The sequence below is a fragment of the Lagenorhynchus albirostris genome, chromosome 5, assembly GCF_949774975.1.
Source record: "Lagenorhynchus albirostris chromosome 5, mLagAlb1.1, whole genome shotgun sequence".
In the NCBI taxonomy this organism is placed as follows: domain Eukaryota; kingdom Metazoa; phylum Chordata; class Mammalia; order Artiodactyla; family Delphinidae; genus Lagenorhynchus; species Lagenorhynchus albirostris.
Genome location: NC_083099.1, coordinates 119,778,458 through 119,850,546, shown reverse-complemented (window position 1 = coordinate 119,850,546; position 72,089 = coordinate 119,778,458). Strand labels below are relative to the sequence as shown.

The following is a 72,089-nucleotide window of genomic DNA, read 5'->3' as shown; positions in this document are numbered from 1 at the left end:
TGCTCTTCTTTTTCCTTCTCTCTTCTCCAAATTCCAGCCACACATCTCCTGTTGAAAGGAGAGGTATGTGCACAAGTAGCAATAACATTGTTATTGGGTAGAAGGTATTTTGAAGAACACAGTGGAACCTACTAGGCTCATTCAGTTCAGCAAATCTTAGAGCCTGAGGTTAATCTAAGAGTCCCTAGTTGCAAAAGAAAACCCAGGCTCCTAGGGAGAAACTGTGATGAGAAATTTAGGGCAAAAAAGCTAAGACACCCTGAAGCTAGAATTAAGATACTTCACAAAAGAGAGGATATTATAGGGTGTGCCAAGAAGACAAAGAATTTTAAATATGGAAGAGTAAAAGGATATGATTCTCCTTTGGACCTTAGGTTTGTAGTAACTGAAAGAAGACTCACTTATATCATTAACAAGTGCACCAAACCAAGAGTGTCTTAGTTCGACTCTCTGGCAGAAGAACCTCAGTAATTGGAGAAATAAAACTTCCATGATCAAAAGAAGCTACACTTATTTGCCAGCCACATGAAGAGGCTTCTTTTCACCACTGAGGGCAAAGGGGTTTCTTTGGGACTTTTTGCATCATCAGACACTGGAGCAAATGGAAGTCAATAACAAGAGAGGCCCAGGCAGGAGTCATTGTAAGGAGTTACTAAAAACGAGCTGACCGTCTAAGGAATCTCCCTACTTGAGGCCTTTTTCTCCTCTCAATGAAGTGAATTACCCTGACTCTACAAGAGATGACGGGAAAAGTCTGTGAGACAATTTTGGAGTTGTGGATAAAACAATGAACAAGCAAAGCAACCAATTCAGAGGCTGACATCCAGACCTGTACTTCTGGATCATAATCCCTGCCTTCAGTACTATTCCTGTGGTTGAGGTGACCTGAGAAATAAGAGCTAGACGAGAGAGGACTCAGCCATCTTCCATCTGAATGTATCAATCAAAAAGCCTTTTTAAACTCTAAGAAATATTGGGAGGTAAATAATCTTTCTTTCTTCTTGCCCCTGATAACCCAGCTCTTGTGTACACCTTCAAACTCCTCTTCTTAGTGATATCCATATCCACTGCGGCCCTAATTTGCAACTGTATTTCTACAATCACTGCCAGGATGAAACAACACTTTCTTCAGGGCCCCTGAAGAAAGTTTAAATTCAGACTAGAGTCATGAGCCCAAGTCCTAAGTATACTGCCTGAGACCATGAGTGCCATCTCTCCATCATTTCTTACCAAATAGGAGCCTGATAGATAACTACAGATTTGCAGATACGAATTCCATAAAACACACATAACATTAAAATGTTTAAGAAATCATATTTTAATAATGGCATATATAACAACTAGGAATTCTCATATTGCTTCAGAACTACGATCCATCCAGCCCGGTTTTATGTTGCCAAAACCAGTCTCCTAAATAATTTTTTTTTAATCTGAGTTTCCCTTGATAGCCATTGATAGCTCTCATTTAAAAGAATAATTAAGTAATTTTAAATGTGACACGTCTTGGTCATGTAACTCATTTTTTTTTTCTTTTTGTAACAAGGTGACCCTGGGTCTTTCATGCATTCATTCTTTTTTTCCCTTTACTAATTTTTATTTTGTTCCTTTTTAATGTGGCGTTCCTTTCACAGCACCATGACGCTAAGCATTGAGATACAATGGTGAATAAGATGTGGCCCCTGTGCTCAAGAAACTCAAAATTTAGCAGAAGAAAGTGATGTGCAGTCATCTGTAAGTTAAGAATTAAAACAATTACATCATAAGGGTATGAGCAATGTCCAACAGAAGCCCAAAGGAAATAGCAATTTGTTGTAATGGAGGAGGGAGCGATAGAGGTGAATTTGAAGATTGAATAAACTGCCAGTAAAACTTAAAATAATAATAATGATGATGATAGAAGAAGAAGGAGGGGGTACGGAGGGGAGGGGAAGAGCTAGAGGGAAAGGGAGAAAGAGAAGAAGAAAAAGAAGAAGGAGAAGAGGAGGAAGAAGGAAGGAAGCAAAGAAAAAGCACATATAGTGAAGTGGAAAGATGTGGTTGCACCACATAATGTGTGAAGGGATGAGATCGAGGTGAGACCAGATGGATCCCAGCACATGGTGAATGTTGAATTTGAAACTAGTGAGCTTGAATTTTGTCAGCACATCATTGGAAGACTCTGGAGGTTTGTAAAGTACAGAATGACAGGATTCCCCGTTTTAAGTTTTAGGAAGAAACTTGTATGACTGGATGTATATGTTTTGAGGAGGAAGGGCATCTATGTAAAGTTATTGCTAAGTTACGACAATGGCAATGTAAGTGGGGAATTTATAGTCTTAGAGAAGTCATGTAGATAAACTTTCCAGATGAAACTAAAATGTAAATTTAATTATCCTACGAATAGTCTTTTCTGAAGGATGAGTTTAAACGAAGCAGAAATTTTCAAACTGTTGTTTGCTGATTGTTTCCAGATGTTCTTGGCTTTTATTTTATTTGCCTACATGTAACAAAGGAAAGTGCTAAACAGGATGAGGGGAAAACTAACAGTTGTGGACCTAACACACCTGTGGCACCATGTTTCATGTTAAAAATGGCAGTTGGCAGCTATCTGGTTAACTTGATCAAAGTAGATCCAGCAAAGCAGAAATAGATCACACAAACCAAAAGTTCTCTAAGATATCCAAACAGACATTGATTATGTTAAACAGATCACAACATGAAGCAGCAATGTTTATAGATATTCACCAATAGTTAAACCAGAAGTTCTTTGTCTGAAAAATAAACCTCAACCTGTTGGAAACAAAGAATTCAAAACAAACCTTTTTAAAACCAACACTGAAACAGACTAGAACAAATTCTTACATAAAAGACAACACTATCCACAAATATGTGTACTCTGAAAAAAGAAAAATATTCCCCTCTGTAGCATAGCTACCAGGTCATTTCCCTTGAACTCACTAATAAGCCAAATTATTGGCTTTTATTTTTTTAACTGAAATAAATTAATTCTCTTTGCTTTGGGCATTTTCATGTATACATTTTAAGTATGCATGTGTGTGTGTTTGTGTCTGTGTATGTATTCATTCTACAGATATTCTTTCTGCACTTTTAATTTCCTTTTATTCTGCTTGGATAAACGTCATGGCTTTTTGCAGGTCATTCACATGTAAAATACTAAACACATGTACCTATCATTCTCTAGATGAGATGTATTTGATACATAAAAGACAATTTTTTAAATTTTATTCCAACTTCAAAGGTAGCTTTTCTCTCTTGAAGAAATTTTAAAACATGAATGTCATATTAATTTGTATAATCTCTGATTTAACATGTCTCGATTAAATACTTCCACAAAGACGAATAACAGGTTGTGATTATGCACTCTGAATACACTTTCCCTTAACTGTGTAGGTTTGTGATTTTTTGGCAAGTTGTTCCTACTGATGGGAGAATAAAAGCTATTAAAAGATTAAATATAAAGTGATTTCATTTTAGCTAAATGCTCTTTATTTTTCTGGTGCTTTTCTCTAAGCATTAATGTAAAAGGTCATGAATGGGTGAAATGAAAGTAGGGACATAAAAGAAGCAGAGCAGCATGGGGGCATACTTTCGGCTGTATATTAGAGAGAAGCTATACAAAGATGCAGAAGCCAAAGGCAGAGTAGAAAGAGGAGAAAGAGGTCTTTTTCTGGTCAGAAAGATGATGCTTGTGATGGTGCCATCTTCTGGAATTTTCCCAATCTGACATTTTTCTATGTAAATACCAGTAAACTCTGACAAATAGATCAGCAAATTAGAATGGTTCTTATCTAACACAATTTTGGGATATACTCTCTGAAGTAAATACCAATGGATGCCTTAAGTGGCATCCCTGGCATATCGAAGTGAATAAAAGAAAAAATGAAGGAAACCCTTTTGTCAGCACTTTTGGGGAGAAGGATTAGTTAACTACCTTTCCATGAAGGAAGTGTTACTTAAAAATTCTCCCTAGATTTATTAACTACTCACTATGCTTGTGATAATGCAATTTATTTTCTCAAAACCTTTTGTATTTCAAGGAAAAAATACTACTTTATAAGCTGGGCTTCTCTCCAGTTTTTCTGAAAGTTTCCTTTTAATGATCACATCTGGCAATAAAATAGCTCCCATGCCCAGGTATCGATATTATGCATAATTACTCACAGATGGCCAGTAAGCCACCCTGGTCCAGACAGAACAGACAAAACCTCAGGGTCAGCTTGCCCATCTGCAACAAACCTCTACAAGGGAACTCAAGAGAATCCATGTGTCAGAATCACTGCCCAAATCCACCAGCTCATGAGAAAACTGCTTTCAGATCAAAAATGGGACTAAATTAAAACTCTGACTGCTCAACCAGCACAATGAAATAGAATTGATTATATTCTCAATTCTTCACACTGGAGTACAAACGTTCAATTTATAAGAAGAAAATAAGCTTTAGCTACTTATGTGCTTCAAAGTACAAAAAAATAAAGCTTTTAGGGTAAGTTTAGGTTACACTTTTGAGAGAGGATATGTTCTTCATTCCTCATTTTTGAGAAAAGTATAGAGAAAAATGCAAGTTATTTCTGCTTTTCCCCGCCCTTAAAAATAGGTCCTTATACACTTACCATCGATCTCTGGGGTAATCCAGCTCCACATTTGGAAGACGCTGAATTTATTGGTGTGATTTGATCTACCCAGGACCAGGAAACGTCCTAGAAACTTCTACTCATGGAATTGAATTTGTCTTACTTCCAATTCTTTTTAATATCTTCAGCTCTTTTGATGTGGTCACATTAAAGATTGAAGAAAAAACAATGAAAACCTTAGGGGAAGCAAACACTGAGCCCTTTTTTCTTCAAATAAGTCTATTCACTGTTGTCCACTCTTTTTATGAGCTCTCATATATTGAGAATTTATCACCCGAAGCTTGTTTATATTTGAGAAGCAATGTGTTACCATCCATTTGTCTTCCTTTAACTAAAACCATAGTAGCAATATAATCCCATCCCTAAGTCATATTTTAAAGGTTTTGTTAAGAGGTGTGTTTGTAGCCTGCTCACTGGAGATGGCTCTTAGGAATTAAAAATCACAGTTTAAGGACTGTGATGAGTCAGTAAATCAGACTTCTCTTTGCTCAGAAGCAAGCATAAGGACCAGCTGGGGATAGGTAAGTTAAATGATATTCTTTCCCTAGTCACGACTTCATTTACTGATCTTGTTTGAATACTTGCCCACAACATTTTCCCCAGACACCTCTGAAAGGATTTTAAATAAGGATGCTTTTCTTGAGCCATCTGGCAGCTTCCTGGAAATCAACAGTGCAAGATGTCCCTACTCACAGAGATTGATTAGATTCACAGAGGAACCTTTCAAAGCTGGTCATTTACAACAAGATGCTCACTGCGGGCCAAACTTGCTTTAAGGTAGCTCTGGCTGAACTGATACCAATATGGTCAATCGGCATTTCAAAGATAATAAGCTCAATTCTCAGACATAAGAAATGGTAAAAAAAACAGGTTACACTGACACTGAAGTCATAAGCAAAGGGAAAGAGGCAAAAGAACTTCCCCAAAAGGTGAATTCAGATATAGCGTACTGTTCACTCAACAAGCATTTATAGAGCACCTACTACGTAGCAGATATTATTAGGTACTAGGAAGATAGGGATGACAGAGGCACAATCCTTGCACCCCAGAAGTTCATGATCTTGTAAAGGAGAGAGCCATATAAGCAAATAACTTGCAGTTTATTTTGAAGGTTACTGAAATAATACATAAATAAAACATGAAAGATGGAAATCTGAACTAATCCTAGTGAGAAATAATCCCAGCAAAAAAGAAAGTACAAACTTAAGAGATATAAACAAATATTGTTTCTTGAAGATTAACTGGATGTGGGAGGTGTGGAGAGAAAAGCATTCAGGTTTGGGAAAGTGAATGGGGAAAGCAGGAGGAATAAAACAGAAGAGAAGGCTGAAGGAGAGATACAGACTGGGGAGTCATCAGTGCATCCGGATGGATTAAAGTCATGCAAAGAGATAACAGTGTATTACCCTTTAAGAAAAGGAAAAGACCAAGAACAGATTCTGAACCACACCAAGTTTTAAGAGATAACAGAACAAGAGAATCTGGTGAAGTAGACTGAAAAGTAACAGTTGGTGAGAAAGGAGACCAAAACACAGTGGCCTTGCAGATGCCAAAATAAGTTTCAAAACAGGGAGCAGTCAGTTGTATCACATGTCTCAGAAAAGTTAAGATGGAGACTGAAAAATATTTCTGGGATTTAAATATTAAGAAAATGTTACTGAACTTGGCCAGAGCAGTCAACAGAGCCTTGAAAGCAGTATCACATGGTGGGCATATTGGTGTTTGAGGAACCATTTAATCTATCATCCAACATAAACTTAACTGAAGAACTTAACAGATCACATTGGCTGAGAAACTGGAATATTTATTTATTCAGTGATTAGTTTCAGCTTTTACACAGAAAAATTCAGGCCAGCTATAAGAGTGTTTTGTCAACTTGCCCACAATATTCTAAATCCAATAAGCTTAGATACCAGCAGTGCTGCTGTGCAGGGTCTTGGGAAGACTCTGTTGCCAGCATTAACCCTTTGTTTGCTGTATCATAGAGAACTCTAGGATATCCCTGAGGGGAAGGGATGGAGAGGATGGAGTGGAGAGGATGTAGTGGCTTTTTACCAACAGTGTAGAAATATATCAATATTTCACCAACGTATATGGCCATATCTATACAGATAGATAATCAACCCTCAGATAACCAATAAACAAAACTGATAACACAGATAATTTCAACTTGAAATTATTAGCTTTTCAATCTTAGAGTGGTAAGTGGTAACATATTTTTTTTCAATTTACTTGAGTATCCTGTATGCAATTTATACATTCTGAATATATTCTGCATTGTTTCAGAACCCAACATGGTTTAGACAATGGGAGATCTAAGACAAGTGGAAGGTCAGCTCTTGTGACCTTAAATTCCATTCAGGGAAATAAATTGTGCATAGCTAAAACAATTGGCAATAATTACTAACATCTAAGCAATAATGTGGTGATGAGAAAAAATTAATTTAATATAAATCCTGGTGGGGCTAAGCTCAAGGGAGTGATCAGGATGGCATAATGTTATTTAAGGAAGGCTTTCAGAGGTGAGACTTGTGCTGAAAAACAGGGTATTAATAGAAATACTTTCCTTGTAAATACAACTGAAACTCTTCATTAGTCCTCTGTGTTCACATTTTATCACAAAGTAAACAGGAGTGAAACTTTAGAGTCAGTTGGTAGAGTCAAACAAGCCCTTGACTCAATAGACCAGAATCCCAGGCCTTTTTTTGTGATACTTTATGGTGAGACCCTGGAAAAGGAATCTGCCTTTCTTCTTTTTTGATCTCAACTGGTCTTATATGTAAAAGGACTCTTTGGATTACCTGTTTTCTAATATCTCCTCCAGTTCCAGGGAGTCTGATCTATCAGTTCTCAGATTCTAACTCCTCTCTAGTTGAAGAATGAGGCCAGCATTAGCAGAGTAATTTGTGTTTTTGAACCACCAAAGAGTAGATTAAAATGAAGAATTACCTGCAGGAATCTGACAAGAGCATCTTGAAGAGCAGAGATCCAGATATGCACATTCAACCCTGCTACATCATGCAACACAGGATGGGCTTCTCTGCCAACTCTTCACCGCATAGTTAACTATTCCCTTATCGACTCCTCACTGTTCACCAACCATGATGTCAGTGCTGATACCACTGAAGTTTTTGATAATACTTTAGAGCACAGCCACTATTATCTTTTAAAGGGTAGTAATTCCATTTTAATTTCCTGAAAATTCTAACTATGACTACAGTGAGTGTATTTGTTATAACACTGAATCACCTTTTTTTAAATTGAAATTACCATGTTAAAATAACATCCAAGCTGTCCTAAATCTGGAAATGTAGGAAAATAATTTTCTGTTTCTCTTTCCTGATAAGACCTACTTACTTTTTCTAAATTATAAATGCCAATTGACTCAGACCATGGACTGTTAACCTTTGGAAAGTAAAAGAGGAAAATGAGGTAATTTCTTATGAGTAAGTTAAACATATTCTTTACAATAACAGATTTTTTATTAATTGTAATAAATACTGTAGTCTATGACTCTTTGCACATTTTTTAATTTACCTCATCTTCATATGATAAAAGAGAATTTTCTCAAGTTAATACTCATGATCAAAATCCATGATTTTCATCAAAAGTCAAGAGTATAGAATCTCCTGAGGATCTTTTCTGAATTACAAATGGCTCACTGTTTTAAAAAAGGGATTTCCTTAAACTATGTCCTCACATTATCAAACATCTATGCAGACATTGAGAAATGCTGAGGAAATACGACCAAAACTTAGTGAACCAACTAAAGTTGACTGGGAAGCCTCAAAGATACATGCATTTTCCACTTGAGCCAAGGATTCATCATTGCTCTATTTTTCTTTCATAAATTGGCCCTGATTACTTCTGAGGGTAAAATCAGAAAGATTCTGTAGTTTTGGGATACCCTATACGCAGGGCTAAAAGCTGACAGCAGAAATATTTTATAGCAATAGTTCTCATCTCAAAGGCCAATTTTTGTAAACTGTGTACCTTCCCCCTGCTTTTTAAAAAAATCTTCCTAATTCTTTATTTCCTTTTAGTGAGGGTGATTGCATCCTTGACATAGAAGGAGCAAGCATTTTTGTCTTCATGGGCAAGAAAGAAAAAGTAAGTTTAAGAGACTCAAGGAGAGAAAAAGCATCCATGGAACAGAGTAGTGTCAGCCAGAAAAGACAAGGAACTCAGGTTAAATGCTCCAATCTTGCACCAAAACAGAAGGAACACACTGAACCACTCTGGGCCAAGGAAGGACCTTCAGGCTTGGCAGTGAAAGACCCATATGGGACTTCCCTGGCAGTCCAGTGGTTAAGACTCTGCACTTCCACTGGGCATGGGTTCGAACCCTGGTCGGGGAAATAAGATCCCGCATGCCTCGCCGTGTGGCCAAAAAAAGTAAAAAATAAATTAAAAATTTATTTTAAAAATAAGACCCATATGTAGTTCCCCTACATTCAGAGAGTGGACTGAATTTTCCAGCTTATAACCAAAGGTTCAGAGCTAAATAAACCTGCCTTTGTTGTACTGCTCTTTCCTTATATTTCCAGCAAGTTTAGACAGAAATAGCATCCTAGACTCTAACTTTCTCACTAACTTCCACTGAGAAAATCTTAATTTTGGTTTTACAATCGTCCTTATTTGTATCCCTTTGGCTCTCAACACTGAGTGTTTGTTTATTCCTACCAAGAGTCTGACAGGAACAGATGAACATCTGAATTTCTATACTTTTGCAAGCTGGCTCTGCACATGGACACTGAACAAGTTCTTTTGAAGATAATGTTATTGGAAGACTAAAATAAAAAAGTAGTAGGATACCAGGATGTATTAACAGGGGTGCAACTTGACAGGAGTCAGGAAGCAACCTTCCTCTTCTTGGCAATGGCCTGACCCTAATAGAATACTGTGTCCAGTGTTTGTCTTTGCAGTTTAAAATGAATATGAAGAAATTTGAGAGGGGCTAAAGGAGAGCAAAAAAAGTAAAATACACTGAGGAAAAAAAAATGAAAAGCAGTTATTTGGAAAAAAGAGTAAAGATACCAAGGTTGTTTAAACTGGAAAAGAAAAGCCTGGGAGAGATTTCATGGGAAGTGTCATAGCAAGTAAAAAAATCAACCAAATTATTCTGCATCTTGATCAAGGAAATAATGAGAGGAAATGTGCTAAAATTAGAGTGAGGGCAAGAGCTTGAGTAGGCATAAGAAAGAAATTCTTGGCCTTGACATTGGAACTCTGGAGTATACTGTCAAAAAAGTTGTGAAATTTCTTGGAAACATCAATAACAATCTGTACTAATTGATGAAAGCATTTTTCTGCCATAGGAAAAACATTTAAATCAGAAAACTTCTTGAAGTCCCGATCCTGGGGCATATTTATATGAATTTAGCTACCTAAAAAGCAAGGTCATATCAAAATTCCCAAGCCCAAAACATTTTTTTCATAAACAGTATTTAGGTCTCTGACTCCGCCAGGTTTTATTTGATTAGATTTAAGAAGCCTGAAGTTTGTGCTCAAAGATTTTTTTATTATTTCTATAATGTATCTTTGTCTCTTTTCTTGCATCAGAGTCTCTTTTTAGTAATTATTTAGGGCTCTGAGATTACTGAAAAGAAGATAAGGACATTCTGGTTTACAGCATATGAGACATCCAAGTTGACTTCCTGGTCAAGCCTTCTACAAAAAAGGTACAAAATAAAACCATCTCCCATTTCTATAATTCATGGTCCCTTTCCAGGTAAGTTTCCTTCACCACATTAATAACGGTCTACTCAGTGTGGTTTCCCAAGGCCTGAATGAACAAAATGTGGAGAAGAAAAGAGAGAGAGGAAGTTAAGAAAGAAGTATGAATAAGATCAAAGAGCATAAAATAGGAAGAGTAAGAAGTTTGAACTTTATTTTGATGAGGTGGGGGGACACTGAAAGATTTTAGGTAGAAAAGAGATCTAATCCAATGTTTATTTTATTGAAATCATTCTGAAAGTGTAGAGAATGGAATAGAATGAGGTGAGACCAGATGTAAGATATGATGATGGCTTAAACATGGTAGTGGCAATCAAGGTGGAGCAAGTGGTTCCAGAGATATTTAAGAGGCATGGTGATTAATTAGATGAAATACAGGGTTGGTGAATGAGAGAAAAATCAAGGACAATTCTCAGGTATCTGATATAAAGAAAGATTGGGAGGACAGAGGTGCTTCTTTTCCAATTTAGTCACTCTAAGCCTGAAAGCTCCAAGGATACATATAAGAAGATTCCCTGGCAGTTATCTGAACTCCTCAAAATCTTTTTCTTCCTGGATCAAAGGCATTGGCATTCAGTTGAACAAATAGTTGGATTGCCTTTAACATATTTCTGAGGCTTTGCTGAGATATCCTTGTTTAATCCTCAAAACTGACTTGACAAATGTCATACCTGACAAATGTCTCATAAATTATTTGACAAATGAAGTACTAGAAACACCAAACCATGCAAGTCTGGAATCCAAATGCCCTGACTGTTTCATAGCACTTCAGATTTTTGTGAAAATTCTATTCCCCCAAATCAAGTGATTTTTTTCCCCATTTCCAAGGGCAATTCAAAACTTTAACTACTCTAAATCTTATGTGCAGTAGCAAATCCACTCATTATATAATTTTCAGGTTTATTTGGAAACTCTAAGATAAGCTGCTTTGGTGGTTTCTGCATTAGCACTCCCCTGGCGACTGTGTCAGGGTTGTCATGCAGTTTTAATTGAATCTGCTTAACACTCTCCTGGAGATTAAAGGTAAGTGCTTCCAAGAGGAAAGAAAAGTAATAGAACAGAAGAGCTTAAAGTCAGGCTGTAAGATTTCAAGAGAAAGGAATAGAACAATTGTAATATAGCACTTACATCTATGACAATAATAGCACAGATTCTACTAAATAAACACTTCAGTGTTTCTTTAATTCACGGTTTGTTCTCAGGGAAACTGTCTCAAAGATGGACAACGGGAGGTCAAGAGTAGCCATTTATTCATTCAATGAATGTCATCTGCAATCATGAAATGAATCTAGGAATATTATTATTAATCCCATGACTTCAGGCAGATAACTTTATTTAAGGGAAAGAAAAGAAAGCATAATTATTTTTAAACTGGCCATTTTGATTCATTTGGTCAAGGTGGTAGGCTGAAAATTTCTTAGAAGAGAATTGCTCTTTTGTTGAAAACATCTTAATGACATGTTTATTATGGCAATTTCTGAGTGAATGAAATGGAGACAAAACACCTTTAATCCATAATTCTTAACTAGAAGTTTTTTTTCAAACACATATATAATATTTAACTTGCAACTGAAAAGCCAAGGATGTGACACAATTAGGCTGCACTTCCAGAATATATATGCTTTTACACTTCTCACACAGACAATTTAATCTGGACAACTTCTTGAGCCAAATGTATTACCCAGCATGACTCCGCAGCTTTCTAGAAATTGCATCCTGAAGACAGCTAAATTACATCTGAGAACTGGGAATCCATTTCCTTCCAGAAATTATTCACAAAAAGAAACAAAGACTAGATTGTTTTAAGTAGCTTCATGTCTCCAGCACGTTACTGTTGCAACCACCATTAACACTGTACTTGGGGTTTATAAAACTGGTGAAATCAGTTCCCAGTCAGAAGAAGAAAGCTGAAAGTAATCAAATTGTTACACAATGAGATATTCTAAGTCCATATCCAAATTTAGCATTCCATAGAGTTATATGTACTCCATGAAGCATTTTTTAAAATCACACAATAGTAATCTACCAATCTATGAATGATTTCTCCATATTCACACCCAGTAATACATTCCCAAACTGAGAAATCCTTTCCACAGTCTTTACTGAACACATACTAAGCACCTCCCATGTGAGGGGAGGGGCCCCAGGGTGAAAGCAATAGAGAGTTCAAGTCCATATTCCCAATTTAGCATTAGGTAGATTCCTATGTTATGCCCCTAATTTAGCAGGCAAAGGAGAACTCTAAAAGTTTCCAGTCTGCAATGAAGCAACCGTAACTCAATATTTTTAGGTATAGAGGGTGATTATTATTGGACAAAAATAGAAGTTTCTAAAACAGTCTAAGAATCTCATTTCATATTCAGCTTTGGCCAGTAGAAGTCAATCAATTAACTCTCAATTAGTTCACCTCATACAGAATAAGGTTGATAATAAAGGAATCATTAAATCTCTATTTCTAAGAAGTTTGTCTATGTGCCCACCACCTTCACCCCACTAGTCACTGTCAGATGGATGTCAGCAAAGAAAATGAAACATATTTCTCAGCAAAAATGCAGCTGGGGGCAAGGAGGGGAGCTACCAAAAGTCTACATAATGGTTATATAAACACTTATCTCTAAACTTCTGCTCCTTCTAACCTTGGAAAGGTAGAGCATCGTTATATCTCTAAAGGAAACCACAGGAACAACATGACCCTTAAGAGCATGCTATTCTGCATTAATGCATTAACATGCGTTCAAGATTAATTTCCACACCAGGACAAATAAACATTCATTATTAAAGAGAAAATTCCACAGTTATCACATCAGGGACTTATGGTCCCAATTGGACGATTCAATTATTGGCCTAAGGAAGGGTCCTTTTAAAAGAGCCACTTTGAAAAGTCTGTGAAAATTGATTTTAACTAACTGCTTCTCAATGTCTCTACCTCATGTCAAATAGTGTCAGGTCCTTACACATAAACATGCCTACAGCTTAAAAGAAAAAAAGGTAATTTTTCATAAGCTCATTTTTCATTTCATTCTGCATCCTCCTCATAGTAAACAGGAAGAAATAAAAATGTGTCCTCTACAGACATACCTTCTTTACACTTCACTTTACTACTCTTTGCAGATATTGCATTTTTTACAAATTGAAGGTTTGTGGCAACCCTACTTCAAGCAAGTCTATTGGTGCCATTTTTCCAACATTATTTGCCCACTTTGTGTCTCTGAATCACATTTTGGTAATTCTTGCAATATTTCAAACCCTCCACCAGCAAAATATTAAGACTCACTGAAGACTCAGACGATGGTTAGCATTTTTTAGCAATAAAGTATTTTTTAATTAAGACGTGTACTTTTTAGACATAATGCTATTGCACACTTATTAGACTATAGTATATTGTAAGTATAACTTTTATATACACTGATAAACCAAAAAAATTGTGCGACTTGCTTTATCACAATATTCGCTTTACCGTGGTAGTCTGGAACCGAACCCATAATATCTCCAAGGTACACCTGTACTTATCTGGTCACTGCCCAATTTCCCAGATATTCATAAGCAGCATCTGCAGTAGAGAAGTATGATGCTCTGGCTGCTGTTAGAGTTCATTATCATTGTTGTATATGTACTCAGGTCAAGCTGAAGACATTTCACAGCACAATCTTCAAGAGCAACAACTTTTAAAGATACCTATAAAGTCAATTGTTCCTTTCCAATTCTACCTTACTAGTAGGGGTCTTTGTTTTACTCAATCTGACTTATGCTGAGAGCACTAAGCAGTGGGCAACCCAAGTTGCAGTTGTTCCCTTTCTTCTGTGCCATTTGAATCATCTGTCCTTCACTCTCCACCTTTCTAGGAACAACATACTGCAGAGAATCATATGGTAGACCAAGTCAGGTTCACAGTGAAAGAACTTCATCAAAAGGTTGCTCTCAGCAGAGGAAGGAAATGTTCTTCTTTTTTATTGCCCATCAAACCTATCATGGTACACTTCCCATCAGCATTTCTGTTCCTGGTTTTGCTTTCAGCAAAGCCTATCCTGATAAAACTCGTGTCCATTTCTAGCCTGGATACGAAGGAACTGGATACACATCATAATATTAGATCAATTCTTCTTCAAACTAGAAGTGCTTCCCTTTTTTTTTATATTTGCCAAATGCAAAGAAAAGCACTTCCCCTTTTTAGTTGAAATAAAAGAGTCTCAGAACACTTCCTGTATTAGAAACATAACGCATAGCAACAGAAATGGGTCCCAATTTATGGTGGCCTCAGACAGCCTACCATTTCTTACAAGTTATGGCACAGTCATCAATAAGTCTGACATCCAGATTTCATAATGCAACCATGAAAATGAAGATCAGAAGATAAGGCTCCAGTGGTGAGGTTATGTTAACATATACTTCTATTGTCAGTGATCCCCAAAAACCAAAACAGTGTCTTTGTTTAAGCCTAATGTATAGTTTCAGCAGAACTGGGATCCTAACACCAAACCACCCTTGAATACTTGCTCATTTATCATACTAAGCATCTCATGCAATTATTCTTCCAGTTGGAAACTTGGGCAGAGAAATGAGATGTCTATTACTGGCTTAATGCTAGGTAACAAAAAATACAGGTCAGCTGTAACATTTTTGCAACTTTAGTTGAGATGACAAAGAGTCAGTCTAGGTGCTATAACTGATACAACGGACTGGGTGGCTTATACACAACAGAAATTTATTTCTCACTGTTCTGGAAACTGGCAAGTCCAGAATCAAGGTGCCAACAGATTCAGTGTCTTGTGAGATCCCCTTTCGTGGTGCATAGACAGCTGTCTTCTTGCTTTATCCTCACATGGGTGATGAGGTGAGGGAGCTCTCTGGGGTCTCTTTTAGAAAGACACTAATCCCATTCATGAGGGCTCCCCCCTTGTGACCTAATCAGATCCCAAAGGCCCCACCTCCAAAATACCATTGGGGATTAGGTTTCAACCTACAAAATTTTTGGTGGGAAAGGGGAGTTTACAAACATTCAGGCTATAACAATATTTATATATTTTTTTAATTATATAGGTAAATCACAACTGTATATTAAAACATTTACATACTTCAGATAAGATCAAAACTCCCCTTCCAGGAACACTTTCCATTCATTCCCCAGGGATAAACCCTATTCTTGTAGCTCCCACACTCACCCTCTTCTAGCCCTGCCACCTCAGTGTTATGAAGAAGCCCAGACCAACTTACCAGAAGATGAGAGATCATGTGGAGGAGAGCTGAGGAGTCTCAGGCAATATCCAGCACCCATTGCCACACATCTGAGTGAAGACAACCTGGACCCTCCAGCCACAATGGAGTCTTCAAGGTAACTGCAGATTAAATGATCCCAGCATAAGGACCTCACAGATTTCCAACCTACGGATAATGAGAAATAATAAACTATTGCTTTAAGCCTGGTTTGTTACACAGCAACAGATAACTGAAAAGTAACCTTTGCCCATTTTTCTATTAGGCTAGTTCTTTCTCATTATTAGAATGCTGTTTTAAGTTTTTATTCTAAAATATACTCCTTTTTAGATTTCACAAATATTTAGTCTATCAGTTGTATTAATCAGTGTTCATCAAGAAAAACAGAACCGGTAGGAAATATCTGTTAACAGAGTTATTGCAGGGAATTGGCTTATGCAATTGTAGAGGTCGCCTAGGTAAATAAGTTCAAAATCCATAGGGCAGGCCTGCTCAAATGAACTGAAGCTGCAGTCCATGAGGCAGAATTTCTTCTCCTTCAAGAAAACCTCAATTCTGATCATAAGGGCTTCCAAAAGATTAAACCAAGCCCACCCACATAATCTAAAATAATCTCCTTTACTTAAAGTCAACTAATTATGGACTTTAACAGCATCTTCAAAATACCTTCTCAGCAACACCTAGGTTAGTGTTTGAATAAATAATGGAGACTGTAGCTTACCGAAGCAGACATAAAAAATTGACCATCACACTTGTCTTTAAATTTACGTGGTGCCGTTAATCAAAATTAAGTTTTTTATTTTGATGTAATCAAATGTATCAATCTTCTCCTTTATGTTTTTGGTACCATGTTTAAAAACAACTGCTTGAGAGAAAGAAGAACAAAAAAAACCCAAAGCTAGCAGAAGGAAAGAAATCATAAAGAACAGATCAGAAATCAATGAAAAAGAAATGAAGGAAATGATAGCAAAGATCAATAAAACTAAAAGCTGGTTCTTTGAGAAGATAAACAAAAGTGATAAACCATTAGCCAGACTCATCAAGAAAAAAAGGGAGAAGACTCAAATCAATAGAATTAGAAATGAAAAAGGAGAAGTAACAACTGACACTGCAGAAATACAAAACATCATGAGAGATTACTACAAGCAACCCTATGCCAATAAAATGGACAACCTGGAAGAAATGGAGAAAGTCTTAGAAATGCACAACCTGCCAAGACTGAATCAGGAAGAAATAGAAAATATGAAGAGACCAATAACAAGCACTGAAATTGAAACTGTGATTAAAAATCCATCAACAAACAAAAGCCCAGGACCAGATGGCTTCACAGGAGAATTCTATCAAACATTTAGAGAAGAGCAAACACCTATCCTTCTCAAACTCTTCCAAAATATAGCAGAGGGAGGAACACTCCCAAACTCATTCTACGAGGCCACCATCACCCTGATACCAAAACCAGACAAGGATGTCACAAAGAAAGAAAACTACAGGCCAATATCACTGATGAACATAGATGCAAAAATTTTCAACAAAATACTAGCAAACAGAATCCAACAGCACATTAAATGGATCATACACCATGATCAAGTGGGGTTTATCCCAGGAATGCAAGGATTCTTCAATATACGCAAATCAATCAATGTGATACCCCATATTAACAAATTGAAGGAGAAAAACCATATGGTCATCTCAATAGATGCAGAGAAAGCTTTCGACAAAATTCAACAAGATTTATGATAAAAACCCTGCAAAAAGTAGGCATAGAGGGAACTTTCCTCAACATAATAAAGGCCATATATGATAAACCCATAGCCAACATCGTCCTCAATGGTGAAAAACGGAAAGCATTTCCACTAAGATCAGGAACAAGACAAGGTTGCCCACTCTCACCACTCTTATTCAACATAGTTTTGGAAGTTTTAGTCACAGCAATCAGAGAAGAAAATGAAATAAAAGGAATCCAAATCAGAAAAGAAGAAGTAAAGCTGTCACTGTTTGCAGATGACATGATACTATACATAGAGAATCCTAAAGATGCTACCAGAAAACTACTAGAGCTAATCAATGAATTTGGTAAAGTAGCAGGATACAAAATTAATGCGCAGAAATCTCTGGCATTCCTATACACTAAGGATGAAAAATCTGAAAGTGAAATCAAGAAAACACTCCCATTTACCATTGCAACAAAAAGAATAAAATATCTAGGAATAAACCTACCTAAGGAGACAAAAGATCTGTATGCAGAAAACTATAAGACACTAATGAAAGAAATTAAAGATGATACAAATAGAAGGAGAGATATACCATGCTCTTGGATTGGAAGAATCAACATTGTGAAAATGACTCTACTACCCAAAGCAATCTACAGATTCAATGCAATCCCTATCAAACTACAAATGTCATTTTTCACAGAACTAGATCAAAAAATTTCACAATTTGTATGGAAACACAAAAGACCCCAAATAGCCAAAGCAATCTTGAGAATGAAAAACGGAGCTGGAGGAATCAGGCTCCCTGACTTCAGACTATACTACAAAGCTACAGTAATCAAGACAGTATGGTACTGGCACAAAATATATAGAGAGATCAATGGAACAGGATAGAAAGCCCAGAGGTAAACCCACACACATATGGTCACCTTATCTTTGATAAAGGAGGCAGGAATGTACAGTGGAAAAAGGACAGCCTCTTCAATAAGTGGTGCTGGGAAAACTGGACAGGTACATGTAAAGGTATGAGATTAGAACACTCCCTAACACCATACACAAAAATAAGCTCAAAATGGATTAAAGACCTAAATGTAAGGCCAGAAACTATCAAACTCTTAGAGGAAAACATAGGCAGAACACTCTATGACATAAATCACAGCAAAATCCTTTTTGACCCCCCTCCTAGAGAAATGGAAATAAAAACAAAAATAAACAAATGGGACCTAATGAAACTTCAAAGCTTTTGCACAGCAAAGGAAACCAGAAACAAGACCAAAAGACAACCCTCAGAATGGGAGAAAATATTTGCAAATGAAGCAACTGACAAAGGATTAATCTCCAAAATTTACAAGCAGCTCATGCAGCTCAGTATCAAAAAAAACAAACAACCCAATCCAAAAATGGGCAGAAGACCTAAATAGACATTTCTCCAAAGAAGATATACAGATTGCCAACAAACACATGAAAGAATGCTCAACATCATTAATCATTAGAGAAATGCAAATCAAAACTACAATGAGATACTATCTCACACTGGTCAGAATGGCCATCATCAAAAAATCTAGAAACAATAAATGCTGGAGAGGGTGTGGAGAAAAGGGAACACTCTTGCACTGCTGATGGGAAAGCCACTATGGAGAACAGTATGGAGGTTCCTTAAAAAACTACAAATAGAACTACCATATGACCCAGCAATCCCACTACTGGACATATACCCTGAGAAAACCAAAATTCAAAAAGAGTCATGTACCAAAATGTTCATTGCAGCTCTATTTACAATAGCCCAGAGATGGAAACAACCTAAGTGTCCATCATCAGATGAATGGATAAAGAAGATGTGGCACATATATACAATGGAATATTACTCAGCCATAAAAAGAGACGAAATTGAGCTACTTATAATGTGGTGGATAGACCTAGAGTCTGTCATACAGAGTGAAGTAAGTCAGAAAGAGAGAGACAAATACCGTATGCTAACACATATATATGGAATTTTAAAAAAAAATGTCATGAAAAACCTAGGGGTGAAACAGGAATAAAGACACAGACCTACTGGAGAACGGACTTGAGGATATGGGGAGGGGGAAGGGTGAGCTGTGACAGGGCGAGAGAGAGTCATGGACATATATACACTAACAAACGTAAGGTAGATAGCTAGTGGGAAGCAGCTGCATGGCACAGGGATATCGGCTCGGTGCTTTGTGACCGCCTGGAGGGGTGGGATAGGGAGGGTGGGAGGGAGGGAGACGCAAGAGAGAAGAGATATAAGAACATATGTATATGTGTAACTGATTCACTTTGTTATAAAGCAGAAACTAACACACCATTGTAAAGCAATTATACCCCAATAAAGATGTTAAAAAAAAAAAAAAGATACATGCTACAAGTATACATTGTATAGGACAGGGACTGTAGCCAATATTTTATAATTACTGTAAGTGGTGTATAACCTTTAAAAATTGTGAATCACTATATCGTACACCTTTTATGTAATATTGTACATCAACTATATTTCAATTAAAAAACATTCAAATGGATAAAGAAGATGTGATGCACACATATGCACACACACAATGGAATACTACTCAGCCATAAAAAAGAATGGAATCTTTCCATTTGCAACAACATGGATATAGCTGGAGGGTATTGTGCTTGGTGAAATAATTCAGACAGAGAAAGGCAAATACTATATGATTCCTTTTATATGTGGAATCTATAAAACAAAACAAATGAACAAATAAAATAAAATAGAAACTGACTCACAGATGCACAGAGAACAGACTGGCAATTGCCAGAGTGGAGGGGGTGGGGGAATGGACGAAATAAGTAAAGAGGATTAAGACTTACAAACTTCCAGTCATATAATAAATGCATGGGGATGCAATATAAAGCATAGGGAACATAGCCAACAATATTGTAATAACTTTGTATGGTGACAGATGGTTTCTAGACTTATCATGAAGATCATTTCATAATGTATATAAATGTTGAACCACTGTGTTGTACCCCGAAACCAATATTATATGCCAATTATACGTCAATAAAAAATAATAATAAAAAATTTAAAAACCATTTCTTTCGCCCATGTTTCTAAACAAATTCTATTATATTTTATGATCTTTGTGAGTTTGTGTGCTTGTTTTTGCTCTTAGAATTACTATTAGATACACTATCTACCTGAATTTTTTAATGACCATGTATAGTAGGAAAACAAACCTTTCCCCTAAAATGGATAATCAAATGTCCTTACACAATTTTTTGTAAAGTTAACTTTTGATCCATTCATTTGAAATGCCATGTTGCTTTTAAGTAAAAGTTTCACAGGAACATTATCTTTCTGTTTTTTACCTTTTATTAAGGTACTTGGCCAATATTTCCTTCACATTGTAAACCAAAGCCAATTCATTGATTAGAATGACAGCATAGTTGTACCATCCTGAGTATTTAGAGGAGTTGATGCCCTGCTCCTTAATCTGTGTATGCATGTGTGTTAAACATTAGAAACGAGCTTTTTGGATTCTATAGATTGTACTACTGTTATTGCTATGTGACACTATTCCAGGCATTAAAATAGGCCCTGAGAAGGAAACCTGAGGCAAGTTAAACTACCAGTTGCTCTTTATAAAATCTGCAATTAGGTCTGAGAATACATCAGAGTCTACCTTGTCTTTAGAACTAAAAGGAAATGAAGTCATGAAAGTTATGTCATGGCTATATTTTACCAAGTTGACTGAGTATAAGAAAAATAAAACTAAAGACTGAGAAGAATAAAGCAGGGTACACAAAGATTCAGAGATAAGAGATAGCAAGCAACACATGTTGGCTCTCTATTTCCTTATTCTAGACCCTACCAAGACCTATCTTTGTTCTGGGCCTGGAATCCCATGAAAAATCTCTTAAGTCCTTATTGATAGTTTCCTTTTGTGTAAGTGGCATAGATGCCCTTATCTTATCCAAATGGAAGTTTGTTGGTTTATTAAAAAGGCACACAAATGAGAAACTTAACTAGATACAATACAGCGAGTCTTGTAATCTGACAGTATGCTTTACGGCAGGAATGAAGAGTATCTATTAATACAATGAGTTACTTAATCAGAGATTATTTAAGAGCGCTTCTATTCTGCTCACAACAGATAATCCAATTTCCCTTGGTAACAACAACATTCTGTGTATTATTTTTTTAATTTTTTGTGTATATAAGACACATCCAGAAAAGTGTATAAAACATAAATGTAACAGCTTTACAAAGAGAGGTTATACTTGTAACCTCCAACCAGGTCAAAAAATGAAACATTAGCAGAACCCCAGAAGCCTCTATAATGCTTCCTCCCAATTACTATAACCCTCTGCTCCTCAAAATCAACCACTATACTCTCTTCTAGCGTTGTAAGTGTGCCTGCTGACAAACTTTATGTAAATGGAATCTTAAACTATTATTTTGTCTTATTTATTTTCCCTAATACTATGTTTGCGAGATTAATCCACTGTAATTTGTCATAGTAGGTCATTAATTTTCTCCACTGTATCATATTTGTTTGCACGAATATAACTGAATTTACATGCCCATTCATTGCCTCATGGAAATGAGGCTGTTCCTAGGTTTCTGGCTATTATGAATAATACTGAGATATATATTTCTGTAACATCTTTCAGTGAAGATAGTTTTGAGTTGCAGTTGGATTTTTACCCAGGAGTGAAATCCCTGGGTCATTCACTGGGTTTGCTCAGTTTGGGTAGATAATGCGAAGCTGCGGACTACCTACGTAACTTTCTGGGCCCAGTGATATGTGAAAATTCACAGCCTCTTGTTCAAAAATTATTAAGAATTTCAAGACAGAAACAACAGGACACTAAAACAAGTGCAGGGCCCTTCTAAACCCTCTGTGACCACACAGGTCACTCACCCATGAAGCTGATCCTGCCAGACTTTTTCCCAAATTGGTTGTACCAATTTTTACACTCCAAAATTTTTCATATCATTTGGATTCATGGAATTGTGAGTCTTGTAATGGGGCTGACCATTTTATGATTGTAAGAGTAGCCCCAGAATTCTATCTCAGGAAAAAACATTTGGGAAAACTCCTTGTTTAATAAAGCTCACAGGGAAAAGGGAGACATTCTGAAGGAAAAACCAAGGCAACCAAAATGAATACTGGATTTTATTCATGGGACAAAATGAGGAATGTATTTCCCTCTGAACTGAGTAGGAGAGGCGAGAGGTAAAAGGCAGAGAAAGGAAAGAAGAAAGAGAAAGGTATGAATTTGGGTGGTGAAAAATGCCCATTGTCAGAACTTTACTAATAAGAGTTTGTAATGTTCAATTTTCATTTGTTTGCATTTCTAAATTGTAAGCATTTCTCCCTATTTCCCACCAATAAACTTTCCTAATTGTGTGAGGATAGTTTCTTTATAAACATTGATAAGGAGCAATGTGCCACGTTTAAACAAGTCCTCTGTGGAAACAAAATTAGACACCATAGTAACAAAAATCCAGCAGAAGCAGTAAACTGGAATCAGAGATGCCCACATGTCCATAGGCCCTTGGGAATTTTTGAAACTGTTTAGACCTTCACAAAGCATAAAATGTAGGTTTCAGCTGATTTTATTTAAAAGCAGGGCCCACAAGCACTATATATAAGAAGTAGTTATTTCCATATCAATTGACAGCTATCATGAACACTGCACTACTTCACCTCTAAATAAATGTAATCTGATAGGAATACAGAACTTTGCTTTCTTGTCAAAATAGAACAGCAATCATCTTTAATACTCAAGGGTTCCAGTATACCAGTAGACACTGGAATAGCCTATAGAAGTGACAGCATTTCTGAACAAAAATGGCAAAACCGAGTGGAGAGAATATGGTGACTAGTGCGATGAGATGGTGTCAAAGGTAAGTATCATTTTCATCAGTGGGGACTGAAGCAGGATGGGGGGGGTTCATTCCATGTAGTGATTAACCATATTTCATGAAAAGCAATCCGGTAATAGGTGTGTGTGGATTGGGGTTGTGGATGGAGGAAACTAGGGAGAGAGAAGGGATGTTTCCAGAGAGGTAGGATCCTCAATAGCAAGTTAGAGCAAAAGCCACTAGAACACAAGTTATACAATTTCTAGAAGCTTAAGAAGCTTCAAGTTACACTTTTTCTGGTGTTGTAGGTTATTTCTGTTTATACTTCCCAGCCAGAGCTTTGACCTCTACAAGCACATCAAGGACATGTGCCTTATTTCATTTATCTTGGTATCCTTGGGCTTTAGCACAGCATCTGGCATATATTAGGTGCTTAATAATGCTTGTTAATTATCTGACATATGAATTAAATGAGGTGGCAAACTTTCATTTAAAAAACACAGAAAATTTTTCCACCAATGAAAGTTATCTGAAAAGCTTACCAAAATGAAAAGGTGAGAAAAGTTATCCAAAAACTAAAATCATAGTTAATAAAGAACGAAGAGTAAAAAAAGAAATCTAAGTTCCACTGGTTAAAGAGATGAATTTCTAGACAATGTGAAGATTGTCAGAACCACAGGAATATAGACCATATCCATGAGGAGACAATGTATTTTTCTGAAAACACAATGAGAAGGGATTAGACAAAACTCCAAGTATGACTTTGGGCAAATAATTTTAACCATAAAAATTACAAACCTGGATCACCCTTTCTGTGGGCTTTTGCTGCCTGTACCCAGGACACTAAACACTCCCAAGACAAGACAGAGAGCCATTCAGACTTGGCACGTTATGAATTCTTGCAATCTAACTTCGAACAAGCCCTCTGTATTCACCAATCCCATAACCATGACCAGCTCTGCTCCTCCCAGTGACTAGTTCAAGACCTCTTTTCTCTGCTGTCTCCCTCCTTCTTCCTTAGCAGATGACTTCTCCGACTTTACAGAAAATTAAGGCACTGGTGCCGTCAAGTTCTTGTCGTATATTAGCCCCTGTCCTCATCTTCGTGCCTATCTATCTCCATATCTACCCTTCCTTTCCAAAATTATAATGGAAGTTGTTTCCCTTCCCCTCTCCAAAGATTACTCCTCCATGTATGTTCTCAGTCACACCCCTTCCTAATTTCTGTGGACCTTGAATCCTAGACTTATCAACCATCTCCCCAGCATCTTTTCACACTGCTGGATTCCTATGTTTTGTATGATTCCAAATATGCAAATGTATAGCCTAACTTTAAAACAAAATATAATAAAACAAAAACCTTCTATTGACTTCTATTGAAGAAACTCGCCTTCTCAGTACTATGAAATTTCTCTGAACTACCAAATTTTTCAGTGATCTCTGCCCAATAGCTTTTTTTCTTTACCCCACCTTATATCTTTAACTCCTTGAAAAGGATTTAAGCGTTTCTTTCCTGTCTATCTTTCAAACCCACCTTCCATACTTCATCATTTTTGATAAAAGATTTGTTCTGTCAAACCAAAACCATTAAGGTCATCTTGCTAGTTTCTTCTAACTCTTTGCATCTCACAACCCATCAGTCACCAAGTCCTATCAATTCTTCCCTGACATGGACTTTTAGATGTGTACCTAGTTCTTTGACTAAATCCCTAACTATTTATGCTTGGGATACTGAAATTGCCTACTAGCTAGTTATATGAATTAGGAAGTGCTATGTCAATAAATGATCCCAAAATCTCAATGACTGATAGCAAGAGAGTTTATTTCAAGTTTAAGATATGGGTTGTTGCGGGACTCTGCTTCATGATTCTTCACCCTGAGATTCAAGGTGATGAAGCTGCCCTTGTATAAAAAATTGCCAATCTCACAGTAAAAAGAAAAGAGAACATGGCAAACCATAATTCAGCTCTTGAAGCTTCTCCTTGGAAGTGGCACTCATCACTTTTTATTGCTTCCAAATAGCACATTCCCTGTGTCTTCACGCTCTGCTCACCATCTCCCACCTCACCCAACCAGCAGTGCTGCTGAAAAACCTACATCCTCTTCAGCATTCTCAGAAGATATTCCTTGTGTACATCAAGACACGCCAGATCCCTCTCCAATAATTCCTTCCCTAACTCTTGTTGGTGCTACACTCCTTAGAGATTTAATATATCAGTATACAATGCTAGTATAGGTGGCTAGTTTGCACAACAGTTGCATCTATATATCTAATTTCTCCAACTATATTGTATATATTTTGTGATCAACAATAATTCTTAATAACTGCCATTTCAATTCTTGATTTTTGCCCATTTCCAAACAATTAGGAAAGTCTCTGATACAAAACAATTTGTAATGCCTCTAAGGCATGCCATGAGATAGTCATGACCCTAACCAGAGTGAGCTTGGTGGGGAGTATAGAGGAAACACAGAGTAATGAAAGGTAAATGTGGTTATGAGTGCTGGTTCTAGAGATAGACTGCCCTGGTACAAATCTATGGCTCCATCACTTACAAACTGGGTCACCATTAGCAAGTCATTTAATTTTTTTTTTTTTGCTACATTATCTCTTATGGATCAGTATATTAATATGATTATATCATATGATTGTTTTAATGAAAAATTAAGTAAATACATAAAAAGTGATTATAAAATTGACTGGTACATATTAAGCCCTCAATAAAGATTAGGTGTTGTTGGGGATTTCCCTGGTGGTCCAGTGGTTAAGACCTCACCTTTCAATGCAGCGGGTGTGGGTTCAATCCCTGGCTGGGGAGCTAAGATCCCACATACCTCAGGGCCAAAAAACCAAAACATAAAACAGAAGCAATATTGTAACAAATTCAATAAAGACTTCTAAAAATGGTCCACATCAAAAAATATCTTTTAAAAAAAATTAGGCGCGGGTTTCCCTGGTGGCACAGTGGTTGAGAGTCCACCTGCCGATGCAGGGGACATGGGTTCGTGCCCCGGTCCGGGAAGATGCCACATGCCACGGAGCGGCTAGGCCCGTGAGCCATGGCCACTGAGCCTGCGCATCCGGAGCCTGTGCTCCGCAACGGGAGAGACCACAACAGTGAGAGGCCCGCGTACCGCAAAAAATAAAAAATAAAAAAAATTAGGTGCTGTTGCTCCTACCATTAGTGGGCAGTCTACAGTCTCAAAAGAACTTTGTTATTTTCTACTCTCATGACCATTAAGAATAAAGTGTATGAGAAAACTCATATTCTCTAGTGCTACTTGCGAATCTGGCATCAGGAAATATTACTAAAATATTCCAAATACTTATGATATTTCTTTTGTTCCCCATAGCACTGAGGGCTGCCCAAGATCCATTCGAGATGTTCAATAAATATTTGTTGGTTGGCATAACCTCTCATCTCTCAGCTTCCAAATCTTAAAAATAGGAATAATACCTGCAGTACTGCAGTACTTAAATTACAAAGTTATTTTAAATATACAATTTATTTGTTTTAGAAAACAAAATGAAACAATATAGGCATATAAATTTCTTTTGATGATAATGAAAGTGGGAGATGGGCTATTTGGGGTGATAGGAGAAAACAAAAAGATTATATAAATTTTGCTGTTCAATATTATAAAAGGTAGAGGTAACATAAGGCTATTTATGAAGAAAATGTTATAACAATAAAAATTAAAAGTGGTCAAATAATATAGTATTGTTTGAAGTTAGAAAAACAAAAAGTGACATACTTTGAGACACTCTAAGAAAAAATATCAAATTCTTCAACAAGAGGTGCTGGGAAAAACTGAACAGCTACATGTAAAAAAAAATGAAATTAGAACATTCTCTAACACCATACACAAAAATAGACCCGAAATGGATCAAAGACCTAAATGTAAGGCCGGACACTATAAAAATCTTAGAAGAAAACACAGGCAGAACACTCTTTGACATAAATCACAGCAATATATTTTTTGATCCACCTCCTAGAGTAATGAAAATAAAAATAAACAAATGGGACCTAATTAAACTTAAAAGCATTTTCAAAACAAAGGAAACCATAAACAAAACAAAAAGACAACCCACAGAACTGGAGAAAATATTTGCAAAAACAGCGACTGACAGGGGATTAATCTCCAAAATACATAAACAGCTCATGCAGCTCTATGTCAAAAAAACAAACAACCCAATCAAGAAATGGGCAGAAGATCTAAATAGACATTTCTCCCATGAACACATACAGATGGCCAAAAAGTACATGAAAAGATGCTCAGCATCTCTAATTATCAGAGAAATGCAAATCAAAACAACATTGAGGTATCACCTCACACCATTCAGAATGGCCATCACCAGAAAGTCTACAAACAATAAATGCTGGAGAGGGTGTGGAGAAAAGGGAACCCTCCTACACTGTTGGTGGGAATGTAAATTGGTACAACCATTATGGAGAACAGTATGGAGTTTCCTTAAAAAAACTAAAAATAGAACCACCATATGATGGAGCAATCCCACTCCTGGTCATATATCCAGAGAAAACTCTAACTCAAAAAGATACATGCACCTCTATGTTCACAGCAGCACTACTTATAATAGCCAAGACACGGAAGCAACCTAAATGTCCACTGACAGATGAATGGATAAAGAAGAGGTGGTACTTATATACAGTGGAATATTACTCAGCCACATAAAAGAATGAGATAATGACATTTGCAGCAACATGGATACAACTAGAGATTATCATACTAAGTGAAATAAGTCAGACAGAGAAGGACAAATATACGGTATCACTTATATGTGGAATCTAAAAAATGATGTAAATGAACTTATTTACAAAACAGAAATAGAGTCACAGATGTAGAAAACAATCTTACGGTTACCAGAGGGGAAAGGGGGCGGAGGGATAAATTGAGAAATTGGGATTGACATACACACACTACTCTACATAAAACAGATAACTAAAAAGGACCTACGGTATAGCACAAGGAACTCTACTCAGTACTCTGTAATGACCTATATGGGAAAAGAATCTAAAAAGAGTGGATATATGTATCTGTTTTAAAAAAAAAAGATAACATTAGAAAAAGAAAGAAAAGCAAAAAGTGACACACTCTGAGACAATCTAAGAAAAAAATCAAATTCTTGCAATGGCTTCAGTATAAAGTGAGAAAGGAGAAAAGGATCACAGTTGAGAATAAAACACAAATTTAAAACATGTATGATTTTCTCTACTGAAGATCTGGAACAATTAGAGAACAAGGCCTGGAGATGGAGGCAAGGGAGAGAGAGAGAGAAAGGGAAAGAGAAAGGGAAATGAATGAACTAGGTATTAACAAGATAGCTCCCCACTGACATTTACCAGATTCTGTTAGGTGCTTAAGTATCTCTAACTCCAGAACTTTAAGAAGTTACTTTTCCTATTCTCAGAATTTTGTGGTATATTTCCATCCATGTATTCTATTTTATTTTACTTACTTGTACTTTTCTACAAGAAAATAACTTTTCAAATATGTCATTAAAATGGTAAATTGGCAACTTCAACTGAAATCTAGTTTAGAAATGATGAATTGTTAGTGATATTATTCATATCATGAAAGTACACAACTGCAACCTGGCAAAGACATTAGTTTGATGTATAAAAATATCCTGTGCCTGTTTCTGCAAAATACATTTCAAAAAAAAAAATAGCAATGTTGCTTCTGTAGTGGGTTTCCATTTGGAAGAAATAAAATGTTCCCGACTAAATGTGTTGGCTTTCTATTAAGGGGTATGTTTTCTTCCAGCAAACCCTTAGTTCACCAGTGTTTGATGTTAGAAATATTTCCTTAGTGAAAAATACAACTGTACTATCATTGGCTCTCATCTTTTATTTTAAGTGGATTTCTAGTGACTATAATACATATATGGGATTCAGGTTGGAATCTATCACTAATACTCACTTAGCATAGAAATTGAGACATAGATTTATTATTTCTAAGCCTCCTTTCTTAAAATACATCATAATATAGTTTTGAAAATATAACTCAGCACAGTAACTAATATTCACAGTTCAGAAGTAAACAGGTCCCACTGTCCTTTATCCACCCCTCAAACATTCCTCCTCTCACCGTTTTTCCACAGGCTCTTGGTGGTTTCCACAGCAATGGAAGTGGAGAGAGGCACATTTCTGGAAACATGACTATCCTTTCATTCTCCTCCTACTCAACAATGTTATATAGTTCATCTTTTTCTATAACTTCAGTTGAAAAAACCTTTATTTTGTTATAGCTAAAGCTGACTAGACTAGCTAGGTCTCCATCACCTTATGCTTCACTTTCACGTCCTCTTTCCATATGTTCTTTTTTTTCTTTCTTTTGTTAATGATTCCTTTACACCTAATTGCTTAAAGTAGCTTACTTATTAGTTAAAGCTATATCAGGCACCTGGCGTTTTTCCTCTTTGAAACACTCCCTAAAATCCTCTTCTTTGAAAGCATTCTTCATTCCAGAAGAGAAGGTCACGGTACAATAACCCCGGAGACCACCAGAGCCCATCTCTGGACCTCCTGACACCCAGCCTTGATGGCTTTGAAATGTTCCATGAGAAGAGAAGAATACAGACCCCGCACCTGCCCTGATCCTTATCAAGAACCCTATTTTGGGGACTTCCCTGGCTGTCCAGTGGTTAAGACTCTGCACTCCCACTGCAGGGGTCACAGTTTCGATTCCTGCTCAGGGAACTAAGATCCCACATGCTGCCCAGCATGGCCAAAAATGAAAAAAAAAAAAAAAAAAACCTATTTTGAGCTAACACTATGAAGTTTTACTCACTGAACCCTTTCAAGGAGGACACAGTCTTAAGGGCATTAGCCTGCTGTGGCCTCCTTTGGCAAAGAAATAAAACTACTCTTTTCTTCTTCAACTAAAACTCTGTCTCCGTGATTTTGATTTGGTGCTGGTGTACAGAGACTGAGATTTCAGTAGCAATACTGCGGGCCCAAAATCACTTCTCCAACTTTTGCCCTATTACCCAATTTGCAATTCTTCTCTAGGTCTGTTTTCTGAAAGCACAGTGCTCATCACTTCACCATCTCTGTACAAGCTGTTCTCCCCAGCACACCCTCCCTTTCTCTCTGTATCTGAACCCTACCTGCACTCTAGGAGTCTGCTCAAGGCCCCTTTCTGTGTGTAGCCCTCCCCACGGTCTTGAACTTGTGTTGACCTCCCTTCTTCAGAAATAGAGCATGCCACACACTCGACTGCATTAATAATCTATACCTTTTGTGGTTACCGATGTTTTCATGTGTGCTAGTCTTGAGACTCCAGGGAGATTAAATTCATTGAAGACAGTGTTATGGTTTATTCTTCTTTTTACACTGTGTAGTAAATTTCAATACTGGACTAGCACAGGGATTTGCAAAGAATACATGTTTGATAAATACGAACACTAATTCTTACAAAACCTTTAAAGAGTTGAAAGATGAGAACCCTAAAATTCAAATTTTAAGCTCATTCATGGTGGCTACCGTGCTATTAAACTGTTTTTGACCCCTATTCAATGTATTCAATATAATGTAATGAAGAATCATCAAATACTTCTGCCTGAATCATCTACCTACACTATTTCTGTTAATAATAAGCTAAATTTTACCCCATTAAAGTTAGCCTCACGAAAAACGAAGAGAATTTCTATTCTGTACTTTGGACAGATGGAAGAGCAGCTACATCTTTCATTTATCCTTTTAGGTCTTTCTTCATTCATTTGATTACTATTTAGTAAAAGCCTACTATACACAAAGGACAAACCTGCTAAGGACCAGAATGCTATCATTCTATAATCCATTCCTTTATGCCTTGAAAAGCTTCTAATCTTCACAAACCCTCTATTAAATGAAAATACACCAGAGGGAAGAAATATTTTGAACCACTGTTAGGTAACACCTTTACCAGAATCACTGACTAACTTCTAAGTGCAAGAATGGTGCCTGGAGAAACAGAGAAAGTACTAAAAGATGTGGTAAGTGGTAATGTCAAGCCTTACCTAAAATCTGATCTAGAAAATGACCAAATCCCCTTGGATAGAGCTGGGCAGGGATGTGTTCAACTCTCTCCCATTTCCCTATTTTCCTGTGACCAATCTTCAAATTTTCTTCACTCTGGGACATATTTTTTTGAAGGTTTTCTACCTAGGATAGATCGTAGAAAGAAAGGGAATTTCCAAAATAGCCCCAGTAAAGCAAGCACAACCATTATCTGCTCACAAATCAAGTCATTCTATTCAGGGGCGGGGCAGGGAGAGCTCTTACTTCTTGGTTATTCACAGTAACTTACTTAAATATTTGGCCTTTTTGAACAATGCATTTTGAGACCCCAAGCAAGTATAGTTCCTTTGTATAACCTACAATGAAAAAGAAGATTTTTTTTTTCATCTCACAAAGGAAAGGCTAAACTTCCATAAAATGCCAATACAAATATCAGCACATGTTATGTTTTATTAGTTGGACTAATATGAATGATCAGGTCAGGGAATGTCTGTGAACATGCTTTTTAAGATTTTTGTCCTGATCTTTGAGAACTGAGCTATGCGGTTTTGCTGCCCTCTGGAGGAGAGTCAAGAATCATTACATCTACTAATTGGACACTGGTATTCTCCTTACATTATGTTTATTGAAACTGATTAACTGACTATATTAATCAAGTCACAAATTACAATAATAACTATTGCAACACAAAATGTCTCCTAAACACCTCAAAGAACTAAATAATCACAATAATATTAAACTTCCAGTTAACCAATACAAGTTATTGGGTCTACTATTTGCCCCTTATGGACAATTAACATGGAATAATCACTTACTCAGAGGCATTCAGAAAGGTGTTGCCCATCTACAGTCCTGAATTCCCCGTGTAAAATACACCAAATAAAATAACCCCAAGCGAGAAATCATTCAAATTCATTATAGATAAATTTATTCCTTTATTTGCAGGTGAATTTGAAATTTGTGGATATTTTGCTGGAAATATTGCAGTTTCTACAATTTAAATCTTTCTCCCAATTCACATAATCAGTAGTTCCCAGTTTATTTATTCAACAGGATTTATTCAGAGCCTTCTATGAGCTCCTTCTGAATTATGCCAAAGGTCGGTTGAGAAACTGATGAATTATTTAATTCTCTTCTGCTGTCCTATGATTCTCCCTCTGATGCTTCAAGTGTGTGACCAAATTTACACACAGCACAAAAGTCAGATATCAGAATACTGGCCTCAATGCATTCATCCTCACTCCTTCTCCACCTGAATAATCAAACCATTAATATGTATTAAGAACTCTCTTCCTGCACAGTTTGCAAGTTCTAAAGTTTTAAACTGAGGAACTGGGAGTCAACTTCCAGATTTTCTGCCACAGTCACTACTCTGGACACGTGCTGAACAAGTAACCACAAGGGTTGAATGAGGTGGGCTTCACTGAGGCCGCCCCTCTGCAGAACGGATGAAACAGAGCACCTGGACTGTCCTCAGTGCTTTCTTATCCTCTTACTTTCACCCTACCCAGGTGCCTAGTGTCACTGAAACTGAGTAGGATCCTTTGGGACTCCTGGGCACAAAAGCCTTTCTGTGTCCCCCATTTCTTAATTACAGGAAATAGGTCTCATTCAGCCTCCTGACCTTCCCTGAGTTCCAACAGACAGGTTCAAACAGTTGTTAATTAGGGAAGGGAGGGGATGCAGAGACAAGGGAGGAACAGTCAAGAAACAATAGTGCAGCCTTGGGACAGGGTCCTGATTCCCCCTCAAAGGATATATATAACAATATTTTTGAGATGTTTCTCAGATACTGAAAGCCCCACCTGGTGGGAGAAGTTAACTGTATGCTGCCCACAAGCACACAGACCCCAGACCCAGTTGGAACCAGAAGGTTGACGATGCTGACTCCCACTTACCTCACCACCAACCAATCAGAAGAATGTCCATGAGCCGATCATGCCCTCTTTGAACCATTACTATAAAACTCCTCCTACCCGCTCCAGGTCAGGACACATAGTTTTGAAGGCATTAGCCCACTGTGGCCCCCTTTGCCTGGCAAAGCAATAAAGCTGTTCTTTTCTACTTCACCCAAAATTCTGTCTCCAAGATTTAATTCGATGTTGGGTACAGAGGCCAGATTCAGCATCATCACCCCCCTTCACTTTGGTTGCCCAAATATTCCACCAACACACACTTTCCTCCAGACAATCCAGTGTTTTAGGGTCCGTACTATTCTTTTTATAATTCCTACCCCTAGAATATCTTATTAACCCTGAGTCCCTATTATAGCTGGAACCTGCTTGATAAAGTGGTATCAAATTGTATTAACTAATTCAGACCGTGGGCATCATGAATGATAATTGATGGATGTCTTTGTCTTCTTATGCAGCATTTTAACAGAGCCAAATAAGGAAGATCTTCATAGCAATATAGCAGAATGCTTAAGAGTACACCTAGTTGATTTTACAAGATGGATATGATGGTGTAGAAAAATATTTTTTTTAAACAGATTTTTAACTTGCTCTCTAGACTCATTAATGTCCACCCTGGACAAAACACCAAGAAAATATTGCTTTGCTTTGCTTTTCCTTTATTATTTTTTCAAATTTTTATTTATTTGTTTGTTTGTTTATGGTCCTTTTCAACTAAAAAATCCTCTGCCCTCATTCAGATACTAAAAAGTCCAGTCCAGTCCAGTCTAGTCTAATCACATAACTGAAACCTTCCTTTCAAGTTATAACTTCTCCCCTCTCCCAGCTCCAACGTGCTTTGGGCTTGGATGTCTGCAGCAGGTAAGTAGGATGAAGCTGGCTTCCTTTCTCTTCCTTGCTCACCCCCTCTCCTGCTAGGTCAGGCCCAGAGTACAGTTGTGATCTTGTATCACTGTCCTCTGGTATCCAAGGCTGATTCTCCTCTAAAGGTTTTTTGGGGCAGGCCCTCAGAAACCCTCTCATGAAGGTACGTTAACTGCCTCTCCTCCAGCAGACTGCTGACTATTCTCCCCTCCTCCACCCTCGTGCTTTCCTTCATCACTCACAGCAATACCCTAGGGAGGATGTAGGATGATGTAGTAAATTTCCTGTGGGTTAACCTTTAACCCAGAGAGGCAGTAGGCATCATTGAGCTGGTCTAAATTTCCTTCCTAATCCTACTTCTGATGGATGAATTATTCTGAGGCACGCTTTTTCTTTAGAGCCATGGAGCAGTGGCTAACTTGGCATATCACCTCAAATTTGCTTCTTATCTTTCTCTGCCTCATCTCTTTCCTTCTCTCTTGCTGCGCTGTGATGTGCCTCCCAATTAAGCATTATCACCTCAACCTTGCCTAAGACTCCTTCTTTTTTAATTGGACCTGAAATAGGAAACCAGAAATACCATCATATTTCATAAGTTTTCCTTTACTGTGGAATAAATTCAAACAATCAATTTCAATTTCATCTGGAAAATAAATTTGGACTTTGCATTGAGATAATTTGGTAGGGCACTGAACATTTATTCCTAATCACAGCATGATTAATTTAGGCATCTTCTGCACACCCACTGCACCAACCTAGTCCAGAGCAACATAATCTCTTGCCTAGACTTGAACCACAAATTTCTAACTGGTCTCCCTGACTCTAGCATTTACCTGCTTCAACACATTCTCCCTACTGCTGCCAGAATGACTGCCTCAGGATACACTAACTGCCTTTGGGACCTCTGTTAAAGAGGCATCTCTTACCTTTGGACTCCTCAGGCATGAATCAAAACATGAATGACTTCCTCTCTCAAACTCCACAAGATGCAAGCATTCCTTGACACTCTTCCCTCTTCCAAAGAAAGGGGGGAGGAGGAGCGGCACACCAACAGCACTCACCAAAGAACTCCTGACTCTCAGCTTAATAAACAAGCCCCCAAATCCCAAAGCTTAACACAATATATGCTTACCTTTCACACATGTCACAGTTCAATGAGAGATGGAGGTGGAATAAAGGCTCTGTTCCATCTAGTCTTTCAGGGACCCAGCTTCCTTCCATCTAGTAGCTCCTTCATCCCCCAGGATTTACAATCCTATTCCAGATCCTCTGCCCCCCATCTGCCAAGGAGCAAAGAAAGCAAGCCTGTAAGGGGCACACATGGCTTCTGCATAACACCCCCTGTAATGTTTAATTTTACATGTCAACTTTCAGGGTGCTTTTGGATGATACTGACATTAAAATCAGTGAACTTTGAGAAAAGCAGTTGGCCCTCCATAATGTGGGTGGGCCCGATCCAATCAGTTGAAGGCGTGATTAGAACAAAAAGAGCAGCCTCTCTGAGCAAGAGGGAATTCTCCATCTGACTGCCTTCAGACTGCATCTGTGTCATCAGCTCCCCTATGTCTCGAGCCTGCCAGCCCGCACTGCAGATTCTGGACTCACCAGCCTCCATAATCATGTGAGCCAATTCCTCCTAATAAATCTCTGTATACACACACACACACGCACGCACGCACGCACGCACGCACGCACTCACACACATCCTGGTATTGATTCTGTTTCTCTGGAGAACGCTGACTAATACGTCCCCTTGGCCACAATGCAGGCCCCTAACTGCAAGGAAGCTTGGCAATGTAGCACTTTCTAAAACAGACATATGATCGTGTAACTTCCCTGTGTTAAGGGAGACTTCCTATTGCTCTCAGAACAAGGTCCAAACTTATTATCAAGTCACGAGTTCTCCAAATTCTTATCTTTTTCTACATCTCCATTTGAACCTCTAATGCTCTCCCACTACACACTCTGATGGATTTCATCTGATGGGTCTCACCCTCTATTGACTGCAGGTCTTCCTTATACATTATTAACGACAATAGCTAACACTTACTGAGCACTTATCATCTGCCAAGCACTGTCCCCCCCAAAATTAAATGCATTTCTCATTTAATTCTTACAACAGCCCTGTGAGGTGAGTATTATTACAAATACTTTACAGATGCAAAAATTGTGACACAGAGAACTTAGGTAATTCACCCAAGGTCCAACAGCAAGTAAATAATGAAGAAGGATTCAAATTCCTCATCTAACTTGAAAACCTCCTTCACCTCCAGTTTCTCTTTACCAAACTCTACCACTATCGCCCCTTCACCTGTCTAATACCTTATCATCCTTAGGATATCAATCAAAACCTCTCTCTTTCAGGACATATTTATGACTCCATAGACTTCATCAGGTCTACCCACTAAAGCTTTCAAGGAACCCTTTATCTCCCCTATGATAGCACATTCATTGTGACTACTTATATAATTGAACATCACCTATCTCACTTAGTGTTTAACTTCAGGATGGCAGAAGTACATACATACACACACACCAGAGAGAGATGACAAAATATTTCATGTACAGTATTAACGAAAAGATAAAATATGTAGTGCACTAAATATCTGTCATTTGCCCCTTCAGATCCACTCTTTACCCTTTGTCTTGGTCAGTTCAAACTGTTATACAAAGTACCATAAACTGGGTGGCTCATCAACAATAGAAATCTATTTCTCAACAGTTCTGGAGGCTGGAAGGTGTAGATGATGGTGGCAGCGCGGTCAGGTTCTAGTGACAGCCCTCTTCTGGGCTGCAGACTGACGATCTCTTTCTATCCTCACACAGCAGAAGCAGGGCTAGAGGGCTTTCTGGGGTCCCTTTCAGAAGACTCTAATCCCTTATAAAATGCACCCTCATGACCTTATTACCTCTCAAAGGCCCCACATCCTAATACCATCAAACTGTCAATTAGGGGCTTCCCTGGTGGTGCAGTGGTTGAGAGTCCGCCTGCCGATGCAGGGGACACAGGTTCACGCCCCGGTTTGGGAAGATCCCACATGCCGCGGAGCGGCTGGGCCCGTGAGCCATGGCCGCTTAGCCTGCGCGTCCGGAGCCTGTGCTCCACAACGGCAGAGGCCACAACAGTGAGAGGCCTGCATACTGCAAAAAAAAAAAAAAAACTGTCAGTTAGGATTTCAACATGAATTTTGGGAAGACACAAATATTCAGTTCATTGCATTCCAGCCCTGGCTCCAAAAATGCATGTCCTTCTCACATGCAAAATATATTCATTCCATTCCAGTAACCAAAAGTCTTAACTCATTCCAGCATCAACTCTAAAGTCCAAAGTCTCATAAAAATCATCTAAATCAGATATGAATGAGACTCATACTAAAGCAAAATTCCTCTCCAGCTGTGAACCAATGAAATCAAGCAAGTCATGTGCTTCTAAAATGCAATGGTAGGACAGGCATAGGACAGACATTCCCATTTCAAATGGGAGAAAAAGGGAAGAAGGAAGGAGTAATGGGTCCTTAGCAAACCCAAAACCTAGCAAGGCAAAATTCATGAGATCTTAAGACTCGAGAATAATCCTCTTTGGCTCCATACTCTACCTTTCAGTCCCACTAGGGTGGTCCTACCTTCTAGACCCACTGGGGTGTCACTATCACCCTGAAGCTTGGCAAGGAACTGCCTGTGCTGTTTCTCTCTGCAGTGGCTCCACCCATGCCATGGTTCTCTGTCAGGATGGGGGTCACACCTCCAGGACGCCACTGAGCTTTGGTCCCACCCTTTGAAATCAAGGTGGATATAGTCCTGTCCTCTGGACCCAAGCATTCTGGGCCTGTGTTAGGAGTGAACTCTGATGATCTTCTGAATCGCCTTCAGGGTCTTCTTCCCTTGTCTTGACAATAGCATGTTTGTAGTCAAATAGTTCTATGGTCCAGTCCTGAAGGATCTAAGAAGTTTGACAGACTTCCCTCATTTTGTCCCATTTCCTCTGCCAGTCCCAGCTGGCAGTTTTTCCGTTGGTATAATCCCATCTCTTTTCTTGGCTTTTGTTGAGATGGTTGATTAATTCCATGGTTCACATCCCTTAGTGTTCTCTTCCAAACACACTTTCTTATCTTTTGCAATATGAATAGGCTAAGAATTTTCCAAATCTGCAATCTCTGGTTCATTTTTGCTTAATGATGCTATCTTCAAAGCATTTCTGTCTCCTCACATTCTACTATAAGCAGTCAGAAGGAACCAGGCTTCTCCTTCAACATTTTCTTAGAAATCGCTTCAGCTAAATATCCAATTTCATCACTGGCAAGTTCTACCTTCCACAAAAGACTAGAACACCAACACAATTTAGGCAAATTTTTTGCCATCTGATAACAAGGATCACCTTTCCTCCAGTTTCTAATAACCTATTCCTTATTTCCATCTGAGACTCGATCAAAATAGCCTTTACTGTCCATATTTATATCAACATTCTGTTCATGAGTTATTAGGTATTCTCTAAGGAGAAGGAAGCTTTCTCTACAGCTCTCTTCTTTCTGAGCTCTCATCAAAATCACCTTTAAAAATCTATTCACAACAATCTCCGTTTCTTCCAGCATCCACCTCAAAACTCTTCCAGGCTCTACCCATTACCCAGTTTCAATCACATTTTTAGGTATTTGTTAGAGCAGCATTCCCACTTACTGGTACCATTTTCTGTCTTAGTCCAGGCTTCTATAGCAAAGTACCATAGACTGGGTGGTTTATAAACAGCCTAAATTTATTTCTCACAGTTCTAGAGGCTGGAAGTCTGAGATCAGGGTGTCAGCCTGCCTGGATTCTGGTAAGGACCCCTTCCTAGGTTACAGACTGCCAACTTTTCCTTGAATCATCAAATGGAAGAAAGAAGGTGAAAGAGCCCTCAGGGTCCCTTTTATAAAGGCACTAATCCCATTTTTGAGGGCTTCATCCTCATGAACTAATCATCTCCAAAAGTATCCACCTCCTAATACCATCACATTTGGGGTTAGGATTTCAACATATGAATGGGGGGGCACAAACATTCAGTCCATTGCACCCTTCTCTACTCTACTTTGTGTCCAAGGAGGCTGACATTTGTGGGCCATGTCAACGGTCTCCCTTGCTCTCTGGTTTCTGTTGGGTTTGTCCAACGGAAGGGCATGGAAGGTAACCAGATGGTAAGTGAAGAGCAAGGTCAAGGTATCTCCTCCTTGATTTTTCCTTGTCCTTCTGCAGATCCCCACAGCTCTTGTAAAGCAGTTCTCTCCTATAAGTGCTCCCTCCAATATCTGGTAACCATTACTTCCCCCTCTTGCTACTCTCTACTGTCATTAATCTTTGGATATTTCACTGTCCCTTGTTGAGTTTTCTTAACCCTTTCCCACACCTTTGAAAAGAGCCCATTCATTAAACTCTCCTCCATTACTTCATTTGAGTATTTGCTATCTCTTTCTCGCCAGGACCCCAATTAATACACATAGCAGAAAACTTAATAAAAATGTGCAAAATTTATATTAAGAAGCTATAAAACACTAGTAATGGACACAAAAATGAGCATGAAAAAATGTAAAAACATACCATATTCTTGAATAGGAAAAATCAACCTAATAAAGGTGCAAATCTCCATTAATTAGTCCATAATTTTAAATTGATTCTAGTAAAAATACTAGCAATACTTATAACTAAAGAAGCCAATCTTAAAGTTTATATTAAAATATAACAAGCAAAAATAAACAGGAAAATTCTGAAAAAAAGAGAGTAACATGGAAGAACCAGCCCTACTGGTTATAAGTTAAAAGCTACAATATCAAGAATAACACAGTTCCCGCTCAAAAACTGATTTCAAAATTCATTAAAATAAAAAAGAAAGTTCAAACATAGACCTAAGTATATGAAATACTTTAGTATGTCATAAGAGTGTTTCAAATGTTGAAAAAGATAAATCATTCAATAAATGATTTGGGGACAATCCAAACATTCACTGAAAAAAGTAGTCTTCCTTCTCTTTTTTTATTTTCCTTTTCTTTTTACAGATTTATTGAGGAATAACTGATAGACAAAAAAGCTGCACATATTTAATGTATACAATTTGATGAGTTTGAATACATGCGTACAACTATGATATCATCACTACAATCAAGGTAATAAACATATCCATCACCTCCAAAAGTTTCCTTGTGTCTAGTTGTTTTTTTTTTCTGTTTTTTGGGTTTTTTTGTTTTTGTTTGGAGTAGAACATAGTATGAAATCCATCCTCTCAAATTTTTAAGTGCACGATACTATTTTGTTAACTACAGGCGCTACGTTGTACAGCAGATTTCTAGAACTTACTCAGCTCGTATAACTGTAACTTTATACCTAGTGAACAACAACTGCCCCTCTTCTCTTCGCCCATCCCCTGGCAACCACAATTCCATTAATATTTTTTGCTTCTATAAATTTGACTATTTTAGATAGCTCATGGAAGTGGAATCATGGAGCATTTGTCCTTCTGTGACTGATTTATTTCACTTAGCGTAATGGCTTTCAGGTCCATCCATGCTGTTGTAAATGGTAAGATTTCCTTCTATTTTTAAGACTGAATGATATTCCATTGTATGTATATACCACATTTTCTTTATTTATTCATCTGTTGATGGAAATTTGGGCTGTTCCCATATCTCGGCTATTGTGAATAGCTACAGTGAACATGGGAGTACTAATATCTCTTTGAGATTCTGCTTTCAATTCTGGGTATCCAAATACATACCCAGAAGTGGGATTGCTGAATCATCCAGTAGTTCTATTTTTAATTTTTTAGGAACATCCATACTATTTTCCTTTTCTTAATCTCAGTTAATTTGGGCTTCCTATCCCTTTTTCCTGAGGTGTGTTTAAATTCTGTGGCACCTAAGCATCAAAAGAAGATCATCTGATCCTGTGTGTCATCTGAGCCTAGTGGCATTTATTACGTGTCCATTGCCTCCTTCTGGTCCTTAGTACAGGCAGGGAATATCGAGACATGCCTCATCCCTGTCTGCATGGCTCCTTCAGGTCCAACACAATCTCTGCTACTACTGGGAGACGTCTAAGGGTTAAGACTTTTTCTACATCAATATCATATTGGGGTACAGGACATCTGTGTGATTGTCTAAGGTGCCACATTTCCTCTAAAATATGGTACCTTCAAAGAATGGCTGTGCTAAGTGTTCTTAGTGGTCCTATATATGTATACTTTTAATGGTTAAAGTATTATTAGGGTCTAAGTTTATAAAGATCAAAACTGGGCAGCACGAGTGTGTAAGTAGAATCCAATAAGGAAACAGAAACAGATGGCATCTTGCCATCTCTCCAGTGCTCTTCCTAAGGAGCAAGGCAGAGATACCTTTAATCACAGATACTACAAATTCATGTGAAATGTTTGTATCTGCTGGAGAAGATCTACCCTGCTCTTATCCCCAGCTCTGCCTTTTTATTTTCTTGGGGCCTTAGCATTTTGGAAAATAAATGCCAGGGAGAGAATGAAAACCAATTTGATTTCACCAAACCTTCACCTTCCACATTCCTATCCAAGCAATGAGCACAGAATAGCATATACACTTAAATAAAGGAAAGGGCAAAAGAGTGAAGGCAAATATGAGGGTGGTGGAGGGAGAGCTGGGATTTCAAAAATCTACAAAATGCCATATTTATAATATAAAAAGATCCTTTAAAAGGACACTGAATGTCACAAGAAAACCAACTAAAGAATCAACTGCTTCACTTGACAATAATAATACATAAGCACATTTAAGAATGAAAAAGAGAAAACAGAATGATTAAATTTTTTGCTTATTTTGGGCTTTGCTGGGGAATTCATTTGGGTGACTTCCACTACAAACTTATGTTTCCATTTAGACATACTGAAGTACTTCATTGAACCTACTGCAAAAACCATTCTCAACTAACACCCTCCCTTTTATTCTCCTTCCCTTTATTTGTCCCTCAGGAAGAAATTCTCCTCCCCATTTATGTTCTTACCCCAAAACGCCACCACTAGGATCTTGATTCAATCAAAGACCCTCCCAGCATTTCTAATGGCTCCTTTCTCTTCTCATGCTAACATGCTCAGACCTCTGCTCTTCAGCCCATCCCATATGTGTATTCTAGATTCATCTTTACCAAAACCTCACTGTTCTTTTTTGACTATGAAATATAGCAGGTACCTCTTACTTTAAGATTCAAGCACTTCAAAATATGGCACTTTAAGAAAAAGGTCATGCTAAGTGTTCTTAATGGTCCTATATGTGTATGCCACTAATGATTAAAGTATTATTGGGTTCTAGGTTTATAAAGGTCAAAGACCAGCAGCACAGTGTATAAGTCAAGATTCAACCAGGAATCAGAAACCACTCTGAATATTTAAATCAGAGGGAACTGTGTGTAGGAAACTGATAACACAAGTGAGGCAAAAGCTGAGAAGCCAAATAAAGCTTCTGGTTGATACCAGCAGGCTTGAGGAACCAAAGGAGGAGGTGGTGTTACAGGAGCTCCAGGGCTGGGTCACCCAGGAGAACCTGGAACCATGGCAACCATTATCATAGACAGTAGGAGCCACAGAGGAGATGCAGGCACTGCCAGAAATCCCACCTGGGGCAAAGAGATAGAGGGAAAATGCCCCATTTCCCAGTGTATTTCCATCCCCTCATACCCTAGTCATCTATCTTGCCTTCTTTCTGTAACCTTACTCTTGCCCTGCAGCCCTGACCTTTAGACTGCTCCCCTATTCTGGACTTGGCTCATGTGCCCTCACATCCCTACATCTCCAGCACTTCTTGCTACTCCAGATCCTGGCCCACCCTCACAGCACCACCAGTTCAGCTCTCAAGACCTTGCCTGAGTGAGTTTTCTGATACTTGCAAACGAGAGAGTCCTGATCCAATTCACAAACATCAATGCGGTCTGTCATCTGTTCCATAAATCTTACATTTTGTGCCTAAGAATAATGATGTCTTTTCTTTTACTTTCTCATTTTCTATTCATTTTCATCAGCAGCACTATCGGTTGACATTCTTTTTGGAGTTACTGTTCATAGAGAAACATAGTTTTAATACTTCATCAGACATTATGTTCATAAGAACAGATAGAAATAATATAACTCCTGTGAACTAGAAATGCTGCACAGTCTTCTAGGTCTAAAACAAAAGGAAAACACATTCACAAGCTGAGCAAAGGGGACATCAGTGGACCCCATCGTGAGGCATCAGGACACTAGATTTGGCAGTTTGGCACAGTGAGTATACATACAGGCTTTGAGCCAGGCAGACATGTGACCATCTTAAGCCTCAGTTTCTTCATCTGTATATGGACATTTTACTAGTCCGTCTCTTATGGAGCTGCCATATTAAATGAGATAATTCATGTAACAGAATATTCAAAGTTCCTTGCACATACTGAGACCAATAAAATATCAGCTTTTTTTTTTTTATTCCTACTAGAAATGGCAGAGGCTGATAATAGATGGAAGTTGACATTACCCAACACAGAAAATAAGTGAAGCATGAATTTATGGAATTGTTGGTCAAAATATATGTCTGTCATTTTTGACAAATTGCTGAAGGGAATCATAAGTACTATAGACCAATGACTCTAACTTTAGTACCAGAAAATCTGGCAGACTAATAAACTACTAAATATACAAAGAGAGATGTGTATACATACACACAGGTACAGACATAACTTGGAGATAATTTCAGGTTTGGTTCCAGACCACCACCATAAACAGAATATCCCAATAAAGGGAGTCATGCAAGTTTTTTGGCTTCCAAGCATATAGAAAAGTTATGTTTACACTATACTATAGTCTATTAAGTGTACAATAGCATTATGTCTAAAAACACAATGTACATACTTTAATTAAAAAATGCTTTACCACTGGGACTTCCCTGGTGGCGCAGTAGTTGAGACTCCACACTCCCGACACAGGGGGCCCAAGTTTGATCCCCATTCCTGGAACTAGATCCCACATGTATGCTGCAACTAAGAGTTTGCATGCCACAACTAAGGAGCCAGTGAGCCACAACTAAGGAACCTGACTGCTGCAACTAAGGAGCCCACGAGCCACAACTAAGGAGCCCATCTGCTGCAAATAAGACCTGATGCAACCAAATAAATAACAAATAAATAATTTTTTTTAAATGCTTTACTTCTAAAAACATTCTAACCATCTGAGCCTTCAACGAGTTGTAATCTTTTTGCTGGAGGAGAGTCTTGCCTCCATGTTGAGGGCTGCTGACTGATCAGGGTTGCTGAAGGTTAGGATGACTGTGGTAATTTCTTAAAATAAGACAACAATGAAGTTTGCCACATTGATTGACTCTTCCTTTTACAAATGAATTCTCTGTAGGCATGCAATGCTGTTTGATAGTATTTTATCCACAGTAGAATTTCTTTCAAAATTACAGTCAATCCTCTCAAACCTTGCCACTTCTTTATCAACTAAGTTCACAAAATATTCTATACCCTTTGTTGTCATTTCAACAATCTTCATAGCATCTTTGCCAGGACTAGATTCCATCTTAAAATACTACTGTCTTTACTCATCCATAAGAAGCAACTCCTCATCCATTAAGGTATTATCATAAGATTGCAGCAATTCAGTCACATCTTCAGGCACTACTTCTAATTCCAGTTCCCTCGCTAGTTTCACCACATCTGCAGTTACTTCCTCCATTGAAATCTTGAACCCCTCAAAGTCACCCAGGAGGGTTGGAATCAACTTCTTCCTAACTCCTGTTAATGTTGATATTTTGACCTCTTCCCATGAATCATGAGTTTTCTTAATGATATCTAGAATGATGAATACTTTCCAGAAGGTTTTCAATTTACTTTGCCCAGATCCATCAGAGGAATCGCTATCTATGGCAGCTATAGAATTACAAAATGTACTTCCTGAAAAATAAGACTTGAAAGTTGAAATTAATACTTGGTCCATGGGCTGCAGAATGGATGTTGTGTTAGCCGGCATGAAAACAACATTAATCTCATTATACATCTCCATCAGAGCTCTTGGGTAACCAGGTGCATTGTAAATGAGCAGTAATATTTTGAAAGAAATCTTTTTTTCTGAGCAATAGCTCTCAACAATGGGCTTGAAATATTCAGTAAACCATGTTGTAAACAGACATGCGGTCATCCAGGCTTTGTTGTTCCATTTATAGAGCAAAGGCAGAGTATATTTAGCACAATTCTGAAGGGCCCTAGAATTTCAGAATGACAAATGAGCATTGGCTTCAACTTAAAGTCACCAGCTGCATTATCCCCTAACAAGAGAGTCAGCCTGTCCTTTGACGTTTTGAAGCCAGGCATTGACTACTCCTCTCTAGCTATGAAAGTCCTAGATGGCATCTTCTTCCAATAGAAGGCTGTTTTGTCTACAATGAAAATGTGTTGTTAAGTGTAGCCATCTTCATTAATTATCTGAGCTAGATCTTCTGGATAACTTGCTGCAGCTTCTACATCAGCACTTGAGGTTTTATCTTGCACTTTGATGTTATGAAGACAGCTTCTTTCCTTAAACTTCATGAACGAACCTCTGCTAGCTTCAGATTTTTCTTCTGTACCTTCCTCTCCTCTCTCAGTACTCACAGAATTAAAAAGACTTAGGGCCTTTCTCTGGATTAGGCTTTGGCTGAAGGGAATGTTGTGGCTAGTTTGGGTCTTCTATCTAGACCACTAAGACTTTCTCCACATCAGCAATAAGGCTGTTTCACTTTCTTATCATTCATGTCTTCCGTGAAGCAGCACTTTTAATTTTCTTCAAGAACTTTACCGTTGCATTCAGAACTTGGCTAACTGTTTGGTGCAAGAGGCCTAGCTTTTGGCCTATCTCGGCTTTCAACATGCCTTCTTTCACTTGAACATTTAGAGGCCACTGTAAGGTTATTAACTGGACTAATTTCAATATTGCTGTGTCTCAGGGAATAGGGAGGCCTGAGGAGAGGGAGAGAGATGGGGAATGGCAGTCGGAGGAGCAGTCAGAACACACACAACATTTATCGATTAAGTTCACCGTCTTAGGGACTTTCCTGGCAGTGCAGTGGTAAGACTTCACCTTCCAATGCAGGGGGTGCAGGTTCGATCCCTGGTCTGGGAGCTAAGATCCCACATGCCTCGCAGCCAAAAACCAAAACATAAAACAGAAGCAATATTGTAACTAATTCAATAAAGACTTTTAAAATGGTTCACATCAAAAAAAATCTTAAAAAAAAAAGTTCACCGTCGTATATGGGCACGGTTCGTAGTGCCCCCAAACAATTACAATAGTAACATCAAAGATCACTGATAGCAAATGTAATAATAATGAAAGAGTTTGAAATGTTGTGAGAATTACCAAAATGTGACACAGAGACACGAAGTGAGCAAATGCTGTTGGAAAATGGCACCAACAGGCTTGCTCAATGCAGGGTTGCCACAAAACTTCATTTTGTGAAATATGCAACATCTGTGAAGCACAATAAAGCAAAGCACAATGAAACAAGGTGTACCTGTATACCTACAGATTTGAAACCACCTAAAAAAATTAACATAAATCCTCCCTGACCTCAACTGTTACTAACAAGTAACCATGTATTTAATCCCACATGAAAATATATTACAACATTTGTAAAGTACTTAATTATAGATGCAAGGATAATTTACAGCAGAATGTATGTGCACGAAATACAAGTCTGAGCCCACAAGTCACATGTGCAAGAGATAGAATTTTATTTTTCTGGAATTCAGTTCATTATCTATTTCAAACTCGCATTCAGAAACTAAATCTCATGCAATGCAAAGCCCTCCAGCCACCCCACAACTACCTCCCCTCCACTGGAGTGAGAAGACGAAAGCAGCATCAGTAACAGTTCCCCTAGTAGCCATAGCAGAGCCTGAAATGAAAGGAAAACTAGGTAATACTGACCTTGTGTTCACTTAAATTTTTGACATTTTTTCACCATGCACTTTTATGTTAATTTTGAGTTTTCATATATTGCATTAAAATATTATTTATCTTGATTAGTGAGTTCTTTGGTACCCCATTAAATTTTGCACCCAACGTGGGTGACTCACATGTTCCACCCTAGTCTCAAACCTTCTTCTTTCACCCTGAGATCAAGTTTAAGTTCCAGGAGCTTATATAGTTGTGAAGGGTGAAGAGAGTAGGCTGGAGATGTAGGGTTGTCGTCTATCGAAACCAGCATTCTTTGAGATGCGTTTCTGGCAGGTCATTTGGCCTCAACTTCAAGACCCTTCAAAACTGGCCCTTATTCAATCACTTCCATGCCCACTCCAAGTTGCTCAGAAAACATTCATCTGCAATTCCATATCACTCTGGGGCTTCAGGTCAATTATTAGGGTTGTCTGAGATACTTTACCACCTCTGTCCTACTCTTGCATGCAGAGAAATTGTCCTACTCCTCTGCATGGTACAAAAAGATAGGCAGGAGCCCTGGGTGATTGACTGAAGCCCATCTTCCTGGACACATCACATCACAAATTTTACACTTGATGTGTAATTTCAGAATATGTCCAGTCCTTGGCAGTCCATCTACTTTCCCAGGCTCCACCTGGGAATGGAGGCACTTGTCCAGAGGGTGCTGATAAATGTTTAACAACCAGTTCTCCAAGGTGGGATGGAAGAGCATTTGCCAATTTTCAGAAAGGAACACTCTCACCAGGGCTGATTTCAAGTCACCCGTGTAATACCAACAAGCTCACTCTACTGCTAAAAATGTGACAACTGGCTCTCAGAAGCAGGGATAAAGCAGACCCTGCACACTACAGCACAGGTCTCCTCAATTTCAGAGCCCCCAAAGCCTATCCAAGATCTCTGTCATTCTAGGGTTAAGGGCAAAGAAGGCAAAAAAGCAAGTGTTAGCCTCTAGTTTTCAGTGACAGTCTCATATCTAATCTCTTGTTTGCCTTCTCACCTTCTTTCTTCTCTGGCCAGGAAAAATAAGGAGCAGAAAGAACAACACTTTATCTAATCTTACAAATCCATTGACTACTGGAAACAGAAATAGATTAGTCAAGAATTTACCTCTTTTGTAATCTGATTTATCTGTGTTGTCCCTTCCCTACGGCAATGTAGGCAGAATATCTAACTGTTGAAATGGAGAAAACTGGATTTAGGAAATGTTAAAGGAAAAAGTATCAGTTTACATCTCAACACATATTATTCCACCACATAGTCAAAATAATCTCCAAAGATAAGTGAAATAATAATCTCTTATTTAACAACTTACAGTTTACTTGTTCATGTTGACCTGAAACAAACAGACTGTCAGATGGTTCTCCAGCAAAGATGGGTTTATTCAGGATCTGCGGAGAATTGCAGTTTGGGGTCTGCAACCATAGCGAGCCACATGCAAGTGCCCACATGGCAAGGGAAATTTTAAAGAGGGGAAAAGGGAGTTGGAAAGGCTATAGTGTTCCCACTGAATTTGAGGTTCTTGATGTCTCGCCGCAGAAAAAATTCAGTGAGAGACAAAGTGATAGGTAAGAAGTGGATTTATTGAGAGAGTATTTAGAAAGAAACACACGCCACAGGCAGAGTGTGGGCCATCTCAGAAGGCAAGAGAGCCTCGAAATATGGCGTGGTTAGTTTTTCTGGGCTGGATAATTTCATAGGCTAATGAGTGGGAGGATTCTTCTGATTATTTCAGGTAAGGGGCGGAGATTTCCAGGAATTGGGCCACTGCCCACTTTTTGGCCTTTTATGGTTAGCCTTAGAACTGTCATGGTGCTAGTGGGTGAGTCATTTAGCATGCTAATGTATTACAATGAGCGTATAATGGGGCTTAAGTTCTACTGGTAGTCAAATCTTCCACCATTTTGCATCTAGTTAATCCTAACCAGTTTTTGTCATGTCCTATGGCTATGTCATTCTTTTAAAGGTTGTGCCCTGCCTCCTTCCCTCCTGTTTCATTAGGCTACAAATAATCCATGGCTTTTCATTGGCTGAGTCCTTGACAGGAAAGAAGTCTCTCTTCTTCCTGCCGGGCTCTGCTATCATCACAGGGTGTGAGAACTCCTTCTTCTGGTCTCTCAACTCTATTTAATTGAGGTTTCTGCTTAATAATTTTTTTGCATGCAACACAGATTTATTGCATGCTATTACAAGCTCATTAAGTGTCAGGGTTTACGCTAGGTACTAAATATATAAAGATGAGTAAGTCTGGCTAATCTTTAGGAGTTCACAAACCTCACAGACATTCTCTAGAGTATTGGTTAAAATTAATATATATATATATATATATTCCCATATATATTTGATTACAAACCATATATGCATATAAATTATATAAACTATATGCATACCACATAATAAATACATATATACACTATATATACACATAAACTTAGGTGTTAAAACAAAAGCAAACAAACGACAAAAAAAAAAAACAAGGAAATGATTTATTGTAAATCCACCTTTACAGAGGGGTAAGGAAGAGCTTTGTGCTCAAGAAGAGGCTTCTAGATGTTGGCAATATTCTATTTCTTGATCTAAGTGGTACTTACATTGAGGTTCCTTAATTGGTACTATACATCTATAGGTTCATGTTATTTTGATTATGTTATTTTCTTATTTTAAATGCCCCGCTAGTGGTTTTGCTAGTTGACTATGTCAAGAATTTTTCTTTTCATGTCTCATATTTTGAGTCCTAAGCATAATCACTTTCTAGGTTTCCCAGCAAGCTGAGTTTCTAATATTCCTGAGGGTGGTTGTTTTGGGGACAGTATCTTTGTGTTTTTTTCCTAACAGCTTTATACATTTAGCCCTCATTTTCTTTTCTAAACAGAAATGGATATGTTTTATCCTTCTCACCAACAGGATGTTAAATTAAATTGTGCTGGGATCAGTTTTCATGATGGCCCAATATTGAACAAAGAGGTACTTTCTCGTAGATGAATTTTAAAAAACTCTAGGGTATGTGAAATCACCAGCAACTGAAGATAGACAACAATCCTGCTTTTTCATAGGACGAGGACTGGGGCTGGGATCTCAATTCAGACCTGTGAACAGAGGAAGCTTGAACCAGCAAGACCCCAGGAATCAAGGTTTGGGGCAAGGATATTCCATAAACTAAAAGGGAGCAACAAAAGGAAAATCTGCAAAAATTTCTTAAGGTCTCAGACCAGAGAGTACTGCCTACATGTTCAAAAGGCTCATAGCAGATTAGTATTAGTAAGTAGCTCATACTCAGCTACTTACTAATTATGGGACCTGAAGTAACTCACTCCACCTCTGAGCTTGCTTCCTCACCTGTAAAAAAGGGAATAATAACAGTAACTACTTTGGGGGATGTTTATAGGCCTATGATGATGTATGTTGAACGCTCTGTACATGTAAGAGTACATGATTACAGAAGTATATTCATTTTAACAAAATTATACAGTAAAATAATTAGGATGTTACCTAGATTTATTTTGTTAGCATTTTATTGTGGAAACTCCCTAATCCAGTAACGTATTTATTATCCAGGGACAGACATTTTGTGTATAACCTAAGATTGTCTAATGGCTAGTGCTGAAAGAAACAAGCAGTTATAACCAATTGACAGATTCCATCTAGAACATACAATTTGAAATATTTATGTCAATAAATATAATTGAGCATAAAAATATTATTTTTAAGGTGCTCTGAGTGCACATTGTAACGTATATTTCTAAAAATACACAAAGGTACTCAAACCACATGTGTGGAAGGCATAAGGGAACTTTTATCTTCTATTCTTTTGCCTGTGCTTTCATGTCTCAGGCCTTCATAACCTCTCAGAAAAAGCTCTACATCTTATAAGGACAGTAGAAGGGTCACAGAGCCATCAATTAAGTGACAGGAACTGGATCTCAGAAACCCTTCTCTCAGTCCTTGAGCTAGACTAACTTCACTCTAACTCTCAACAATTAGTGTGTCCAGACTACTTGGATTTTGCTACCTAATTTTCCAAAATAATGGTTGAGGGAAATTTTAAAACTCCTGACTATTTGTCCCTGACTCATATACTCTCACCTAGGAAACTGCCCGGGGCAGGTTCCATTCCTTGCTATTACCATATAAATGGGAAATTCAATTTCCTTCACTACAGCTACTTACTCATTACCTCCCTGCTCCCTTCCACCATCACACTGACACTTCTCCCATCCAGCCCCCGGACATTAGTTCCAGGGATTCCCTCAAATCCCAACTCTTTACACAATATTTGGAATTGCACATGATTCCAATGCAAGAAAATGGTAGGAGTCCCCTCCCATTACTACCACAGTCTGATGACCCCCTCCCCAGTTTTTACCTTAGTAATAAACCAAATAACCACCCCCCCGATTAAAAAAAAATTCCCTTCATCAATCAATCAACAAATGCTACTTCAATAGAGAGATCTCTTAAAAGAAATTTTAGGACTTTAAAAAAGCATGAATTAGCTAAGAACTACTGAATATATTTCGGAATTACAGATTCCTGGCATTGTATAATATGCCAAGTCTTTATGCCGAGATTCCCTCTTAGCTTAGAATGGATTCTCCATTCTATGAAGATTAAGGTCGGCATCAATGAACGGGATATTGTCGGTCTTATTGGAATAGACTTGGGGGAAAATAAAACTGTCACATCTGTTCTTTTCTAAAGCCCTGCGTACTTTCTGCCTGACAGAGTAGAACATGCATGATACTTTCAAGCTTTTAGACTGCAAGAGAGAGGTCCACCACAGACCTCACTGAGGATTGATTAAAGGTTTATGATGTTATATTTGGCATTGCAAGGAAACCAAAGCTAAATTGATAAAGTTCTTTATAAGAACTTTATCAGCAAAGCAGTTGAAAACCCCCAAAGAAGAACATTCCATCACTGTAGTTGTGTTCAGGTCTGTTTTGTTCACTTTTGTATTGTAGCTCTATTGTCTGGCAGAGTACTTGATATATAATTAATATATAATAAATATTTGTTGAATTAAAAAAAATGCTACTTCATTACCCCAGTCAATCAACCAATCATTGACCGCTCAACAACTGCTGCTTCATTATATCACTACAGTTCTTACTATTTTACTTAATCCCCCGTTCACCCCTCAGTCCTAACTAATTTCTCCTCACTCAACCATCCACCAGAAGGAACCTCCCCGACAACCTGTGTGGAGTAGATTTCTCTCTAGACTATCTCAGTACTCCATCATACCACCATTCAATTGTTTCTTAATCCTTATCCCAATATAATTGTTTAATGTTTCTTACTTAGTGTTAATACTTTTTTTTTGGTTTATAATCCCATAAGATATTTTGAGCCCCACAGGGGCAGGATCTTGTCTGCCTATTCCACCTCTTTGCCCCAGCACCTGGACCAATGCCTGACACATAGTCTGTCAAAAATAGGAAATGGTCGGGCTTTCCTGGTGGCGCAGTGGTTGAGAGTCCGCCTGCCGACGCAGGAGACACGGGTTCGTGCCCTGATCCGGGAAGATCCCACATGCCGCGGAGCGGCTGGGCCCGTGAGCCATGGCCGTTGAGCCCGCGCGTCCGGAGCCTGTGCTCCGCAACGGGAGAGGCCACAACACAACAGTGAGAGACCCATGTACCGCAAAAAAAAAAAAAAAAAAAAAAAAAAAAAGATATAGGAAAGGGTCTAAGATTTTATCCCACTTGCAAGGCAATAAGTTAGCCTGCACAATTTCACTGATGCTGATAGAAGACACAAGACTGTGGATCAAAAATGAATCACAGTGGGCTTCCCTGGTGGCGCAGTGGTTGGGAGTCCGCCTGCCGATGCATGGGACACGGGTTCGTGCCCCGGTCTGGAAAGATCCCACATGCCGCGGAGCGGCTGGGTCCGTGAGCCATGGCCGCTGGACCTGTGTGTCCGGAGCCTGTACTCCACAACGGGAGAGGCCACAGCAGTGAGAGGCCCGCGTACCGTAAAAAAAAAAAAAAAAAAAATGAATCACAGCAATAGCAGTAGGCAGAGTATTGGCAATTTTGCCCAGTTCCCTGAGCCCAAGTCCTACAGGGTGACACCGAAAGGGCCAGATGATACCTGCACACACAGTTGGGTTGTGGTATAAGACATGAACCCTGAGTGTAGAGATTCCAAAAGTCTTATAAAGGGCAGTAAACATGCCTGCCCTTCACTCCAGAGGGAGACATGATCTCTATCTTCCAAAGCCATTCAATATATGAACATCCATGAAGGATATTCTGGGACAAAGGGCAGTCAGTGCCTCTCTTGTAAGATGTGTAGGAACACAAGAGACCCATGAAAAATTGTCTGCCAACAAGTAGTGGATCAGAAAATACTTGTTGATTGAATGAATAAACGAACTAGAGCACCAATCCAGCATACATGGTAGAATTAAAAATATAAAATAAAAAATAAATAAAATAAGATAATTTTTTTAAATAAAATAATAAAATAAAATAGGAAGTCTCCATTTTTTTATTTCCAAAGACCCTTCCTTACCCAGTGGTATGCTGGCAAAGGTTTAGCAACCAATGCTTCATTTTGTAGCATTTCTGTTTTCTTGGTAAGAACATTCCCAACACGACCAGCTACAGGCTACTGATGTCCCTGATTGCAGAGTTGTGAGAGACACACAGCAGCACACTGTTAGCTAGTATTTTCACCATACAAATACTAAACATGTAAATCACCTCAACAAGTGATTTTACTATCAGTAACGTAGTAAAATTGTAGTAAAGTAATTAGGGAGTGATGAGTTTTGAGCATGTATTATCTTAGTTTTAAAAACAATTTAAAGTTTATATGGTTTAATTTTTAATAACATCTTTAACAACTGGCTCACAAAATTCTTGAAAATGTAACACTTGGCTCTTGTGAGTGGGTACGATCAAGCTCCAATACACCGCAGCCCGTATTGTTGTTATTTCCTATCCCTCCCTGTCTTTGGTGTCACTCTGATTCCTCCAGCCCCTTTATGTACCTTATTTCCAGATCTTCTGTTTCTCTTAAACTGGGCTTCTCATCCTGTTCTTCAAGGCTGAGCTCTGCCTCACTTCCTTTACTACCTTCGCCTGACCCTACTCCCAAAAACCTTCAGGTCTGTACTTCACAACTGCCAGCCACTCTCCCGCTAACACTAACACATACATCATACCAGCCCATGGAAGCCCCCCACAACTCCGCCGCCTCCAGGGAGGGGTCCAGGGATTCCACGTAGCCTTCATCAGTAATCATGTCCATAGCAGGGGAGACCACCACTGGATTCCCAACTGATACCTTTCAAGGCATTTTCTCATGGAATCATTGTCACAACTTTTTGTTAGGCTCTTTTGGTGCCATATTTTAAGTACCTCATGTATTCTAATTGGGATTTATAAACAAATCAGAGATGCTGATATCTCTTCTTATATGAAAGATGCATTTGGACTTCCTAACTTAGAAAGGAACTTGGAAAACATATTCAAATAGAAGACTACTTGATGTATATTTGATTTATAGAACTATGTCCACCAGAGGGCAGCAAAAAATTTTATATGTGAATAACATTCACTCAATGCAGAAATTGAGAACACACCTGTATTATTACTTGCTAAATAGAAAGCCATTAGAGTCCTAGACAGCAACATTACTTCAAGTTTATGTGGCAATAAATAAATAAATAAATAGGAGACCTTATTTCTTAAGACTAAAAAAAAAAATCATGAATGCATGAATATTCCTATTTATTTTTTGAGAATTTCAATACTATGAAGAAATATCATGATAAAGCTCAAATTTCATTTTTTACTTCAAAGCCTCAATGCAGTAGTCCCCTTTATCCACATTTTTGCTTCCCATGATTTCAGTTACCTTTAGTCAACTGTGGTCTGAAAATATTAAATGGAAAATTCTAGAAAACAACAATTCGTAAGTTTTAAATTACAGCCATTCTGAGTAGCATGATGAAATCTCTCACCATCCCACCCAGGAAGGGAAACATCCTTTTGTCCAGGGTATCCACACTGTATACACTACCCGCCCATTACTAGAGGAAAAAACATAGTATATATATATGATTTGTTACTATCCACAGTTTCAGGCATCCACTGGGGGTCTTGGATATCCCACGGATAGGGAAGGACTACAGCATTAACTTTCTTAGTAGTTGAATCTCCAGGTGGTTACTCACAGATCCATTTAACATATATTATTTGCACACTTATCATGTTCAAAACATTGTGCTAGCAATCACCACTTCTGAGGCATAACTTGAGGAATACAGAAATGATTGCCTGTCTGTATTAGGCAGAGTTCTCCAGAGAAACAGAACCAACAGGAGATACATATGTGTATAAAGAAATTTTTTTTTCATGAATTTGCTCATGCAATTATGGAGGCTGGAAGTCTGAAACCTGTAGGGCAGGCTGGCAGGCTGAAAATTCAGGCAGGAGTTGATGGTGCAGTCTAGGAAACCTCAGCCTTTGCTCTTAAGCCCTTCAGCTGGCTGGATGAGGCCCATCCACATTATAAAACTTAATGTCCTTTACATAAAATAAGCTGAATGTAGATATTAACAACATCTACAAAATGCCTTCACAAAAACACCAAGTTTAGAGTTTAATAACTGGTTACGATAGCCTAGCCAAGTTGACCTATAAAACTAACCATCACATTGCTCCAAAACATTTCCCCTGTCCAAGGGCCATGTCCCAGAAATGCCATCCTTGGAAAACTGTGCTTTGAGTCATGAATTGCTCTTCCCAGATACCTTCTAAAATGCATATATCCTTGCTGGGTAAATACACCTATTTAGACACTAATGTGTGTCTGCCAGGTTATCACATATGTTTCTCCAGACGAGAAAGTCTGTGGCATTCTGTAAGCACAGAGTAGCAGGAGGTTCTGATATGCTAAAAAGAAACCTGTGATTTATCATCAACAACCACCAATATCCTAATTTCACATACAACTTCCCCTCCTCAAAAGAGCTGGTGTTCTTGGTATGGTGTAAGAAACTACATATTTGTTGTTTTTAGAAACTGCATCCACCTTGTAACCCAGCAACTAAACAACTACAGCATGATGCTTCACTCCCTTACTCTTGTTCAATGTGACATGCAAAGTTTCAGTTCAAAGTGCTTTGCTTAACAAAATCCAACAGCACATTAAAAGCATCATACACCATGTTCAAGTGGGTTTTTTTCTGAGGGATGCAAGGATTCTTCAATATACGCAAATCAATCAATGTGATAAACCATATTAAAAAATTGAAGAAGAAAAACCATATGATCATCTCAATGGATGCAGAAAAAGCTTCTGACAAAATTCAACACCATTTATGATAAAAACCCTGCAGAAAGTAGGCATAGAGGGAGCTTACCTCAACATAATAAAGGCCATATATGACAAACCCAAAGCCAACATCATTCTCAATGGCAAAAAACTGAAACCATTTCCACTAATATCAGGAACAAGACAAGGTTGCCCACTCTCACCACTATTATTCAACATAGTTTTGGAAGTTTTAGTCACAGCAATCAGAGAAGAAAAAGAAAAAAAAAGGGATCCAAATCAGAAAAGAAGAAGTAAAGCTGTCACTGTTTGCAGATGACATGATACTATACATAGAGAATCCTAAAGATGCTACCAGAAAATTACTAGAGCTAATCAATGAATTTGGTAAAGTAGCAGGATACAAAATGAATGCACAGAAATCTCTTGCATTCCTATACACTAACGATGAAAAATCTGAAAGTGAAATCAAGAAAACACTCCCATTTACCATTGCAACAAAAGGAATAAAATACCTAGGAATAAATCTACCTAAGGAGACAAAAGACCTGTATGCAGAAAACTATAAGACACTGATGAAAGAAATTAAAGATGATACAAACAGATGGAGAGATATACCATGTTCTTGGATTGGAAGAATCAACATTGTGAAAATGACTATACTACCCAAAACAGTCTACAGATTCAATGCAATCCCTATCAAACTACGAATGTCATTTTTCAGAGAACTAGAACAAAAAAATTTCACAATTTGTATGGAAACACAAAAGACCCCAAATAGCCAAAGCAATCTTGAGAAAGAAAAACATAGCTGGTGGAATCAGGCTCCCTGACTTCAGACTATACTACAAAGCTACAGTAATCAAGATAGTATGGTACTGGTACAAAAACAGAAAGATAGATCAATGGAACAGGATAGAAAGCCCAGAGGTAAACCCACACACATATGGTCAGCTTATCTTTGATAAAGGAGGAAAGAATATATAATGGAGAAAAGACAGCCTCTTCAATAAGTGGTGCTGGGAAAACTGGACAGCTACATGTGAAAGAATGAAATTAGAACACTCCCTAACACTGTACACAAAAAGAAACTCAAAATGGATTAAGACCTAAATGTAAGGCAGGACACTATAAAACTCTTAGAGGAAAACATAAGCAGAACACTCTATGACATAAATCACAACAAGATCCTTTTTGACCCACCTCCTAGAGAAATGGAAATAAAAACAAAACTAAACAAATGGGACCTAATGAAGCTGAAAAGCTTTTGCACAGCAAAGGAAACCATAAACAAGACGAAAAGAAAACCCTCAGAATGGGAGAAAATATTTGCAAACAAAGCAATGGACAAAGGATTAACCTCCAAAATTTACAAGCAGCTCATGCAGCTCAATATCAAAAAAACAAAAAACCCAATCCAAAGACCTAAATAGACATTTCTCCAAAGAAGAGATACAGATTGCCAATAAACACATGAAAGAATGCTCAACATCATTAATCATTACAGAAATGCAAATCAAAACTATAATGAGGTATCACCTAACACTGGTCAGAACTGCCATCATCAAAAAAAATCTACAAACAATAAATGCTGGAGAGGGTGTGGAGAAAAGGGAACCCTCTTGCACTGTTGGTGGGAATGTAAATTGATATAGCCACTATGGAGAACAGTATGAAGGTTCCTTAAAAAACTAAAAATAGAACTACCATATGACCCAGCACTCCCACTACTGGGCATACACCCTGAGAAAACCATAATTCAAAAAGAGTCATGTACCTTAATGTTCTATTTACAACAGCCAGGACATGGAAGCAACCTAAGTGTCCATCAACAGATGAATGGATAAAGAAAATGTGGCACTGTGGTTTCCCTGGTTGTGCAGTGGTTAAGAATCTGCTTGCCAATGCAGGGGACACAGGTTCGAGCCCTGGCCTGGGAAGATACCACATGCCATGAAGCAAATAAGCCCATGCGCCACAACTACTGAGCCTGCGCTCTAGAGCTCACATGCCGCAACTACTGAAGCCCACACTCCTAGAGCCCATGCTCCACAACAAGAGAAGCCACTGCAATGAGAAGCCTGCACACCATAACAAAGAGTAGCCCCCACTTGCCACAACCAGCGAAAGCCCACACATAGCAACGAAGACCCAAGGCAGCCAAAATTAAAAAAACAAAAATTTAAAATGTGGCACATATATACAATGGAATATTACTCAGCCATAAAAAGAAGCAAAATTGAGTTATTTGTAGTGAGGTGGATGGACCTAGAGACTGTCATACAGAGTGAAGTAAGTCAGAAAGAGAAAAAAAAATACTGTATGCTAACACATATATATGGAATCTAAAAAAAAAAAAAAAGGGTTCTGAAGAACCTAGGGGCAGGACAGGAATAAAGACGCAGACGTAGAGAATGGACTTGAGGACACGGGGAGGGGGAAGGGTAAGCTGGGATGAAGTGAGAGAGTGGTATGGACACATATACACTACCAAATGTAAAACAGATAGCTAGTGGGAAGCAGCCGCATAGCCCAGGGAGATCAGCTCAGGGCTCTGTGTCCACCTAACGGGGTGGGATAGGAAGGGTGGGAGGGAGACGCAAGAGGGAGGAGATATGGGGATATATGTATACATATAGCTGATTCGCTTTGTTATACAGCAGAAACTAACACACCATCATAAAGCAATTATACTCCAATAAAGATGTTAAAAAAAAAAAAAGAGTGCTTTGCTTACTGTACTTCAGTTAAAAGATTCACAGGATTTCCCTGGCGGTCCTGTGGTTAAGACTCTGGGCTTTCACTGCAGGGGGCGTAGGTTCGATCCCTGGTTGGAGAACTAAGATCCTGCATGCCATGCAGCGTGGCGGGGGGGATGGGGGGGGAGAAAGAAAAAAAAGATTCACAAAAAGAATGGATAACCTGACTCCAATGATGAGTCATTGGACTCCAAGACAAACCCCAAAATGAGAAATATTCTAGTAAAAAGGGCAGAGTGTGTTTTTTAAAACTGTCAATGTCATAAAAGACTAAAATTAAAGGCAAAGACAAAGATTAAAAGACACTAAAGAGATATGACAAGTAAAATCAGTACATCACATCACCCTAAACTGGATGCTGTACTAGAGAGAAAAAAACTGCTACGAAGGACAGCAGTCAATTCACAGATTGGAACACAGACAGTGAATTGAATAGAGGTCAGGGTTGTTCTGCTTTTGTTTTAAGTTTCATAACTGTGCTATGATTATGTGGGGGAGTGTCATTCTTAAGAGGAGATTGGGTTCGCAAAAAAATGAATAATACATATATATGTGAAGAAAGAGCAAGAGATAAAGGAAATGGAACAAAATGTAGGCAAATCAGGGTAAGGGGCATACAGGTATTCTTTGTGCTGTTCTTACAACTTTTATTGACTGGAAATTCTTTCCAAATCAAAACTTGTTTTAAAAGTTTACCACAATTAGCTATGTCCCTTTGTAAGAAATTCATTCATATGCTTTAAATTGATAGTGATATTGCTTCAAGAAATCAACCCATCAGGATTCTTTCTAACTCACATCATATCACTGTCCAGTATGAGTGGTGATGGGGGAGGGGGAGGCTCCCTCCTATGCCCGCAATTCAGGAACCAGGATCCTTCCCAACAGAGGCCCCACCCTCCTTTGGTTCCCTAGAGTCCTCTCCAATCATCCAGGGAATAAAAGAGAATTGCACATGGATTGTTCTCTATGTGACAATCTGGAAATGGTCCCATCTTTGTTGCTCACTTGCCATTGCCTAGAACACTCCTACCTGCAAGGAAGCCTAGAAAATGTGGTCTATCTGGGGGCTCAAGAAGACGATAATACTGGTGTTGGGGAGCACTAACAACTGCCAAAATTAGTATCTTATTTTACAGAGATTCGGGGACACTTCATTGAAAAAAACAGAGAGAAGAAATAACCCCTTCTGAGAAAAGTGAGCACAGAAAATTACCTTGAGATCAAAAAAATCTTGAGATCAAAACTATGTCTATCTCTCAAACTCTTTCTCCCCATGGAGGATAAACAGTCAAGATGGTGGAGTAGAGTTGAAATTGGAGGCAACTTCATATCAGAAACTGAGTTTTTAAAAAACAGTCACAGAAGTTATTTTATATGTGTGCACCATGGCATTAACAATAGAAATACAGGGCCATGATGCCTGCAAAACTAGGTGGACACTCAGGGATGATGCACAAACCTGAGATGGGTTTCTCAGTGTGGAGGATTTACTCCTCCCATCTGCCTATCCATCCCCCTCTCCCCATTATTCTCCTTCCAGGAACATTTCCAATTATGTCTCTTTCATGAAATCTCTTTGCTCCAGATAACATTCATTTCTTTCAATTTGTCTCTTATTGCCTCTCTAGCTAACATGAAATGTTTTAGACTGTGCCAATTCTTTCTTCTGCGTTTAGAATAATTATTCAAGTTTCCAGAATATAGCTGGTCTCTATTTTGTATACCCTACACTTAGCCCAGTGTTGGGCCCATAAAAAGGGGTGAATAGATATTTGTCACTTGATTTGCTTCCATTTCTGGAGTTGGGTGAGAGGGGTGTCTCCTTAGAACACACAGATCTTAGTTGCTAAGAGGAAACTTAAGTTCTCCTCCAGCATACTCTCAAACAAGGACCAGTCACACTTAATAAGTGACTGAGCATAGCCACTTTGAATAAAGTGTAAAAGACCATTCTTTTTATTTTTTTAAAGTCTTTATTGAATTTGTTACAATATTGCTTCTGCTTTATGTTTTGGCTTTTTGGCCTCAAGGCATGTGGAACCTTAGCTCCCCGACCAGGGATCAAATCTGCACCCCTTGCATTGGAAGGCGAAGTCTTAACCACTGGACCTCCAGGGAAGTCCCCAGACATTCTTTTTAATCACATTCACCTTTTTCCCCTTAAACTCCTCATGAAGACTTTGGTGATCTCTAAAAAAAAAAAAAGATGGATATGGTCTAGGATCCCCAGACTGAAATGAGCATGGCAAAGCCAGTGTTCTGGACAAAGGACTGATTTCTATGTTTTGCTCCTCTGGGCCCCCAGTGCAGACAGCTGTTTTCAGGTAGTGTCTTCCCAATCCAGTCATTTACAACAACACGTGAAGCAAGCTTTAACTGAAGGACTTTGTGACAATAAAAGGGTTAATTTAAATGAAAAGGATCTGTATTATAAAATTTTAAAGTGACAATATTTTACTATACAGTTAACTAATAATATAAATATAATAATAATTATATACTGAATACAAATAACAAATGGCATACAGAGAATTCTAATATTAATTTCCAGTATTTTCCTCAGTATGTCTTGGGTGAAAATCCTTAGTCAAGGATGATTAATAGAATCATCACCAGGTTCAATTCAGATCCGATTTCTCTTGTCTCCTGCTTATCCAATTTCTTCAACCCTTCTCTTGAAAGTCACACTGTTTGTGGTTTTACAGGCGTGCACCACAAGTCACTTCCTTCTAGCAGAATTGTTATTCTTACTATCTGCTCGTGGGCTTGCTCAATGTTCCATTTAATATCTGCTCTTAATAGTTATGCTGTTAACATAGGTGTTTTCATTGCTTTCCACTATGCCTACACAATGCCTTCTGCCATTTGCCTCTATTTTGAGCCATCTGTGTCCCATGGGGAACACTCACTTAGGGCATACTCTATGTTCAGGTGATGGAGAGGGCTCTAATTTCCTCACATTTGAAGAGGAAGAAAAGCTACTTAATGAGAGCAGAGTTGAAAAAGAGATCACCTCCTGGGAAGTAACAGGGATGCCATGCTTACTTGCCCCTGAAATAGCATCAACTTTCAACTCAGAAGTTTCTGCTCAGGAGTATTTAACCCTATCGTGCTCAATATCAGGTTGGCCACATTAGTATGTGTTATATTTCTCAATATTTCTATGGGCAATCTAGCAAAGTATCAGAGAAAAAATTACTTTCTGAAATGCATATAAAAACCAGATCAGTGGCAAATGCAGAATACCAGATATTTCAGAGGAGAATTTTGTTCCACACTTGTCAGTTTGATGTTTCTGTTTTCTCAGATTTCTCAGCTGAAATATCTTAGCTTTCTTCCTTGAAGGAAAGAAACATTTCATATTTTCATAAATTGTGTTTATAATATTCACATAATAAATATTGTAAGTACTTGGTCTCAACTATAAGAGATCACAATACTCTTTCATGCGAGAACACTCATGCCATCACGCTCTGAAGTGAACAGAATCATGGTACATGCAGGAAAAATGTACTTCTCTGCTCCCTTATCTCTAGTTTATGGCTTGGTACATTTTCTAACTTTAATCCATTAATTCAGTCAGTTACTATACAACCCCACTGAAATCAAGGCCATGGAGTTCAATTTAACATGGATCAGTTGTAGTCTCACTATGTTTGGTGACAAACACACTAAAACTTTCATCTTGATCAGTCCTCCTACAAATCCATGTCAAGGGTCATAGGTGAGATCAGAGAAGATGTTCATCACAACTATTTGAAAAACAACTCCAAATGCATGTGCTGACAAGGGTCAAAAACACCAGCTGCCACTGGAAGGATGATATGCCTTAACTGGTTTACAAATCTTATAGGGAGCAATGATAAGAAGAGCCTTTCTCATGTCACTTACGTTGACCTAAAACCGACTGTCAGATGTTTCTCCAGCAAAGAAGGGTTTATTTGGATTAGCGATAATTGCAGTTCAGTGCCTGCAACCATGGTGAGGCACATGCAAGTCCCCACACAGCAAGGGAGGAAGAATGCTTTTATAGAGGAGAAAAGGAAGTTGGGAGGGAGGGCTACAGTAAACAATCCATAGCTTTTCATTGGCTGAGTCCTTGCCAGGAAAGAAGAGGAGTCTTTCTTCCTCCTGTTGGGCTCTGCTATCATCGCAGAGCATGAGAGCTACCCCTTCCAGTCTCCCAAAACTATTTAATTGAGGTTTCTATTTATTAATTTTTCACACTTACAATATCATGAATTTTCAAAAGATATACACAGGTTTTTTTCTATGGTAAATGAGTTGAAACTATCCTTTAAATAATATATTTCATGATGAAAATCATGTTGTATAATGAGCTATAATTACAATTCATCATTCAAATATAGAAATTCAGCTCATTTGACACCACGTAATCAAGATCAGTACTGCATTTCTCGCTGGCTTTATTTTCACCCTTGTTAAAACTTATAAGTGCAGTAGTACATGCATTCAAGAATTTAGCAAATGTGCAGTGAGGATTTTGTCTCAGAGTAACTGACATTAAGTTTCATGAGTCATTTTGATCAAGAATCCCTCTGTTTTTAAAGTCTCTTTTAAGTTTCTAACATAACCATGGTGTGCTACACCTATGTATAATATGAAATAAGTATCAGACATGATCCACTGTGTCAGTCAGCGTTCTCCAAAGAAACAGAATCAATAGGATATATATATATATATATATATATATATATATACACTGCGTTGGCCAAAAGTTTCGTTCGTTTTTTTCTGATTGGCTCTAGTAGCACTTAGTTGTCTTTAACTTCATTCGAAACAATTTTGTTAGATTGTATGTGACAGCTGTCATATCAGCGTGCATTTAAAAAAAGACATCAAAATTCGTGAATTTTTGTGTAGCCATTTTTTTATTGGAATATGTGTAATTGCCTTACAATGTTGTGTTAGTTTCTGCTGTACGATGAAGTGAATCAGCAATATGTATACCTATATCCCTTCCCTCTTGGACCTCCCTCACACCTCCCCCCATCCTACCCATCTAGGTCGTCACAGAGCACTGAGCTGAGCTTCCTGTGCTTTATAGCATGTTCCCGCTAGCTATCTGTTTTATGCATGGTAGTGTATATATGTCAATCCTAATCTCCCAATTCATCCCACCCTCCCCTTCCCCCCTTGTGTCCACATGTCCGTTCTCTACATCTACGTCTCTATTCTTGCCCTGCAAATAGGTCCATCTGTACCATTTTTCTAGATTCCACATATATGCGTTAATATACGATATTTGTTTTTCTCTTTCTGGCTTACTTCACTCTGTATGACAGACTCTAGCCATTTTAATATTGAAGATGGAAGAAAAAAGCAACATTTTCGGCATATTATGGTTTATTAATTCAAGAAAGGTAAAAACGTAACCGAAACACACAAAAAAAGATTTGTGCAGCGAATGGAGAAGGTGCTGTGACTGATTGAACATGCCAAAAGTGGTTTGCGAAGTTTTGTGCTGGAGATTTCTCACTGGACAATGCTCCACAGTCGAGTAGACCAGTTAAAGTTGATAGCGATCAAATCGGGACATTAATTGAGAACAATCAACGTTATACCACGTGGGAGATAGCCGACATACTCAAAATATCCAAATCAAGCACTGAAAATCATTTGCACCAGTTTGGTTATGTTCATCGCTTTGATGTTTGGGTTCCACATAAGTTAAGCAAAAACAAACCTTCTTGACCGTATTTCGTCATGCGATTCTCCACTGAAACTTAACAAAAACGTTCCATTTTTAAAACAAATTGTGATGGGCGATGAAAAGTGAATACAGTACAATAATATGGAATGGAAGAGATTGTGGGGCAAGAGAAATGAACCACCAACAACCACACTAAAGGCCAGTCTTCATGCAAAGAAGGTGATGCTGTGCATATGGTGGGAATAGAAGGGAGTCCTCTATTATGAGCTCCTTCCAGAAAACCAAACGATTAATTCCAACAAGTACTGCTCCCAATTAGACCAACTGAAAGAAGCACTCGACGAAAAGAGTCCAGAATTAATCAACAGAAAATGCATAATCTTCCATCGGGATAATGCAAGACTGCATGTTTCTTTGATGACCAGGCAAAAACTTTTACAGCTTGGCTGGGAAGTTCTGATTCGTCCGTCGTATTCACCAGACACTGCACCTTCGGATTTCCGTTTATTTCTGTCTTTACAAAATTCTCTTAATGGAAAAAATTTCAATTCCCTGGAAGACTGTAAAAAGCACCTGGAACAGTTCTTTGCTCAAAAAGATAAAAAATTTGGGGAAGATGGAATTATGAATTTGCCTGAAAAATGGCAGAAGGTAGTGGAAGAAAAGGGTGAATGCATTGTTCAATAAAGTTCTTGGTGAAAATGAAAAATGTGTCTTTTATTTTTACTTAAAAAGAGAAGGCCCTTTTTGGCCAACCCTGTATATACATATATATGGTGGGAGGGCAGGTGGGGGAGAGAGATAGAGAGAGACGTTTCTAAGGAACTGGCTCGCATGACTATGGAGGCTAGAACTCCCAAGATCTGCATTCAGCAAGACCCAGGAAAGCCAATGACATAAGTTCCTGTCTGAAACTCGGCAGCATGTGGAACCAGGAAAAGTCAATATTTCAATTTGTGTATGAAGGCAGGAAAAGGCCAATGTCCCTCAAAGCAGTCAGGCAGGAGAAGTTCCCTCTTTCTCAACCTTTTTGTTCTATTTAGGTTATTTGGAGGCCCACCCACCTTCGTGGGTCCACTGATTCAAATGCTAATCTCATTCAGAAACACCCTCACAGACAACCCAGAGTAATGTTTGGCCAAATGTCTGGGCACCCCAGTGGCCCAGTCAAGTTAACGCACAGAATTAACCATCACACTCGCATACACAAAAAGTTTATAACTTCGTTAAGAAATAAGGCAAACACAATTAATAGTGGTAAACAATGACAAAATGATATATAATTTCTAATTTGAGTGATAATGCCTATAATTCCTATGGAACTTTAGAGACGAAGTAATTCCTGATTAATTATATAATAAATATGTTTTCATTAGTTTACAGGTGATTAAGTCCAAAGAATTAAAGGGTAAATAAGGGATGATTGTTCAAAAAATAAATGTCTAAAAGGACTTAAAAATGAGGAGAAAAAAACCCTCAAGCACAGACTTGAGGGAGAAAAATAACAGACTGCTTCAGCATTTTTCCTGTATAAATCTTGATTCCATTTTATACCTATACGTGGAAGATTGCTTTAGCTGAGAGAAAAATGGCTTTTGATGCCACATTTTCCCAAAACACCTGCTGGTCTTGCGGTTTCAGCAAATAATTCAACCTGCTGAGAATTCTTAGGTTACAATTTTTATATTCATGGCTTCTCAAAAATTTTTAGAGGTTTGCAGAAGGGGGAAAGCAAGTGAGCCAAGCTAAAAGTAACATATTACTCACTGCCTTGGTTTGCTACCCACTATCCACCAGATTCTATTCTTTCACAGGTAGTATTTTAATGTAAGAGAGACAAGGAATTATGTCACATCCAGTTATTTCTCCAAGGCTTAAGCAACGGCATGTAAGCAATTCTATTCACCAACCTTGAGAGCAGTTTTTACTGCAAACTAATAATATAAATTATTATGCAAAAGTTAACGATATGGCTCTAATATTTCTTAAAGATATCAATCCCAAACAGCAGCAGAGTCACTGAAGTGTCTATAGCTGAAAACCTATTACCTTTCTTCAACTTAAGCTTTCAGTAATTCTAGATCAACTCTCCAATCTGACATAACCAGTTTTCTAGTAAAGCTCAATAGCTGACTGAAAGTCCCCTTTCCACCAACAAGAATGGCAAAATCTACTCCATTTTTCTTGATTCTCCCCGCTATATTATGACATTAATTTTCTAAATGGTCACTGTCTCTGCTGGGATCTGAAAGACTGAAGCAGCTATGTCTCTTGAAATGTTCCTGTCATTCTAGAACAGCCTTTTCTCAACTGTGGAAGATGAGACACGAGGAGACGTGTCTCCCCCATGACCAACACTTGTTATATGGAGATCCTGGAGTTCCAATGGCCCAAGATGAAGAGCTGGGGAGCCTTGGTGTTGAGAGATTTGAAGGATCTGGTACTGGGAGAATGAGCCCACAGAACACAGAACGCTGGAACACCACACAAATGGAAGGGACTACAGACTTCAAGAGGAGGTCCCAGCAAGAAACCCGAGTAGACTAGGTAGGATTACCTATACTTTAGTGGACACCATCCAAAGAAAACCAGGCACTGAATAGGCTTATCACTGCTCAACAGAGACCAGCAAGAAGAGAGGAGGTAGCCCAACACCAGAAGGCTATCTCCACACTGCAATAAACAATTCAATCTTCTCTCAGAACAAACATGCCACCTTGGGGAAAAGGAGGGAAAGAGAAGACCTTATGAGAGGTGGGGAGAAAGAATCCTGGAGTTTGAACTTTGAACTGATGGAATATTTTATTCTACCATCTGCCTTAAAGACTAATCACAAAGATTAAATCAATTACAGTACAAAGAAACCTTTGTTAAACCAGAAGAGGCTACGTTACCTCTAACAGGCAAGACAAGTGTTTTCTACCACACTCATGCTCCCACTAGTAGCAGAACTGGGATATCCAGAGCTAGATAAGATCAATTATAGCAAAATTTTAAAAAGCAGCATATTGTATGCATATTTGTATTGCAGTGTAAACTTTAACCCCAAAATTCAGAAATGAATAAGATGTAGTTCACATCTTCTTTGAACTCACACTCTTTATGGGGAAAAATTCCATAAGAACATGGTGTGATAAATGGAAAAATGGAGATAAGTATAAGCACAAAATTGGCACAAAGGAGAGATACATATGGAATACATATGGAAGCTAGGAGAAGGATAAGAAAAGGCTTCCTAGAAAAGAAAACTATGTTGGGTTTTAGAGGATGAATATGAGTTCATCATGCATTGGGGAGAGTCCCCTGCAGGTAAACAGAACAATAAGTCAAAGACACAGAAGAGTGGAAGAGTTAATAGTGCTCAGTTTAGTCTTTTTTTAACATCTTTATTGGAGTTTAATTGCTTTACAATGGTGTGTTAGTTTCTGCTTTATAACAAAGTGAATCAGTTATACATATACATACGTTCCCATATCTCTTCCCTCTTTCATCTCCCGCCATCCCACCCTCCCTATCCCACCCCTCTAGGTGGTCACAAAGCACCGAGCTGATCTCCCTGTGCTATGCGGCTGCTTTCCACTACCTATCTATTTTACATTTGGTAGTGTATATATGTCCATGCCACTCTCTCACTTTGTCCCAGCTTATAGTCTTAAATGGAGCATAATAGAGAAAAATCAACTTCAGACAGAATTCCATTCTCTGGTTACTAATGTTACAGCCTAGAGGATAGAAACTACCTTTGTTTCAAGATGTTAAAATTCTATTTTTAAAGAGAAAATATTTAATAGTGTATTCAGTGTAATGGAGAAAAAAAAAACTGTAGTATTGTTCAGCCACCAAAAGTGAGAAGTGACATTTCAAAGATAAATTTGCGAGGTTACTGTTCTTGTCCTCAATCCATAAAATAGACTCCAGATGGTTACAAATATTTATTTCTAAGATGTAATAAGTGAGATCTGTTTTCATTCTATCCAGTCTCAAGATCTTTAGTAATTTCCAGCTTTGAAAACTATGAATCTCCATACAGGAGGTGCTAGATGTCACTAATTAACTGTTGTGTTTTGAGAAGTCTTCTTAACGACTATTAAAAATTTTTATCACAATAATTTTGTCATATTGACAATAATGGGTATTTTAGAGCCATCATCTTATATACTCTTCATAATTCTTGCTCAAAGATTATTATGCACAATTTCTTTAAGTGGTGGTTTACAAACAAGTTATGTTTCAAATGATCTCAACAGAATTTTTTTTCAAAATCCTTTTTTTTAATAGACTTTTTTTTAGAGACATTTTCAGTGCAGAGCAAAACTGAGCAGAGTTGCAGAGTTTTCCATATTCCCCTTGCCTCCACACAGGCACAGCCTCTCCCACTATCAGCATCCCCCCCAGAGTGGTACATTTATTATAATCAATGAACCTACACTGACATACCATTATCACCCAAAGTCCATAGTTTACATTAGGATTCACTCTTGCTGTGTACATTCTATGGGTTTGGACAAATGTATAATGACATGTATCCACCATTATAGCATCATACAGAGTAGTTTCACTGAATTAAAAATCCCTGTGCTGTATTCATCCCTCCTTCCCCCTTAACTCCTGGCAACTACTGATCTTTCTACTGTCTCCATGTTTTCACCTTTTCCAGAATGTCATATTGTTGGAATCATACAGTACGCAGCCTTTTCAGATTGGCTTCTTTTACTTAGCAATATGTATTTAAGATTCCGCTATGTCTTTTGATGGCTTAATAGCTCATTTCTTTTTATCCCTGAATAATATTCCACAGTTTATCCTTTCACCTACAAAGGACATCTTGATTGCTTCAAAGTTTTAGCCATTATGAATAAAGCTGCCACAAACATTTGTGTACAGGCTTCTGTATGGACATAAATATTCCCTATTTGATTTTAATGACTTTTCTTGTTGAAGTATAGTTGATTTACAATATTATATTAGTTTCAGGTGTACAACATAGTGATTCAATATTTTTACAATATATATCATACTCCATTTAAACATAGTAAAATATTTGCTATATCTCCTGGGCTGCACAATAATATACTTATAGCTTATTTAATTTTGCCAAATGCTTTTTCTCCATCTATTGAGATGATCATGTGATTTTTATCCTTCTTTTTGTCAATGTGGTGTATCACATTAATTGATTTGCAGATATTAAACCATCCTTGAATCCCTAGAATAAGTCTCACTTGAGCATGGTGTATGATCCTTTTTGTATAATGTTGAATTCAATTTGCTAATACTTTGTTGAGGATTTTTGCATGTATATTCATCAGAGACACTGGCCTGTAATTTTCCTTTTATGTGATGTCTTTGTCTGGTTTTGGTATCAGGGTAATGGTGGCCTCACAGAATGAATTTGAGAGTGTTCCCTTCTCTTCAATTTTTTGGAATAGTTTGAGAAGGACAGGTATTACCTGTTTTCTTTATATGTTTGGTAGAACTTCCCTGTGAAGCACTCCAGTCCTGGACTTTCATTTGCTGGGAGCTTTTTTTTTTTTTTTTTTTTTTTTTACAAATTCAGTTTCACTACTAGTGATTGGTCTGTTTATCTTGTCTACTTCTTTCTGATTAAGGCTTGGAAGATTTATGTTTCTAGGAATTTATCCATCTTCTAGGTTGTCCAATTTGTTGCCGTATAACTGTTTGTAGTATTCTCTTCTGTTTCTTGTATCTCTGTGATATTGGTTATTATTTCTCCCTTTCATTTCTTATTTTATTTATTTGAGTCCTTTCTTTTCCTTGATGAGACTTAGCTAAAGGCTTATCAATTCTGTTTATTTAAAAAAAAAACAGCTCTTGATTTCATTGATCTTTTCTGTTGTTTTTTGGGTTTTTTTTGGTCTCTTATTTATTTCCTCCCTGATCTATATTACTTCCTTCTTTCTGCTGACTTTGGCTTTTGTTTGTTCTTCTTTTTCTAATTTCTTTATTTGGTAGGTTAGTTTGCTTACCTGAGATTTTTTTTCTTGTTTCCTGAGGTAGGCCTGTTTTGTTATAAACTTCCCTCTCACAACTGCTTTTGCTGTGTTCCATAAATTTTGGAAAGTTGTGTTTTTATTTTCTTTTGTCTCAAGGTATTTTCTGATTTCCTCTTTGATTTCTTCATTGACCCACTGTTTTTTAAAATATTTATTTATTTATTTTTGGCTGTGTCTGGTCTTAGTTGTGGCATGCAGGCTCCAGAGAGTATGAGCTCAGTAGCTGAGGTTTCTTCCTGTCTTATGGATGCCTCCTCTAGTTGTGACTCTCTATTTCTCATTCCCCATTAGTTTATTGTCTGTGTTTGTTATAAACCACCACAAGCCCATTTGGGAATATGAGAGAGGACAGGTGAGAAGATGGAAAGATAAATTTAAAAAGACAAGCAGAAATGACCAGCTCCTGCAAGATCTATATAGAACACAATACCAGTACCTTATGTGGAGCCTGGAATACTGTTAATGCCTAATATTATACTTTTTTAATATTTTTAAGTGAAAAGGCATTCTCAGATAATATTTGCCCCATCAAGATATTCAGGAAGATATGTTTCTTACTGAAAGATATGTCAATGATACTGAGCATGGGTTAGGCTGCCAGCTCCCACCAGTGCTTGGGGATGGGCTGAGAACTAACCCTGGAGTGGCAGTGAGGACACACCAAGAATAAGCCAGAGAACTTGGCAGGTAACATCCAAGAGAGACTCCCCTATGGATCTGCAGAGGGCTTAGAGTCAGTTCATCTCTTCTGCTGAAAACAGGTTGATCTGCCAATAAGAGAAAGTTAGGATAAGGCATGACTTACAGAGGAGTAGACACACACACACACACACACACACACACACACATAGTGTGTTTGGGTGAGGGGGCATGAATTTAGAGGAGAAACCCCATATTGTCTATTCAGAATGTATTTTGTAATAAGGAGAAATTGTAGGACAAGCATTTGTGTTCCAAAGGGCTCAAAAACAAGCCAATGTATAGTTGATCAGTCACATCATAGAAACCACATTCGGATATGGCTCCTGAATAACAATGCCAACTTTATTATCCAATAATAAGCTGAACCAATGGTACTTTAACGTTAAAACTTGGGGTTTAAAAGCCCCCTTTCTCACTCCTGAGAGACTAGTGGGCAAAGAGTAAGAATACCAGAATCTGTAGAGTTGGGGAAGCTGTGACAGGAGCATTGATTCTGATTATGGTTTTCCAAAGGCACAATTATGGCCTGGTCTGAAGGGCTGCCTATCTGTGGTACCGTGCAGGGGAACCATTCTGAGGAAATTATTGGAGGGAGTAGCACTACTGCTTGTATAATTTTCCCAGGGGAAACTACACTGATGTATTCATTACAACAAAAACAGAGATTTCCACGTCCTGCCACTGCAACTGGGGGTATAAAAAGTCAAATAAAAACATGGACCCTGCCCTAAGGTTAGTTAAGGGTCCCAACGTTGACTTTTTTCTTATAAGTTGACCTCTAGTCTCTT

General features: G+C 38.1%; 1 long non-coding RNA gene across 2 annotated transcripts; it reads right to left on the bottom strand.

The window, feature by feature from the left end:
• Positions 1-13,744: 13,744 nt before the first annotated feature.
• Positions 13,745-46,232, bottom strand: LOC132521280 (uncharacterized). Of its 2 annotated transcripts, XR_009540795.1 has the most exons (4): positions 45,959-46,232; positions 35,072-35,219; positions 15,579-15,746; positions 13,745-13,917 (listed from the first exon to the last, which is right to left on the bottom strand). It is a non-coding gene; the product is annotated as an uncharacterized LOC132521280 (long non-coding RNA). The 2 variants fall into 2 exon arrangements; XR_009540794.1 differs by lacking the exon at positions 13,745-13,917 and having other exon boundaries at positions 15,447-15,746.
• Positions 46,233-72,089: the final 25,857 nt, after the last annotated feature.